This window comes from Pavona decussata, unplaced genomic scaffold (assembly GCF_977016875.1).
Source record: "Pavona decussata unplaced genomic scaffold, jaPavDecu1.1 SCAFFOLD_6, whole genome shotgun sequence".
In the NCBI taxonomy this organism is placed as follows: Eukaryota; Metazoa; Cnidaria; class Anthozoa; order Scleractinia; family Agariciidae; genus Pavona; species Pavona decussata.
The window spans coordinates 4,538,370-4,610,458 of NW_028145430.1; the positions used below are offsets into that span (position 1 = coordinate 4,538,370).

At 40.1% G+C, this 72,089-nt stretch overlaps 3 protein-coding genes and 4 pseudogenes across 3 annotated transcripts; 1 reads left to right on the forward strand and 6 right to left on the reverse strand.

Annotated features, from left to right (window-relative positions):
- Positions 1-15,730: 15,730 nt before the first annotated feature.
- LOC146489306 (uncharacterized) lies at positions 15,731-19,209 on the reverse strand (annotated as a pseudogene).
- Positions 19,210-25,975: 6,766 nt separating this feature from the next.
- Positions 25,976-26,880, reverse strand: LOC146489307 (uncharacterized; annotated as a pseudogene).
- A 544-nt stretch (positions 26,881-27,424) lies between these two features.
- On the reverse strand, positions 27,425-29,717 carry LOC146489308 (uncharacterized). The gene is made up of 3 exons (XM_085110509.1): positions 29,703-29,717; positions 28,958-29,091; positions 27,425-28,001 (listed from the first exon to the last, which is right to left on the reverse strand). The coding sequence occupies exons 1-3, from the start codon at positions 29,715-29,717 to the stop codon at positions 27,425-27,427; spliced, it is 726 nt and encodes a 241-aa protein (XP_084966635.1).
- Positions 29,718-33,658: 3,941 nt separating this feature from the next.
- On the reverse strand, positions 33,659-34,563 carry LOC146489309 (uncharacterized; annotated as a pseudogene).
- A 544-nt stretch (positions 34,564-35,107) lies between these two features.
- Positions 35,108-37,400, reverse strand: LOC146489310 (uncharacterized). The gene is made up of 3 exons (XM_085110525.1): positions 37,386-37,400; positions 36,641-36,774; positions 35,108-35,684 (listed from the first exon to the last, which is right to left on the reverse strand). The coding sequence occupies exons 1-3, from the start codon at positions 37,398-37,400 to the stop codon at positions 35,108-35,110; spliced, it is 726 nt and encodes a 241-aa protein (XP_084966651.1).
- Positions 37,401-53,466: 16,066 nt separating this feature from the next.
- Positions 53,467-54,412, forward strand: LOC146489311 (uncharacterized). Its single transcript, XM_085110536.1, has one exon. The coding sequence runs from the start codon at positions 53,630-53,632 to the stop codon at positions 54,410-54,412; it is 783 nt and encodes a 260-aa protein (XP_084966662.1). The 5' UTR covers positions 53,467-53,629.
- Positions 54,413-65,606: 11,194 nt separating this feature from the next.
- Positions 65,607-70,150, reverse strand: LOC146489312 (uncharacterized; annotated as a pseudogene).
- Positions 70,151-72,089: the final 1,939 nt, after the last annotated feature.

Genomic DNA, 72,089 nt, shown 5'->3' on the forward strand with positions numbered 1-72,089 from the left:
ATCGTTTGAAAAATGAATTCCCAGGGCATAGACAGAATCTTTGGGCCACTTAAAGCTGAAAGGTTTGTCACAGTGATCTTTCCACAAGCCTAACCATAATGCTTCCGATTTATGTGTATTGATTTCTAGACCGGAACAGTTTTTGAACTTATCCAGAAGGCGGAGCAATGCTTCGACAGAGGAGGTATTTCTAACGAAAACCGTCGTATCGTCAGCATACTGCAATAATTTTATTTCTTGTTCACCAACAGAAATACCCTGTATCAGCGGGTCGTTCTTTATTGCGAGTGCAAGCAGTTCTATAGCTAAGACAAAGAGCAGCCCAGACAGTGGACAGCCTTGTCTTACGCCACGTTTGAGCTTAAAGAAAGGTGACGCGAAACCATTGCTTATAACGCAGCTGGATTTATCAGTGTAAAGAACCTTTACCCAGCGTTTGAAATCATCCTTAAACTTGAACACATCAAGCACCTTGGCAATGTAGTCCCATTCGACGGAGTCAAACGCTTTACGAAAATCAAGAAAAATGGCGATGCCTGGAATATTTTTTCCCTTGGTATAGGCAATCAGATCGTTAATTAACCTGATATTTTTACCTATAAATCTCCCTTTAATGTATCCAGTTTGATTTGGATTGATAATGGAAGGAAGTACCTTCTCGAGTCTTTTGGCCAAGACTTTAGCAGCAATTTTGTAATCAGTGTTTAACAATGAGATTGGACATAGATTGTTTAAATTGTTTGTAGGTTTGTTCTTTTTTGGAAGGAGAGAAATTATTCCTCTTTTCTGACAAATTGAAAGTTCGCCTTTCTCAAAAGCACAGTTAAGACTGAGAATCAGGTTTTCACTAAGATTGTTCCAAAAGAATTTATAAAATTCAGCTGTGAAACCATCCGAGCCGGGAGATTTGCCATTTTTAAACTCGTTCAGAGCCACCAAGCATTCATTTTCGGTGATAACGCCTTCACAACTACTAGACATTTGCTCCGTCAGCGCAGTCAAGTCTACACTATTAAAGAAAATATCACAGTCTGAATTTTCTACGCAGGGGCTTTTTGATTTGTATAAATTTGAGAAAAACTCTTCTTGTTTTTTCCTCGCGAAGTGAGGTCGGACCGAGCCGGCCCGAGTGGAGCTAAGCCGCGCAAATTCGAGCGAAAAATATATTTATATATATGTATGTATGTTTGTATATATATTTAGTTGAAGGTGTCCGCAATCTTGCCTAGCAACGGTGAAAAACAAAGTATGAATGACGTCAGACTGTCTGGCGTCGTCTGAAAAAAATTTGCATACATCGGAAAAAATATGCGTGCATGATCAAATTTCAACTGCAATGTTCATCAATATTCACTGGATACAGAACTATCTCTCCAGAATCTTTTCCCTTTCTTTTAGAGATCTTTTTTTGTGAAAGATTGCATTGAAAAAATTACACGTTTTGTGGCCGCGGTAAAATAATTTTCCGTGGGAAATAAATTCATCGAACATGACAGCGCTGCATGCCCGTTGTACATTTCATCGCGTCAGAAATAGATTTTTAACCGCAAACTAGCCTGTGAAACTACGAAAAGACCATGCTCATCAAAATAGTTGCTATGTTCAGAAACCTTTTAATCTCCTCATTTGATTCTACAACACGAAAGAGGGCTTTCCACCCAGCCCCAGCTTCGCGAGGTTTTGCGAGTCACGTATTTCTAGTTAAGGATTAAATCTGGGTCATTTGTTTCGTTACCATCCTCTAGCAAGAGCTTGGTTACTTTTTTCTTGCAGGCAGCACGATTTTCTAGATTTAGAAAATATCTTGAGTTTTTTTTTCCCTTTTCATACCACCTAACTTTGCTTCTTAATAGCGTTCCTTTAATCTTATGCTCCATAGTCCTGTTCAATTCAGCTTTTAACTTATGCAACTCAAGTAAGAAACGAGGGTTGTTACGCAAATTTTGTGCATTCGGTTGCATTTCATTTATTTGTTTTTGCAGCTCCCTCTCGCGCGATCTTTCTTTTGAGGCTTTATTTTTTTGCGAAAGCGATAGCCTAGCCTCGTAATTCCATTTTGATCAGATCCCAGCTTAGCCGGTGGTCTTCAACGTTTTTGTATTTAACCTTTGCCAATTGAACACATTCGCAAATGCCATTCACATACTCATTGAACTTCCAGAACCCTGGTCCAGGTTTTCTAGAAAGTTCTTCTGATTTAATGTGTGTTACAACTGCCGAGTGATCGGTGTTAGGAGTGAACAATAACAAGCATCGTTTGGAAGTGTTCAATAACCTTTTTGATATCAAGAAGTAATCAAGACGACATTGCACCTTCATAGCTTTATCTCGCCACGAAAAACCTTGTTTGTCGCCGTTTTTTCACGCCACACGTTGCATAATGAGTACAACAAAGAGAGTTTTGCGATTTCGTTAATTACATTTTGTTTGAAGTGGACCGATCTACCACCCATTTTGTCTGCAGACGTCAACGGGCAGTTGAAATCTCCCCCAATAATAATATTCTCTCCAGAAAATGGGGCTAACAGACCCTGTAAATCTTTAAAGAATTTGACTTGTTGCGTGGAATCGTTTGGGGCCTAACTATTAACCAAAATAAAATGCGAGTTTTCGACTTTCAGATCTAAGATAATAAATCTTCCGTTTTTGTCTTTGATACACTTTTCCACTTGGTAATCAAACTTTGGATTAATTAAGAACAAGACTCCTTTGCTATGCTTGCTCCCGTGGGCGGCATAGACTGTCCCACCCCATTCAGATTCCAATGAGGTTATGCATTTCTCGTCGCTGTTAGTTTCTTGTAAAAAATAACAATCCGCACGTTGATGATGTAGCCACCTAAATAGTTTTCTTCACTTGGTAGATTGATTAGTTCCCGTGACGTTTAACGAGAGTGTTTTCAATTGAAATGGCTCAGGACTCAGTGCAACCATTTAACTAAAAATAATACAAAAGGTCGCTCTTAATTGCTGAAGTGACATGATTTGAAAACGCTCCGAGAACTCGCTGTTTAATTTACCCCAATTTTTTATTAGATGAATGTTTAGTTGAAATGAAATGTTTTCCCGGAGTGTAGTTTTGTGGGGCAAAGCGATGTACCAAAATGCTCTTTTTGTCCTTGAATTTAGCCAAAATTAGGTTGTTATAATCACCGGTAAAAAGGCGCAACTTAAAAAATTGTCAAAAATTCATGTTTAGGTTTTATTAAACTTTGACGCCGCTAGTCATCTAAGAAAATAAAATTGTTCCTTCTGTTGGGTTAATCTTTTCTAGAAAAGGCTCATTGTATAAAAGGGAGCTTCTACAAAAGTGCCTACTTCGGCGTGATTTTAGCTCCCCTCCATGGGTGAAATTTTAAAAAAATTCCCTCAAAATAAATAAAGCTCTAAACAAAACGAAACTTATATTTTTAAAAGTAGTTCACCAAGCCCTTTATCCTGGCAAAGTTTGGGAAATCGTTTTTTCTATTTTGTATACGCTTAGTCGGTCCTAATACAGCAAACGTAGTTAGTAAAACAAGGAATGACCTAAAATAATCTAAAATGACCTAAAATGATCTAAAATAAATCCAAAATATTCTAAAATGATCTAAATGAATGGAAACCAAGACAAAATTACAGAATTACAGAACTGAGTGCTTACCAAAAGGCTGATACAAGGAAGCTGCTGTGAACTGCCGGAAAGACCAAAGAAGGCCCTCAAAAAGTGCCGATGGTTGTACGTAAGCTGATTTGATAACAAAGTTGCGTAAACAAACCCCACTAGAGCAAATCTTTTTTTTTGGTCGGTCCGAAAGACCCAAAAATATCGACACTGACCAATTTTTTTGGGGTTCGTTTTCCGGTCGCACATTAAAAGCCACACGACGAGGCTAAATTCTTGTGTAAACACTGATAAAACGCTTCTGTAAACAATGTAATTAAAGGCATATAACACGCAGTTAACAGGTCAAGGGTAGGCATGAATAAAAGATAACTCTGTGTCAGTTTCATATAAAATAGCTGCATCAATCAAACCGCGTTGCTGGGCGAATCATAGAACTTCGCTTTGTACCAATCAAAACTGCGTTGCTGAGCGAAACTTGGAACTTCACACCAGTCAAAACCACGTTGCTGGGGAAAAACTAGACACTTTGCATCAATCAAAGCCGCGGTTGTGATACAGTAATTATCGGGAATTTCCCTTTAAGAAGTCTCCGATACAGACGAAACGCGTCGGAAATAAACAAAAAGTATACAACTACAAGAAGTCTTCAGCTGTGCAGCTCACTAGTCTTTGTTATAAAATTAAAAAAAATAAAATCATTTTAGATCATTTTAGGTCATTTTAGATTAATTTTAGATCATTTTAGGTCATTTTAGGTCATTTTAGATCATTTTAGGTCATTCCTTGTTTTAGTAACTACGATACAGCAAACCATTCTTAAGTACTTTTGATTAAACGCTCTGGTCCAACACCCATGTGACCTACATTACATTATACAATAATTCAATTGCCTACTAATTCAAAGAATGTATCTAGCCTGTGTCTCTACATATACATGTAAATCATCATCAATTTGATCAGGTTCACTTGATGTTCCATGTACTAGTTCTGCTGTTACAATGTCCTCAAAGTACTTGCCACAAATAGGACACTTTGTTGGACCATTATCAGTAGTCTGAGGATGATGGAAACAACAAATCGTAAGAAATGGGATCACAGTGCCTGACAAACCAAAAGTATAATTTATACTAAAAAAATAAAACATTTCTTAAAAAAAAAAAACAATAATTAACATCTTTGTACTGTGTGTCTCTTAAAAACAAAAGAGATGTTGGTCCCTGTTTAGCTTTAGTCATTATGGATACTATTCCAAAAAATACAACAAAAACTTTAGAGACAATATTTTTTTCAAGAGAAAAATACTAATCAGAGTTGTGAGGATCGATGTTCAATAAAGACAATCGCTAAGATTGTATTTGTCAATGTTAATACACTGTTTTTACACTGTAGACTTAATTAACATCGACCATTTATACGTGTCTCAGAGTCTTGACAATCTGTACGTTCACATGTAAGTGTTTTAGTTTGGGAGGGGAGAAGGACAAAATAATTTCACCAATCCATGAATGAATGTGGTTGACATCTTTTCCGCATTTAGTTGTTAATCACAAAACACTTTAAAAGGAAAAACGATCACAGAGACTGAAAAAGGTAAAACTACAACATACAAACAAATTAATTTTGGACTGCATGTTCTGTCAATAACCAGACATAGTCAAGTGCAGGTGTTTACTTCTGCCATCTACTTAAAATATATCTTCTAGTAACATTATCAGTTTCATTGAACTGTTATACACGTGTACTGTTCTGCCAAATAAACACTGTCAGTACCTTCTCCCATTCTCTCAAGCATTCCTCGTGAAACATATCCAAACACCCAACAGGGTGTGTAGCAACCACCTCTCATTACATTTAGGCAAATTCCACATTGGATCTGGGAAACATGAAAAATATGAACTATTACTGCGAAGTAGTTCCACAGTTCCAACCGTGCCTTTATTTTTTAAAGCCTTATCGAGCAGCTAAGTTGTAAACTCCCTCTGATAATCCTCTCATTCAACTTTCTAAATCAAGGGTTGGGAAAGCCAGTTAACATGCAATTGAGCAAAGTAATAACAGGCGGAACAATAAGTGTCCCTGTTTTGATCAAGGGCGCATTTGTTTTCTGTGGTATACTTTAAATTTGCATTGCCAGACGATATAACTATTCGAGCAGTAAACACTGCAAACACTGTAAGACAAAATCAATTGTTTTAGAATCGGTCATCAGCGAAGATTTTGAATTTCGCGGTCGGAAGTTGGCTACGAGTCGGTTCTTTCAGACCTTTGTTCTACAAACAAAAGACGCTCAAAGCTGCAAACAATTGAAATGCCTATAAAAGGAAAATGAGATCGTGCCATTGTCGACCAAAAATCAAACCCAAAGTTTGATATGAAAAAGCAAGATTTATATGATGTCACAAATTTCTACTCTGTTGCGGCCATGACGTCAGCACGTGTTCCACCCAGTCTTTTTACGATCCATGCAGAAACGTTTTTTATCCTCAAGCAACGTGTTAAGTTTATTTTCCACACTTTTTTTTGTCTGGACGAGATCTTGTCTTCATTAAAAAGATAGTTTTTTCAAAAGATCCATCGTGGAACAGAAGAAACACTTGCAAGAATGTGTCAACAGTTACAGAATGAGGTAATTTGGGCTGTGAACGGTGCAATGTGTGCTGCCATGCATCATCTTATGAAAATGACATCAAATGCCTCAGTCACAGATTCTGATGACATTTTGGTATTTTCCTCTTCACATGGAGGATGAGAAGGAAGAAGAGATACAGGCATATATCTGTATACCCAGTTTTACAGACGTGTCATATTTATGGCGAATACCACCACCTAGAAAAGGAACTTCATTTCTCCCAGACAAGTTTCATAGCTACTTCAGAATGACAGGGGCACAGTTCGTCTACGTGCTGATGATGATATTCTAAAGGAAGACACCAACTGGCGCAAGGCAATTACACCAAGAGAGCGACTTGCCATCTGTTTGAGGTGAGTTCCAGTCGGCGTAAAAAAACATTTAACGTATACTCAAATGTACTATTTCACTTTATTGAGATCAGAATATAATGAGGAAATGAAGTCATCATTGCAAATTAGTGTGTGTAAGAACAGATTCATAACCAGAAGGTAATGGCATATTGACATTAGTTGCATACGCAGAAGTCAAATTGGCAACAAGTTTCATATGAACTTCCTAAGGGAACACACAGGGCTTCTGATATGGGCCTGAATGTGCAGGGGCTTGCAGGGGGAACCCTCATAGGGCATGTCGACTGAGGTGTAGGTGTTGGATAAAGGGAGTCCATTTCAGCCTTGTGGACAATACTATGTGTATTGAGCTTCACTTCAGCCTTTTGATTGGCGGGCAACTTTCGCATTGTGCAGGCCATGGATTGTATGAAAAGATTCAAGTCATCTTGTCTCTCTTGGATTTTGACTGGAGTACTTGACTTCTTCAAGTACTCACAAAAGGTCCTTTCCACCTCAGCATGACAGCATTTTGCACCACCTTTTTTACCTTTGCCACCATTAAAATATAATACGCTTACAGAAGAGACAATCATTGTAGATCCTTCGCTCTTTGGTGATGGTGATTCTGTCTCCTCAACATCCTCGTCCCTTATTCCCTCAATTACACCCAACGCATCCTCTTTACTGGCTGCCATAGACTCTACACATTCGTCATTGGAGTTTTGCAAATTGGACATGGTGCTACTTTTTTCATATATTTCCCAGAACAGATCAAATATAAACCCTAACTAAGCATTGCAAAAGTACATTATACTCGCGGTCCTGAGGAAAGGGTATTAGGAAAGTCAGCATCTTAACATACTTGACCTTTCTGGCTCTGTCACCGCTTTTTGGGATAAGTTTCCAACAATATTTTCACAAACCATCCCGTACATTTCTCCAGTGACTACTGGAAAAAGAAAAATAAATAGATGCTTTCCTTTGCAGATTTCGACAGGTGATTAATGCAACACCATAGGCTTCAGATATCGTGTTGGGATAGCAGCAGCATCAACAATAGGCGTGAGGTCTACAACCAATTGACCTTCCAGCCCCATCACCTCAACAATGGATCCAAATAGCCAACGGATACAGTGAGTACTGGCACTTTCCTCATTGTATAATGGCCCTTGATGGAAAACGTTTACTAATCCATGCCCCTCCAAACTCTGGATCGAAATATTTAAATATTTCTATTTATTAATGACAGCCGAAGTGGCCTCTCTTATAAGCCTGGTGGTTTCTTGAGGTCCCTTTGCCATTATCTTAAATTCTATCATTTCTTCTTTTTTTATTAAGGCAAATAAATAAATGATGATGATAAATAAGAAAAATTCAAAATCATGCACATTGTTTCACTGTTGTTGACAATAGCTCGTATGGCTCGAATCGCGACGGCGGCATTTTTAGGTAGAGTGGACTGTGCAAAAAGCTGCAGCGTGGTTCACTTGGTCTTCCAGACGACTAACCACTTTCCGAACGCTGAGCACCTGGGGTATATTCCACATGTGATTTTTGCAGATGAGGCAGTCCCTTTTGTGCAAAATCTCATGCGTCCATTTCCTGGAAAACGTTTAGATAATGATAAATCCATTTTTAACTCCAGGTTGTCAAGAGCACGGAGTATATCGGAGAATGCCTTTGGAATACTGGCCAATCGATAGCGAATTTATCAACAGAAAATACCACAGTCACCTGAAAACGTTGAATCAGCTGTTGAAGCTGCCATTGTTCTACACAACATGCTACGAAGGCAAGATCACACGGGTGTTGGTGGTACCCAGGATGACTACCTAGAAGTACCAGATGAGGATATTTGTGATGGTATTTTGAGACTATTCAGCCGAGAAGGGCATTGCCCCCAAACGGAAGCCATGTATACCAGAGGAGCATTGAAAAATTACTTTGTGTCACCAGCAGGAGAGGTCACCTGTTAACAGATGCATGCTTTGGACAAGCAAATCAGATATAAAGTAATAATAACCAAAACATAGCAGATAGAACGTTCAAACAGGAAAGCTCAATATCGGTCACACCATCCAATGTCTATGTGATGCAAGCATTCGCGTACCAAATTTCTCAGTTCCAGTCATAATAAAATCACACGTAAACAATTATTTACTTACCTGTTGATCTTACACCATGTACAATACGTTTCCATGCATTTTTCCTTTTCTGTTTAAAATCTTGACGGCCTTTGTCGTATAAAATTGAGTATTTTTCAACTTCAACAATTGGAATTTCAGTTTTGTCTGACATGTTCACAACTGGTGGGCCAACAAAGCCAATTTTTACGCATATTGCGTGAAACCTGGGCCGAGTTACAGGAAAAAAAATTAATTGGTTAAAAATAAAATAGTTTGTGCGACCATCGCCTAAAACTTTGTTCCAGAGGCAATCATCCGAGTTTCTGGACAAATCAACTTCCAGCCTCGTTCGTGGTTGCCTTTGGTATAAACTGATTCATTCAAATTGCTTATAGGCAATGTAGTGCAAACACCGCGTTCATGTCAGTAGTCATGCTCTGTATTAACAATCCTTTACGTAGTCACCCATCCAGCTGTTCGCAACGTCATTTCTTAATGGTCATATTATGATAGCTTTAACAGAGCAGAAGAGACCCTTCCAGGAATGTGTTAACAGTTATCTTATTTGACTTTGAACGTACTGAAGGGTCATTTTACAGAGTACTAATTTTCTTCACAGGAAGCTTGTTAAAAATAAATGTCACAATTCTTTTGTTCGGTCGTTATATTCATATGTTTGGGCATCATTAATTAGGCAAAAATGTAAATCCGCTTGCTCCCAAAAAAATAGACCTTTACATCTGACTACCACCATGAAGTTAGGACGTACGGGGCTGGTACTGGACTATAGCTTGTAACCGTCGCATCACCGTCGAATGAAACTTTAGATTGTCAAATTCTTTTTAGAAAACAATTTTTATTTGTTGTACACAGGGCGGATACTCGTCAAATCTTCGTATCAGAATCACTCAACAAAAATTGACGTCACATCCACTTAAATTGGCGCCCAGCAGCCTGTCTCGGCGAAGTCAAATGATGGCGCCTGGGTCAGGCATGATTTCTTCGGATTTTTGAGCCATCAGTATCAGGAATTGTGAACTGTGGATATGAAAGATGTTGTAAAGATGTTGCTTCAACTTTTTGAGCAATGGTTTTCCAAAGAAGTAATTTTTTCTATTGCTTTGACGGAAAATGCAAGACAGCTAAGCATTGTGTCATGGGGAAAATTTCACACTCTTAAAACGAGTGGCGCTCAGACTTTTGGCTCTTGCGGCTTCTGATTGTTCAAAAGCTGAAATTATAAGAGCCTATCCTGTGTGCAACATAATAGAGGACATTGTCAGTCATAGTTTGCAGTGTTAACATTGGGAACCTAATGAACACTGGATGTGAAGTGTTGGAAGCCTGTATCATTGAAGCTGTTCCAATTGTCTTCGTTATAAGGGACTGGTAATCTTCAACGCGAGTAAATGTAGTTATCTTTATTTCTCCTTGCTCTGTCCATCATTTGATAGAATCTCAATCAAACTTCAACTTACAGTAAGTCTCGTTCAATCTTCCAATTCTATCACCTCACAGATAACTTGGTGTAGTAAATGTTTACATCTTACTATACACCTCCAGTTTCTTCATTTGCATGTGGCTGCTCGAAGGCTTTAAAATCTCATGGGATCTTCCACTCTGGTAGTCATGTGATAGAATTGGAGATCACATGCCCATGACAAACCCATCATGTCAAGTAATGACAGTATGGCATCTGCTATTTTGAGACATTAAACTTGCAAAGTCTCTTAGTATCCCATGCATCGATATTTGATATTCCAGGAATATGGACCGCAGAAACCCATATCTCCCGAGAAATATACCATCCCCACAGGTCGTTAGCTAGTTAGTCTAACTCAAGAGATTTAGAACCCCCCATGTTATTAACATAGGCAACTGCCGTTGTGTTGTCTAACTGCAGCTGAATATGTATTCCCCTAGTATGATCCTTTAAGGATTTAAGGCCAAAAAATGCTGCCTGCAGTTCTAACAGATTGATAAGCTTTAAAGCCTCCGATGGGGTCCACCTCCCCTCAATCTTTGTTTCATCAAATACTGCTCCCCATCCCTTTTTGGAAGCATCTGCCTGTATAATCATTGAGGGTGTAGGGTAGCAGATGTGCTTCTGGGCCCGTGGTGCCTATGTAATCCACCAAAGCAGTTCCTGAATTGATGCCTCAGACAATTCCATTGGCATATTGAAATCCCCTGCATTAGCTGCAAGTGCATTTGTTTTATCGTGTTCAAGTCCCCTGTAGTGGAGAGGTCCATACTCTGTCCCTGGGAACAAGGAGACGATGAGGCCGATTACCCTGGCTACGTCAAAAATTAGGGGTGTGGCCTTCTGTACCATCTTGCGGCAAGCTTTAACGATCTTATCTATCTTTTCTGGTGTTGGTGAGATTGTCATTTTTACTGAATCAAGAATAAAACCAAGGAATGTCAGTGTTTGAATAGGGAGAAATACTGATTTGTTGGGGTGAGTGTAAAAACCTAGTTTAGTGAACAGGTTCACAGTGCTAACAATGTTGAGCTTGCATTCATCCCTGGTGTCACCTTGGAAATAGGAGTCATCAATATAGCCCATGCTTATATGGCCCTGGTTGTGTAGTGTTGAATAAACTGGCTTAAGCATCTTTGTAAAAATGCGTGGAGTACTCGAGAGGCCATTAGGGAAGCAAGTATATTTATAAAGGCACCCTTAAATTCAAATTTCAAAAACTTTTGGTGGTCTTTCTGTATGGGCACGGTGTAATGGGCATCCTTTAGATCCACTGATGCCATATAACAACCTGGTTTAATCATTTTTGTAACTGTTTCAAGAGTGTCCTTTTTAAAATGATGGTGCTCCTCTGACTTATTAAGAGCGGCGGTCAGGAAAAATCGAGCAAAATCTGAATTTTCTGGCGAAACTTAGCAGAGTCGATTTCTTTCATCTTTTGTCCATAATAAGGTTTTACGAAAGTAAGAATCATGGTGTGGCTTAAATTGGCCAGAAACATTTGCGTTTTGAGAAAATCAGGAAAATCGATGGAAGCCTTGTGAACTGAAAAATGATTGAATTTAAAACCGGAAAATCGCCACTTTTCATTGTCTCCCCGTTTGTTTTAGAAGAAGCGTACGAAAATCGGGATTTCTTATATCGAAAGACAATCTCTTTCTGATACGATAACCGATGAATTTGTGTTTGTTATGATATCTGGCAAATTTAAACAATTTAAAACCAGCGGCATATTTTTACAGCTGGTTTACTCTGTAATGTAGTGTCAAAGGTCAAGCACACATTTCAGTATGTGGTATAACTCGAAATATTCTCACACTTTGGCTTTCAGTAACAATTGCCTTGATGTACTTCATACCTAAATATCAGGCTGGGTTCTCCATTGAGATTTTCACAAAAGATCATTAAAGTTGGCTAATTTCGACCACGACATCGTTTGGCGACCAAATGACTGCCAGTGAAAACAAACCGACGCAACGGGCAAACTGCTAATTACAGCTTCAGGGCCTTCAATAATGCTCCTATCTTGCTTTATCAGAAAGATTTCTGTTTTCCCCTCGCTTCCTTTTAACCATTATCGACGGGAAGAGAAGAAATCGAAAAGATTCAGACATGTCTAACAATGTTGCGTGACAGCAAATATGCAAATTAGTTAGATGGTCACTGAGATATGGCAGTAGGCAGTAGGGAAGGGGTGGGGGGCGGGAAGAATTGCTTTATCAGGCTAAAACAACTGGGATGGGAAAAGCAAATTGGAAACATCAAAAAAGGGGCAGATATAGTAAGCAAAACAATAACTTTGCACTTGCATCACACTTTTTGGTACATTAAACTTCTTTTCAACCCTTTGCCGTCACTGTACGGACTACCACGTGAAATTGCCAAACTTGTTCACGTTTAAAGAGTGACGTAAAAAGACGACGACAAATTTCCCTTTCTCTTTTTCCAGTGAACTTGGAATCAGGCAGTAAGAATATGTCCGCAGGAAGATTTGTCTAAAATTAAAAAAAAAAAGGTGGGAGCTGGAATTATCGCGATGAAGTTTAAAAGAACGCGAATTCTCTTTGTGTTTTCGAATTCGCTACCATCACCGTCAGGTTATCTTTAACTCCCTACTAAAAGACACAAATCGGTCATGAGGATTTTGGTTCTTATTTCCGATTCACAAGGAAGGACTGCCTTTGCTGCTGTTGTATAAAAGCCAAATGTTAGCGGAGGAAACTGTCAGGTAATAAACAATTTATTAAGGGTTGTGAAAAGGCACTTGCAGCGTCAGACACATTGTTTTTTACGCTTCTTAAAATTCTGGGGGGGGGGGGGGTCGGGGCTCGAGTCCCCCCCTGCCCCTCCCCTTGTTACGGACGCGTTTAACAGTATGGCTTTATATACCAGCTGCTTATCTGGAATAACGAACTCTTTGTGACAACTTTTGCGCAAATGACTAGTACCCGTAGTTCTTTATTGAATTTTCTTTTTCGTAGCGACCAGCAACAAAAACCGTCAATGCGAAAGATACACCGGAGGAACAGACTTAAAAAGATACACTCACTGATTTAAGTGTAGAGCGAAATTTTACATCTTCCTAAGATAGAGGGGAAAGGGGGGTGGGGGTGGCTTAATTAAATACATAACCTTATTTCTTTTTAATTTCAGCCTCTTCATTTCACTTAGACCGTCATAAGCTGCTTCCCTTGTTCTAAAGATTAAAGGAAGGTGCATGCAGACCTAAAACTCCTAGCATTAGGGCGTGGCGAAGACACAAACTTCACACTTTTAAGAGCTGGGACCAGGCTTCTTTTCCTTCAATTGAAAAGTTTTCAATACTTTCCTTTAATAGGGATAATAAGTCTTTAGCATGGGCGTTACACAAGCCTGAAAAGCTGTAACTATGATGTCTTACTTTCCTCAAGAGAAGGACCTTTTTACGAGGTAGTGAACAAAAAGTTGTCCACCACAGTCAGTAGCACTAGGACTAGGGTTCCAAGCACAGAAAATAAAAATAATAAATAAATAAATAAATAAATAACACTGAAAACTTCACGTTTAGTCTAATTAACGGCTTTCTCCGCATCTGATGAACTGAAAATACATCTGAATACTAATATTTTGTGCTGGAAAAGACTGAATGTGCAAAAAAGTAAAGTGTTACATCAGACGTTTTTACAGTTTATTATACATAAAAGGTAATGGAAATTATGTAAACGCATACCTGAACCAACTGGAATAAACAGTCCTAGTTTCTTCCATAGCAAATAACACGAATTTTTTTCAAGTCCTCGTTCTAGTTTTGCGGCTTTTTGCGCCTGGCTGTCATGGCTTGATACCGGCGGAGAAGTTTGACACTTATTTGAACTGACCTCGACGCCAGCCAATGCCCAGAGACGAACGGTGTCGAAGACAAATCGTCAATTCCGAAAGGTGAAGGAGATGAACATTCATGGTGAAGGAGATAAACATTCTTGTCAGAATAAGTTCAATTTCGGTTTCTACATCGGCTATTGACAAGGAAGCCTTGTGACCGGCGATGTTCCTTTTGCAGTAGTTTACTTTAGTTGATCTGCTCCTGTCTCTGGGGTCGTAAGAGCAAGGACCTCCGACCAAGGAGCTAAAAGACCACCTCCATGCTTCCATGACAGCACAAGAATATCAGACCAAATTTAAAGTGACATATTTTCCAGTTTCCTTAATTGAATTTATCTTACATTTACTTTACTAATTCAATTTACTTTGGTAAACACCAGTGCGTGATATTATTAATATTCACTGATTATTGGTGATTTCGGAATTTGTAAAACGCAACCCTAACTATTTAGCGAATTAAAAACAGAATAGGAAAGTTTGACCGGGCTCCAATTTTTATTTCAGCGAGCATTTTACCATAGTCATAGGGGAGAACTTCAACCCCACAGATTTCCCTTTGATGCGGTTTCATTGGCAATCTGACACCTGAGCGAACTCAAGAAATGGACATCGAGATGCTTACTGCTCCTTACTAGATATGGTTTTATAAGCAAAAATCTCACAACGCAAACGAGAAAAATCGGTTCCCAGACCGGACTTTACCTTATTGTAATTAAAGATTAAAAGAAATTTGTTTTCATTACGCTTTTTTGGTATATGTAAAATTAGTCTGTTTATTGTCACGGTAACGCAACAACGGTTGTTTATTTAGCCGTTGTCGGAATTTTAAACGAATTATGGTGACTTCAAAACGGTCGTGTAAAGTGCTTAATTCAAAACCCAGGCTGATTTTAATACATTATCAAGAACAACGTTACATTACTTAAAAGGCAAAGTTTAAGAAAAATCGGCGTTATACCACATAGCGAAAACTATCTTTAAAATTTATCCGTTTTTGCGGGATTTTTCCTGTTTAGAAAAGGGACATTTTCCTAAGCTCTGTTTGCTTTTATTAATAATGGTTAAGTCTAGTTCAAACTTTGCTATAAACGTGCGGTGCTTCCGCTGTCAATACCGAGTATAAAAATACCATGGATCTTCTTTCCTTCCGGATGAAGAGTCAGTTCAGAATATTAATTTCACACTGCCGTGCGGGTACTTTCGGGATCCTCGCGGGTCAAATTTGTTTATCTCAGTTTTCTAGAACGTTAAGCGCTCCTAGAGAAAACTGAAGGCGGCAAATTTGTTCTCTACTTAAAGGCTTTTTGTAGCCAGAAAATGAGCGAAATTGATTTCTCGAGTTCTGCCACCAAATGCTTGATATTTTCTGACCGCCGCTCTTAAACTCTTTAAGGTTGAGGATCATTCGAAAAGACCCATCAGATTTGGGTCTAAGAAAAATTGTAGATATGAATTCACCAGGTTCAATAATAATAATAATAATCAATATTTGTATGGCGCAAATTAGCATGTGTATATGATCAAATGCGCCTAACAAATTGTATATGTAAAAAATAAAAAATAATTAATTAAAAATTAAGGTTCATGATGCGAACGTTGAATTACTCCTTTTTCTAGAAGGGTTTTAATTTCCTGTTGAACTATAAGCTCTTCTTGAGCACTTAAGACACTCGGCCTGTAATGTGCTTGACAGGGCACAAGGCCTTCTCGAAAAGAAATTTTTACACCAGATACATAGTCTAATATGTTTATATCACTTGTAATTTTACACCAACTAGGCAAACACTCTCTCAGATTGCCTGCGTGAAAGGTCGTAAGGTCAGGTAAGACTGCAACGTTATCATGTGAGCTTACCCCAATGTTTATTGTTTGTTTGTGGTCCCCTCTTTTTTCCGGCCCCGAGGAGGTTGGCCTTTGGATAAAAAATTGTTTCTCCCCCGATACAGAGCATGGCGGTTGTTGCTGTGGTGTCCTTAGATTTTGCTACCATCAAGACAATTATTTCTATCACAGCTGTGACTAGCCTGTGGGGCTGAGGGACGCACTTTTTTAGTGAGTCGGTTGGCATCTGTGATATCTTTTGCCTACTTGGAGAGTCATGAACGTGACCAAATCCTTGTTGTCCTTCAATGCAGATTCAAGGACTAGGTCGTTGCTTTAATCATCAACTGCGCCCGCCACCAATGCATTCTGCAATTTTTGGGTTCTGGAATCTTTTGTCCTCGACGTAGCGGATATTTGGTTCCATATTAGGTGATTTACACGAGGCGTTCTGAGGCCTGTCACGTTTTGTTGTCGAGGGCAAATATCAATCTTCGATTGGATCTTCTTGTCCGGCAACTTCTCATTCAAAAGAGAGTTTACGATACCTGCCAGACCCTCGCTGGCAGCAGGGCCAGTTTTCTCACTGGCATCTAGATCGTGAGCGATATCAGCCAAAACATTTGGTTCTGATGACCTGCTAGCTGTTAGCTTGGCTACTCGTTGGTCGAGTGACTTCGTAACATTGTTTTCCCTCTCAGGGGAATCGTCGCTAAATTCAGCAGGCTCATCTCCTGGAGAACAGCGGCGAACATTGACCCTGTAGATGTAGGGCCCGGTGTGCTTTCGTCTCTCAAAAGTTCGTCTTCACTTGGGCCGTCCGCGTACGCCATGCTCAAGTTTGGGCGGGAAATCGTCCGACTTCAACTACGTTGAAGTGCGAGTAGTTACAACGTGTGAACAGTTAGATTAAGATGGGGTCAACTACGTTGACTCGCTGTATGCTTATGTGAGCCTTACTGCATAAGACTAAGCAGTATTTTCAAGTGTAATTCCAACGACAATCGTCCAGACGTGATCTTGCTGACGATGCAAGCTATACAATGATCTTGCGCATGCGCTGTGCTATCTCATGGGATCTCCCGCTCTGGTAGTCATGTGATAGAATTACTCAGATGATTATCAGAGAAAAACAATAAAACGACCGGAAAAATGTAAATTTTATTTGTTTGTTTCAATTTTCACGTGCCAATGAACACAGATGCGCAGTCTGGTGCAGGTCACATGGTTAGTCGATAAACTGGCATGCCAGAAAGAAATGAAAATGCTTTGTGCTCGTTCCCAATGCCATGTTCAGGGAAAAAAACAGGCTTTAAATGTTTAACAAGAAGCCAAATTGCGGCCAGTTCAACCAAAAAAGTTAAACAGCGTTGACATTGAAAGTAAAGGAGCAGTTCTTAAAATTTCCAGAAGGAAGAATCGCTCCAGGATTTAGACAATTGGAAAGGGGAAAGGTTTCCTCGTGTCTCCCCAACGGTAATCTTTGGTCGCCTGTTGGATACAGTACAGACGCTGTGGATGTTGTTCACAAGAAATTGAAGTTTCGGGAGTTTCTTCTCCGTTGATGGAGGAAGTGAGCGCTGTTGACATTTGCTTGAACTGATTGAGTGTCAGTCGCTTGCAGTAGCTTTCAATACTTGAATTGCTCTTGTGCCCCGTGATAGCCTTAATTTTACGAGTTTCAATGTTTTTTGCAGACAAAACAGTGACGGTGGTTGCTCTCAATGAATGGTTGGTCAGATAAGGCACGATTCTGGCTTTCTCCATCATCTTTCCTAGCAAATTCTCCAGTGTGATGTGGCAGAGTTTGCGATCTAATGTGAAGAGAGTGTTCAAAAGGTCACCTATTGTGTGTGTTGCCTGTATCTTACATGTATTTTCAAAGCAGTTGTCAGGTAGAAAACCACTGTCAACTTGTTTACCAAGTGCATATACTGAGAATGTAATTTGGTAGCTTACCCCAAACAGAAATGGACAAAAAATTGTTAATTTCTTGATATCCATAGTATCTGTAGTAAGGTAAAAATGAAACATTACACCAGATGTTTATTGTAGCCCTAGTATCTGTATCCCTTAAAATATGAAATATAAAAAAAAAGTGAAACATTACACCGGTTTTTCCATGCTGCAAATAAACATCCCAGGGAGAGAATTCTGTTCTAAATATCGAATAGAACATATCAGATATTGATTCGTAATTCAATAATTTTTTGCTGGCATCACTATTGCTGTAATCAGGGCCAGAAAATGCCTTAGAAAAAGGTGACAGCTGTTGTTTGAGTTGTATCTCTTGCAATAACTTTCTCTTCTAGTGACAACTTTAGAATAATGAACCTTCCTTGTTTGTCAGGAATGGCCTTTTCAACTTTGAAATTCACAGAGGGATTAATTAGTGTTATGACACCTTTACTGTGGTTTGTGCCGTGACTAAAGAAAGCCTTGCCACCCTGTTCGTTTTCCCAGATAGTTTCAAGCTCTTTGGAGCAGTATGATTCTTGCAAAAACATGACATGATGATTTTGTTTGTATAGCCAGCGAAACACAGTTCGGCATTTGATCGATTTATTAAGACCTCTGACATTTAACGACAGGCATTTTAGGTCGAAAGCATTGGCAGTATTGACAGTGTTCAGTTTGTTGGCGGATTAAAGGAACACAAGCCAGACGGAGTGATAAATAAACACAGGTTTCTACCCACGGAATTTTGTTAGCACATTTTAAATTGGGACGAAAAATAATTTAATGTTTTCGTTAAATGCATGCTGCAGGAATATGAAGGAACAAAAAAAGAAGAGGCATATTTCAAGCGAAGTGGGTTACTGTAACATATAAGGTAAACGAAGTATGGCAAAATAGACATACAGACCACAACTGCATAGCGCTTATATAAAAACATGAACAAAGCACTTAGCTTGATGAGATAGAGACATTTTCCCGGCTCGGTTTTGTCTTTGCTTAAATTTGTCGTCTTGAAATGCCGTAACTGAATCAGTATGTTAAGTAGAAGTTACTTGATACTCAAGTGGAATATTTGTTAAAAACGTTGTTATCAATAAAAAGAGATCTGTTTACTACCTTCGCGTCGTGACCAGCTTGTTTAGCAGCAAACATGGCATGTATTAGGGTTTTTCTTTCTTTCTGAATTTCCCGAGCAAAGTCTTGGGTGATAAAGGCATTACCGTATCTGGCTGAGGACTTGAGCCGGTTTTTTACATTGAATACAGCATCCCTGTCCTCTCTCACAACAAATCTTGCAATGATCGGGCGAGGGCAAGGAGGAGTACCGACATTGTTTGGTGGTTTGCCAACGCCGTAAACCGCATGGAAACGTATGCCGTCTATGTTCATTTTGAGATCATTTTCTAAAACATCATAAATGATATCCTGGCAGTTTTCGCCTCGACTTTCGAGAATATTCATGAAACGCAAGTTTTCTCGTCTTGTATAATTCTCAAGAGTGACGAGGTTCTCTTGGGCTTCTTCCAAAGCGGGTTTAAGCTTCTCGTTCTCGGCTTGGATCTTTATCAGAGCAGACTTTGGATTTCTGTAATTTGCTCGTCCATCATGTTTTGATGAGTGGTTTTGGAGTCTTTAAGGGCTTTAGACTCTTGCTGTAAGTCCTGGATGCTTGTCCACGAGGGATTTCTCGAGTGCATTCAGTGTTGATTTGACGCCAGCAATTTCAAGTTTAAATTCAGTAGAAAGTTCAGCTATCTGTGTGTGTGGATTGGAGAAGTTGTCTTCCATACGAGATTCTATGGCACTTAATTTATCGAGTTTGTCCCTTCCACGTCCGCGAAATTCGAAAGAATTTTCTAGTTCCAGCATTAAAGAAAGTCAAAGCGGTCCGGTGTCAAAGCATCCATTGTTGGTGACAAGCTCGTAGTAAGCGGCCGGAGTTACACCTTTAACAAAATCCCCGTGAAATGGAGAAACGATCAAGTCCAACAGCAGAGTGTTCTTGCTCAAGAAAGCCAAAGTCTTGACGATCCCACCTCGCTCGAAAGCGAACCATCCAAAGAAATGCCAGAAATCACCTACAAACATTTGTTTAAATCACAAGTCAGGTGGCATGAGCACGGGGAATGAAACATGAGATATTTCTATGGTTTCGAAAAACGAAACTATGAAAAAAAGACAACCACAAAATTGAAACTTTCAGATGGCAGTTGTACCAACGACCAATCCAAAATCCTACAGGAACAAATGCACTTTTATAAAACTCTCTACACTTCAACTAACTACAGACCTTCGACTTTAAACGATCCTCTCCGCAGTTTTACAGAAAGGATCATTCCGTTAGAAAATGACGATAGGTTATCGTGTGAGGGAAAAGTGACGCAAGGGGAATGTTTAAAAGCGTTAAACGAGTTCAAAAATGAAAAATCGCCAGGTACTGATGGGTTCCAAGCAGAATTCTATAGACACTTTTGGAAAGAACTGCACTCCAATATGTTACAATGTGTTGATTATGCCTATGGTAGCGGAAAATTATCGATCTCTCAAAGACGGGGAATTATAACACTCATCCCGAAACCGAGCAAAGATACCACTGTACTCGACAACCTCAGAACAATATCTCTTCTTAATACTTATTATAAAATTTTAACAAAAGTAATTGCTAAACGGCTAGAAAAAGTTCTTCCAAAAATAATTAACCCTGATCAGACCGGTTACATAAAAAACCGGTACATTGGTGAAAATGTTCGTTTAATTTCCGACATCATGAAGTACACAGAAGAAAACAACATTCCTGGAATCACTCTTTTTATAGACTTCAGGAAAGCCTTCGATACTATTGAATGGGATTTTATTAACAGCTGCGTTAAAAAATTGGGTCAACATTTTGTATAACAATGTTTCTAGCTGTGTTCTTAATAATGGATTTGCGTCAGAATTTTTTTCCGTAGAACAAGGTGTTAGACAAGGTTGTCCCTTGTCCGGACTATTGTTCATAATTGGCATAAAAATACTCGCGAGAGCAATTAAGAATGATACCGCCATTAAAGGCATTAATGTAGGTGAGAAAGAAATTAAAGTCTCTCTATATGCCGATGATACCACTGTTTTTGTTCGTGATCTTGATTCTGTTGATCACCTGCTAACTCTACTTGATAACTTCAAAAACCTCTCCGGCTTAGAAATTAACACTACGAAGTCTGAGGGAATGTGGCTTGGTCGATGGAAAAATAAAACCGAAACACCCTTCGGCTAATGTGGCTTGGTCGATGGAAAAATAAAACCGAAACACCCTTCGGCTTTCGCTAGCCGCGGGACCCAATAAAAGCTCTTGGTATTTTCTTCTCGTATGACAAATAAAACAAACGAGTTAAACTTTGCAGAAAAAATCCGAAACTTAGAAAAGACACTTAACAGTTGGAAGAGAAGAAATTTAACACTTTATGGGAAAATAAACATTGTTAAAACTTTCGGACTTTTTGTTAAGTATAATCCTTTTAATTGTTTTCTGGAGATTTTTGGTGGAACTAACAAGAAAGTGACATGAAAAAAAAAAAAAACAGTTTATATCAGTAACATGCACATCTCAGTAACATGCACTTAATTTTCCTATAAAAGTAAGAAGTATGCTGCCAGCAAATTTATTGTACTCCAATCATGGACAAAAAGCCTTGGAAAAAATTTGAATTCACGATGCATTCATACACATGCAACAGAACCATGGTAATTGAGAATGAAAATATCCAGTCACTAACCCCCACTCCCCTGCAATGTTGAGCCTGTGTAAGAAAAATGCCTCATGGGACTTCAACATCATATGGGGGGAGGGTGTGGGGGAGTAAAATGTGCTGTAGTTAGGTCACTGACTAAATCAGCAGTTAATAGTATAATTTGGAAGACTTGTCCCAAGACCTTTTGTCATTGATTGTAGAATGTTGGGTCAGTATTTAGCTCTTATTAACCGAGCGAGAGGTCTGTATGGGAGAATCTTGACCGAGGTCGCCAGTACAGACCGAACGCAGTGAGGTCTGTACCAGCGACCGAGGTCAAGATTCTCCCATACAGACCGACCTAGCTCGGTTAATAAGATGTTTATTATATGGCCAAACAGGAAAGCAAAAGGTAAAAAGTGTATTGTTCCCCTGCGCGGGCTCAAGCATTTAGCTGGCTTACTTCTGTCACTAGTCTCCAGTCCAAACGGGACAAAAACAACTGTTCAAAGTACAGCTTTGTACAAACTTCGTCAATGAATGAAGACAAAATAACCGTTGTTTTCCTACAGGCTTAACGAAAATTTTCTAAAATGCGACCAAAAGTGCAACAAATTTTAATGCCTGTCTGTGCCGCGATCGCTCAGCGATAAGTTCTCATTCAGCCTTGCGATCTTTGACTGATCACCACAGAAAACGTTAATGTTAAATGTGCAGCCTTCAAAAATTGCTTGAGGTTGGATTTGTTGGACTGTGAAGACATTTTGCTGAGTTGTAGTGGAGGCACTGACTTGGTTTTCTTCGAACTGAGCGGATGTATCTGGTCCACGATTCAGGACAGTAGACATTTCTCGCTGTCGCTTGAGAGATGCTGAATGCTAGCTGTCGAGGCTTTTCAAATTTTTATGACCGCTTAGCTGTGCAACGAAATTTGTCTGAACGTCTGCTTCGAGGAGTCGTACAACACTGGTCTTCCTAACGGAGTGATTAGAAACCTTCTTGTTTGTTTCATCGAGTTTGGCTGGAGCAAAGCGTTTTTGAGGAACTTGCCAATTTCATTCTTTCCGAGGGGCCTGTCCAGATACCCTACTTCGTCACTTGGTTTTCGTCGGTGATTTACGGCGAGATAAAAAGGAGCATCTGGATCTAACATGGCTTCGGAACGATGGCTTCGAAACACTTTGTAAAATTCAACTGGGCATCTTCATTTGTTTTTGTTTTTGTTGATCAGACTTCCTTTTTCACGCAAGTGGCGTTGAAAACTTCGCTGGAAGCCGCTTGATGTACACAGTTCGTACTCGGTCCCATCTTGTTTACGAGCGGAGATAAAAAATTCAGACAAAGGAAGGTCGAGCTCGTTGGCAGGTATGTTTTCAATTGCTCTAGACTCTTTCGTTGACTCACAAAATTCCTTTCTTGCGTTTAAGTCGCCCTTAGTCTTGTATTGAGAGTTTTTGGATTTTTGCACTTGCAAAAACTTCTCAATTTTGACTTCATCTTTGCTCGTAGCTTTCTCGGCTGGACTCAAATTTGCAACGTTTGCTCATTGTCTTTACCTGCTTCCAAGTTCAGGGCTACTGTTTCTTCCATTTAGTACTGTATTAACAGGAACAAGCCAATTTTTTCTTCTTCTTTTGTTTGTAACTTTTTGAGGACAAATGTTACATTAAATCAGTCTAGATGCCGGTCTAGATGGGAAAATCTAGACCGCCGTCAATATCAATTTTAGCCACTCAGGTTCTTGAATTTGATCGTTTCCAGTCCTTTTGAGACACGGCCATATAATAATAGGAAAATATTGGTTGAGTTCTTTTTGGGATTAAATATTGATGGACTTCGCACTAATTAAAAAAACAGAACACACATGGGAATCAGATGCAAAACACCATATTTCTACAAAGAAGCACCCATACTCTGCAAAAAGCAGCCACCAGCCTCTCTCCCCTCCCCTTCACTTAATTCCGGTCCAGTCAACCACAAAACTGATAAACATTTCAAATAGTAGAGATATCAAAAGGCTGTTAAATCCTGTCCAGGTCCAGTCTTACGAGAAATTTACAATATTTTGAAATACAAGAGAAGGTTCTTTTCCTTTAGTCAGATTCAATCACGTTAATCAAGTTTATGTATGTGACTAAGTGTCTGTTCTAACAGTTTTTGTCCCATTGTAATAAGTGCTCCCCGCCTCCTCCCTTCAATAAAGCCACCCTGTTCTGGTGCTTTTTTAAAGGAATATAGTGACATAATATATTGTTTAAATTTCCTTACAATACTTTAGTGCAAGGAATTTGAATGAAGTGTGAATCGTAATATTTTATGACCAAACCCAACAACCTGCTGCTTAGGTGTGTGACTGTGTCCCTCAAATTTGGTGTTAAAACTCTTATTATTGATGTCTTCAGTTATGATGATGCATGAAAAATTAAAAATCATGTTTATAAAAGCAACTTGTATGGTAATTATTTCACATCAGATTCCCTGATTAACACTACACAGTGTGCCTACTTTGCTCATCATATTAAAAATCAGAGTTACCAGAAGTATTCCTGCAAAGAAGGTGGTTGAATGCCAAACTTATCTGAAACAATATTGCCATAAAGACAGGTGTGTGCATTTTCCAGGAGAGCACAAACAATATAAAATTTTCCCACTGCACTCACATTCACTTTCAACTGGCTTTTAAAATCAATAAATTTAAAATAATTGGTGATATTACCAAACAACAACTCCACTGACACCCGAACTTCACTCATTGCCTGATTATATGAACTCATTTGTGGGGTCAAGTTCATGTTCCTAAATGGGGCCTGAAGGTGTACTCCCAAAGGATGTGCAGGATCCCCATATAGACAAAGTGGATCTCCATTGTAAAAGGCTACCCTACGCAAGTCGTTAACAACACCAGTTTCCTGTGGCATGGTGCTGTCATGGCGCTTCCCCTTAAATGGACCATGTAGATTTGCAATTAATCCATTTGGTATTACAATACTTTGAAATTTGATGCAATGCTTCTGCTTGTCCCCATTGTACATCACCCTTTGGTTTTGCTTTGGTCTCCCATACCACGCACAGTACCATCAATAAAGCCAAAACAATTGTTTAGTGGGGCACCTTGCTGATGCACAGCTTCAGCATACATGTGTAGCTGGTCTGGTTGTAAGAAGAACTGGTCCCAGCTATGTAGACGATAGTGATGATGTTCATAGATAAAATCTACAATGGTGTTGAAAATCAGGCAGAGCTCGGCTGGATTGCGTCCAAACCGAGGTACCATGTCCGTATAACGGTAAGGGCAAGCCAATCTCTTTAACAAGATACAAAGTCCCTCCATCCCACCACAAACTGTTCTCTGCTCACAAACAACTTTATCTGGTATCTCAAAACATTCTAGCAAAGCACCAAGGCCACCTTTTGCAAATCTTAACTCGGCTTGGCACTCAACAGTGCTCCACTCATCTTCGTCAAATTTTGAGAATTTCCAATACGGGAAGACAGGTCTTGAGGAATAAGCGAGTAGAAGTTCATCATCGTCAATCAAATCATAAGCATTAGCTGTTACCAAAGCATCATGGACAGCACTTAAGCCAGCCATAGTTCAGTAGAAACTTATCATTGTCATGGCCACCTCGTGACAGTAAACACGAAATAACTCAACATGAAAGCATGACGCAAGCGACACAAATTCTCACGAAATCTTATTTAATGGTCACTCGAAAAGGAAGATACCGACGTAAACTAAAGTGAAATATAATAAAGACACGTAGTGGGACATAAAAAACATTTCATTTCAGGTAAAACATCATTCGTACGTAAGTCTTACTTGTCAAATCCATCAGAATCCACCATCAGCATGTATTCAATTCTTCACACTTGCCCTCATGCAGGCAAATTAAGAAGCTAACTGCTTCGTGGTTGTTAAATTAATCCACCTTACCATGCTTACAATTTGTTCATTAAATTATTTCAGGCTGTTCGAGAATGAAAATGAAACGTCTCATTGCTACTGCTAAATCAGTTCAAAAAGACAACGCGACGGCGTCCTCGACCCAGTTTCTTGCGGAATCTACTTGCTGCGCGTGCCGTCCTGAAGAAGTCCCCGTCGTCATTGCTAAATCAACCTAATTTGCAACTGGCGAGATCAATTTGCAACTGTCACGAACAAACTGTAATTTTCAGTTCCGGTTCACTGTTGGACTATCTCTGAAGCATTTCAACTGCCGCTAAAAAAAATATGGTGAAGATTGGCTTATATCAATTGTAGAAAAACGACCTCGGTTCAAAAAGGGAGGAAATTTTGCCCTTGGGATAGTCTGCTGGAAGAAATTTGCAACTGGCGCAATCAATTTGCAACCGGCGTAAACAAATTCCAATTTTCAGTTCCGGTTCATTGTTGGACTGTCTAGCGGATGATCTGTGAAACATTTCAACGGGCGCTAAAAAATGGCTTATATTAATTGCAGTCGCAACGTTGCTATATCTTTTTGTAACTCTAGGATTCCCTTCGCCGTTTTCAGGAAATATTTTAATGAAAATGCGGAGATAGACTTAGACTGGAAAGATTCAAAGTTTTTCTTTTCCACCCCAACGCTGTCAATTTCTTTATCAGTCTTTGAGCTGCTTTTTCATTTTTTGCAATTCTTCGAAATGTTCTAGATGTTTCTTTTTTTGACCACAACTGTAGAATGAAGTACACGCTGGCGCTTTACACTAATCATTTCCTTGGTTGCCCTCCGCTCTACGTCCGCGTTGGTGACAATTGCCACAGATAGTGTTGTAAGAGCCGACTCGTTGTGGCTCTACCACTTCCAACTCAAGTTCCCAAATATTCATTTCGATAGCTAGCTTACTGTCACTGAGACATTGCAGTTTGTGGGTTAATTGATCTTGTTTTGAGGTCTTCCAGTTGCTTATTTTGCCAAATTCTGAACCACTACTCGAGGGAAAAGCAAGAGTCTTTGGCTCCAAAGTTGAGCACATGCTTTTTCCACCAGGACGTAAATATATTTCGCGTTCGTTTCTGTCACCCTCTGCATGTTGCGATCCTAAACCTCCTTTTGCAACAGAAATAGCAAATCAGTTTCTCTCACTTTTAGTTCCACACTTCTGTACAGATCAGAACCACAGCTAACCGCATTTCTGCCATGTGTAAACATTCGGCGGGATCAATATTTATGTAACTTCTAAGTTGCAGATCTTTGTACGCGAGTCTCACTTGTTCAGCTTGAAGTTGTTTTAAATACAGAATCATTGTGGTGACCCTCTTGAGTAGCTCGTGATAATCATTGATTGCTTTATAATCATAAAAGCTCGCATATCTGTCGCCAAGGTATTGAACAAGAACCTGAAACATCTTTGTCGATGAATTGGTGCGGCGACTTTGACCAGCTCGGTTGCAATTTGCTCGGAGCAAACTGCCAATCAAATTACCAATGTCGCGACAGAAGTCTGCAAAGTTGTGCAGAAAAGAACATCCGGTTTGACTGTAGGCCCGTGAAGGTTTTCTTACGGTAAACACTAGTGACAGGAAAATGAGTATCATTGTTGATCAAGACATCTAAGAAAGGTATCCTGTGATCTATTTTCTTTTTCCATAGTGAAACTGATGTTGGGGTGCCTAGAGTTAATATAGTTGAGAAATAGTAATGCTTGATTCTCGGTATGAAATAAGCAAAAGGTATCATCAACATAACGTCTGTAAAACAATATCTCGGAGTCCTGGAAATTTTCCAGGATTTTCATGATGACCCATAAATAAATTAGATAGAACAGGGGCGAGTGGGGAGCCCATAGCTACACCATATATCTGGTCATAAAAAGAACCCTCATATAAAAATTGGGTCTGAGCGGTGGCTACGGAAAAAAGGTTCTTAAGTTCAGTGTTGCTTAACTTAAGATCAGGATTGCCGTCCAAATTCTTCAAGAGGTATGTTGGTAAGAAGACTCTCAACGTCAAAATAAACCATTAATTTACCATGCATAGTTAAACCTTGAATATCCTGGACAAAGGTAAAAGCGTCAGAGGTGCAATGTTCAATTGGAAGGTGCGGTGTTAGCAATTTGCACATATATTTGGCCAGGTTGTAGCTGTATGTTCCTATGGATGACACAATGGGGCGGATTGGCGGGATGGAGTTGTGTTCACACTCCTTGTGCATCTTTGGTAAGCCATAAATTTTTGCTGGTTGTGAACCTTTGCGATAAATGCTGTTGTTGACATCACTGTCAAAGTGACCACTTTTCTTTAATTTACGAAGAAGTCGTTGTAACTTGCCTTCTCTCAGGAGGGTGGGATCTTCCTTGATGGGTCGAAATTTGGACGTGTCACCAATGATTTTCAGGATGCCTTGGTCATAATCAGCACGATCTAAACCAAAAACCCCATTCCCTTTATCCGGCTTTAAGATGAAAATCTTATTGTTATTCCTCAGTTCCTTCAAAACTTGGTGCTTCTTGAGATCAGCGGTAGTTGGTCTGTATGAGGAAACTTAAGAATGTGCCAAATGAGGAAGGTCTGAGATAAGTTTTCCCGCTTGTGTGGTGTCCTTTAGATTATTGGCCATAGTGTGATTGATGAGTTCAAAGCAGGTAAAGACATCGGACGCGTTTATTCTTGGTGGACGGATGGAGTGCGTTAGACCAAATTTGAGAATGTCCAGTTGTTCCAACGTAAGGTTGTGATATAGTTAATTAGCATTTTGGTTTACACTATATATTCAACTCTGTGCTTTGTAATTTAAACTAAAGATGACAGAAGTTTCTGTCAAAACATGTTTTCAAATTTAAAAAGTGTTGTGTGGTTTCTTAGAATGTTGTAAAAATACCTAATAGAGTACTACCTGAAGTTACAAGCTGTTAGAGATTCACCCGAAAACTGAACGAATTAAAACCCCATGATTGCTGCTGATATTAATATTGTATAATGCCTTACATAGAGTAATATTAAATAAAAACACAAGAAACTTGAGAAGCTACAGAACTCCAACACATTCTGTAATATGGGACTTACTGAAACTAAGTAATAACCAGTTGAAGTGGGAAAGTTTTCTAAGAAAAGTGCAGTGAAAAAACTGCTCACCGCCATATTCCCAAAACAGGCACAAGATATGTACTAGTATTTAAGTTTGAAAATAGATATGGATAAGACATAGTCATTTTTTCTGACCAATCACTTGGATGGTTGTACAAGAATTTAGAGAATGCCTGCACTTTTGGAATAACTGGGAATAACATAATTAAGCCAGGTAAAGATAAAACAGAAATCCCAAAAACAAGGTACTGTATTAAAATTAATTTTTGGCTGTCAGAGATGTGCAACTTGTGCACAGTTTCATTGGCCTGCTGTTCTTCTGTCTGCATGTTCTTGTCACTGGTTAGACTCTTTGTAAATTTTTTTTTTTAAATTAGCCGCCAAGTCAGAAATAAAAAACGGTTCCGCTTGAGTGGGTGTGGTCCTAGCCAGAAGCTGTTCTTCCTTCAACACCGACAAATAAGTCTTAACCTTCAAAGAAGCCGCAGGATTTCCATAACCTGGTAACACAGAGTCCACCAGAGTCCGACCTGCCTGCAAGAAGATGGATCGCAACAAAGCCAAACGTTTAGGACACCAACAAGAGGTCTCTCTCTTCTGACCAAAGAAAGGACATAAATCCAAGAGGACAACGGCTTTCCCAAATTGATCTCTCCAGCTCAAAAAATTCACAACATCATCCGGTTCTGCTGTAGTAATATCCCTGCTCACAGCACCATTCGCCAAAAAAGCCGAGAATTCAAGTTCCATAAAGACTTTTGTTTGGCATAAGGTGTAGACTGCTTATGCCTGAAAAGGTCTAACTTCTGGGACTCGATCAGATGCAAATTCACTGGGGCCTTAAGGACCCCTGGAGTGTTCTCCAAAGCATGCCGACGCTGATACCCACAACGTTGACAAAAACGAAAGTTACGGTCATTGGGATACGCACAATGCGGACAGGCGACTAAAGCAACAAACAGTCTTGGGACCAAAGGTAAAGGCTGAAACAAGAAGGAAACAAAAGGGGAAAAGTCACTAAGGGCGGTTTAATATGTCCCACCAAGACAAAAAGTCCACAAATCCCAAGGCAGAGACACCGGCGTAAAACCTCGCTTGGTAGGGGATAAAAGCGCATGCCACAACCCGCGTTTGGCCATCAATACCTTTCGCGCCGCCATAACATTTAGTATTGGCCATTAAGTGTGGGGGAGAGCCAAGATGGACGGCAGCGTTTTTGAGTAGTCCGTCCCGTGTAGCTCTCCGCTTCGTAATAAATGGCTGAAAAGGTAAGCGAATGCGACGAAAGTCCGCCCATCACTGGAGGGAAGAGAGTTGAAAGACCTAGTAGCAGCAGCTCGCCCGAAATTCCTCCAAATAAGACTGCAAAGACTACAGAGCACATGGTCGAGCATGCCGATCTGTTGAGTATCTGGATCGCACTGAACAACATACAACGGAACACTGACGAGCTTCTTAAAGAGAACAGAGCTTTGTGCAAGCAACACGAAGAACTGCAGAAGTCGCTAGAGTTCCACATCGATAAACTGGAAAAATTAGAGGCGGAGAATAACAAGCTGAAACAAGATGTGAGCTCGCTCAAGAAAGAAGTTCGCAAAGCAGAAGATGAAGTTGCCGACTTAAACGACGATCTAGATGGTCTTAAAAGCGATCTGGACACCGCTATATGCCAAATAGACGATTTAGAACAATACACTAGACAACATAATCTCGAAATTCACGGCATTCCTGAGTCTTCAGAAGAAAATCTGTCTGACAAGATCATCAAGCTTGGAAAGGTTCTCAATGTACATATTGTCAACAATGACATCGACATCTGTCATAGAATGGCTACGAGAAGATCTAACGGTGGTCCAAGACCAATCATTGTACAATTCAGACCATACAGAGCCAAGAATGAACTCTATAAATCCAAAAAGCACCTGAAGGCGTTGAAAACTTCGCTGGAAGCCGCTTGATGTACACAGTTCGTACTCGGTCCCATCTTGTTTACGAGCGGAGATAAAAAATTCAGACAAAGGAAGGTCGAGCTCGTTGGCAGGTATGTTTTCAATTGCTCTAGACTCTTTCGTTGACTCACAAAATTCCTTTCTTGCGTTTAAGTCGCCCTTAGTCTTGTATTGAGAGTTTTTGGATTTTTGCACTTGCAAAAACTTCTCAATTTTGACTTCATCTTTGCTCGTAGCTTTCTCGGCTGGACTCAAATTTGCAACGTTTGCTCATTGTCTTTACCTGCTTCCAAGTTCAGGGCTACTGTTTCTTCCATTTAGTACTGTATTAACAGGAACAAGCCAATTTTTTCTTCTTCTTTTGTTTGTAACTTTTTGAGGACAAATGTTACATTAAATCAGTCTAGATGCCGGTCTAGATGGGAAAATCTAGACCGCCGTCAATATCAATTTTAGCCACTCAGGTTCTTGAATTTGATCGTTTCCAGTCCTTTTGAGACACGGCCATATAATAATAGGAAAATATTGGTTGAGTTCTTTTTGGGATTAAATATTGATGGACTTCGCACTAATTAAAAAAACAGAACACACATGGGAATCAGATGCAAAACACCATATTTCTACAAAGAAGCACCCATACTCTGCAAAAAGCAGCCACCAGCCTCTCTCCCCTCCCCTTCACTTAATTCCGGTCCAGTCAACCACAAAACTGATAAACATTTCAAATAGTAGAGATATCAAAAGGCTGTTAAATCCTGTCCAGGTCCAGTCTTACGAGAAATTTACAATATTTTGAAATACAAGAGAAGGTTCTTTTCCTTTAGTCAGATTCAATCACGTTAATCAAGTTTATGTATGTGACTAAGTGTCTGTTCTAACAGTTTTTGTCCCATTGTAATAAGTGCTCCCCGCCTCCTCCCTTCAATAAAGCCACCCTGTTCTGGTGCTTTTTTAAAGGAATATAGTGACATAATATATTGTTTAAATTTCCTTACAATACTTTAGTGCAAGGAATTTGAATGAAGTGTGAATCGTAATATTTTATGACCAAACCCAACAACCTGCTGCTTAGGTGTGTGACTGTGTCCCTCAAATTTGGTGTTAAAACTCTTATTATTGATGTCTTCAGTTATGATGATGCATGAAAAATTAAAAATCATGTTTATAAAAGCAACTTGTATGGTAATTATTTCACATCAGATTCCCTGATTAACACTACACAGTGTGCCTACTTTGCTCATCATATTAAAAATCAGAGTTACCAGAAGTATTCCTGCAAAGAAGGTGGTTGAATGCCAAACTTATCTGAAACAATATTGCCATAAAGACAGGTGTGTGCATTTTCCAGGAGAGCACAAACAATATAAAATTTTCCCACTGCACTCACATTCACTTTCAACTGGCTTTTAAAATCAATAAATTTAAAATAATTGGTGATATTACCAAACAACAACTCCACTGACACCCGAACTTCACTCATTGCCTGATTATATGAACTCATTTGTGGGGTCAAGTTCATGTTCCTAAATGGGGCCTGAAGGTGTACTCCCAAAGGATGTGCAGGATCCCCATATAGACAAAGTGGATCTCCATTGTAAAAGGCTACCCTACGCAAGTCGTTAACAACACCAGTTTCCTGTGGCATGGTGCTGTCATGGCGCTTCCCCTTAAATGGACCATGTAGATTTGCAATTAATCCATTTGGTATTACAATACTTTGAAATTTGATGCAATGCTTCTGCTTGTCCCCATTGTACATCACCCTTTGGTTTTGCTTTGGTCTCCCATACCACGCACAGTACCATCAATAAAGCCAAAACAATTGTTTAGTGGGGCACCTTGCTGATGCACAGCTTCAGCATACATGTGTAGCTGGTCTGGTTGTAAGAAGAACTGGTCCCAGCTATGTAGACGATAGTGATGATGTTCATAGATAAAATCTACAATGGTGTTGAAAATCAGGCAGAGCTCGGCTGGATTGCGTCCAAACCGAGGTACCATGTCCGTATAACGGTAAGGGCAAGCCAATCTCTTTAACAAGATACAAAGTCCCTCCATCCCACCACAAACTGTTCTCTGCTCACAAACAACTTTATCTGGTATCTCAAAACATTCTAGCAAAGCACCAAGGCCACCTTTTGCAAATCTTAACTCGGCTTGGCACTCAACAGTGCTCCACTCATCTTCGTCAAATTTTGAGAATTTCCAATACGGGAAGACAGGTCTTGAGGAATAAGCGAGTAGAAGTTCATCATCGTCAATCAAATCATAAGCATTAGCTGTTACCAAAGCATCATGGACAGCACTTAAGCCAGCCATAGTTCAGTAGAAACTTATCATTGTCATGGCCACCTCGCGACAGTAAACACGAAATAACTCAACATGAAAGCATGACGCAAGCGACACAAATTCTCACGAAATCTTATTTAATGGTCACTCGAAAAGGAAGATACCGACGTAAACTAAAGTGAAATATAATAAAGACACGTAGTGGGACATAAAAAACATTTCATTTCAGGTAAAACATCATTCGTACGTAAGTCTTACTTGTCAAATCCATCAGAATCCACCATCAGCATGTATTCAATTCTTCACACTTGCCCTCATGCAGGCAAATTAAGAAGCTAACTGCTTCGTGGTTGTTAAATTAATCCACCTTACCATGCTTACAATTTGTTCATTAAATTATTTCAGGCTGTTCGAGAATGAAAATGAAACGTCTCATTGCTACTGCTAAATCAGTTCAAAAAGACAACGCGACGGCGTCCTCGACCCAGTTTCTTGCGGAATCTACTTGCTGCGCGTGCCGTCCTGAAGAAGTCCCCGTCGTCATTGCTAAATCAACCTAATTTGCAACTGGCGAGATCAATTTGCAACTGTCACGAACAAACTGTAATTTTCAGTTCCGGTTCACTGTTGGACTATCTCTGAAGCATTTCAACTGCCGCTAAAAAAAATATGGTGAAGATTGGCTTATATCAATTGTAGAAAAACGACCTCGGTTCAAAAAGGGAGGAAATTTTGCCCTTGGGATAGTCTGCTGGAAGAAATTTGCAACCGGCGTAAACAAATTCCAATTTTCAGTTCCGGTTCATTGTTGGACTGTCTAGCGGATGATCTGTGAAACATTTCAACGGGCGCTAAAAAATGGCTTATATTAATTGCAGTCGCAACGTTGCTATATCTTTTTGTAACTCTAGGATTCCCTTCGCCGTTTTCAGGAAATATTTTAATGAAAATGCGGAGATAGACTTAGACTGGAAAGATTCAAAGTTTTTCTTTTCCACCCCAACGCTGTCAATTTCTTTATCAGTCTTTGAGCTGCTTTTTCATTTTTTGCAATTCTTCGAAATGTTCTAGATGTTTCTTTTTTTGACCACAACTGTAGAATGAAGTACACGCTGGCGCTTTACACTAATCATTTCCTTGGTTGCCCTCCGCTCTACGTCCGCGTTGGTGACAATTGCCACAGATAGTGTTGTAAGAGCCGACTCGTTGTGGCTCTACCACTTCCAACTCAAGTTCCCAAATATTCATTTCGATAGCTAGCTTACTGTCACTGAGACATTGCAGTTTGTGGGTTAATTGATCTTGTTTTGAGGTCTTCCAGTTGCTTATTTTGCCAAATTCTGAACCACTACTCGAGGGAAAAGCAAGAGTCTTTGGCTCCAAAGTTGAGCACATGCTTTTTCCACCAGGACGTAAATATATTTCGCGTTCGTTTCTGTCACCCTCTGCATGTTGCGATCCTAAACCTCCTTTTGCAACAGAAATAGCAAATCAGTTTCTCTCACTTTTAGTTCCACACTTCTGTACAGATCAGAACCACAGCTAACCGCATTTCTGCCATGTGTAAACATTCGGCGGGATCAATATTTATGTAACTTCTAAGTTGCAGATCTTTGTACGCGAGTCTCACTTGTTCAGCTTGAAGTTGTTTTAAATACAGAATCATTGTGGTGACCCTCTTGAGTAGCTCGTGATAATCATTGATTGCTTTATAATCATAAAAGCTCGCATATCTGTCGCCAAGGTATTGAACAAGAACCTGAAACATCTTTGTCGATGAATTGGTGCGGCGACTTTGACCAGCTCGGTTGCAATTTGCTCGGAGCAAACTGCCAATCAAATTACCAATGTCGCGACAGAAGTCTGCAAAGTTGTGCAGAAAAGAACATCCGGTTTGACTGTAGGCCCGTGAAGGTTTTCTTACGGTAAACACTAGTGACAGGAAAATGAGTATCATTGTTGATCAAGACATCTAAGAAAGGTATCCTGTGATCTATTTTCTTTTTCCATAGTGAAACTGATGTTGGGGTGCCTAGAGTTAATATAGTTGAGAAATAGTAATGCTTGATTCTCGGTATGAAATAAGCAAAAGGTATCATCAACATAACGTCTGTAAAACAATATCTCGGAGTCCTGGAAATTTTCCAGGATTTTCATGATGACCCATAAATAAATTAGATAGAACAGGGGCGAGTGGGGAGCCCATAGCTACACCATATATCTGGTCATAAAAAGAACCCTCATATAAAAATTGGGTCTGAGCGGTGGCTACGGAAAAAAGGTTCTTAAGTTCAGTGTTGCTTAACTTAAGATCAGGATTGCCGTCCAAATTCTTCAAGAGGTATGTTGGTAAGAAGACTCTCAACGTCAAAATAAACCATTAATTTACCATGCATAGTTAAACCTTGAATATCCTGGACAAAGGTAAAAGCGTCAGAGGTGCAATGTTCAATTGGAAGGTGCGGTGTTAGCAATTTGCACATATATTTGGCCAGGTTGTAGCTGTATGTTCCTATGGATGACACAATGGGGCGGATTGGCGGGATGGAGTTGTGTTCACACTCCTTGTGCATCTTTGGTAAGCCATAAATTTTTGCTGGTTGTGAACCTTTGCGATAAATGCTGTTGTTGACATCACTGTCAAAGTGACCACTTTTCTTTAATTTACGAAGAAGTCGTTGTAACTTGCCTTCTCTCAGGAGGGTGGGATCTTCCTTGATGGGTCGAAATTTGGACGTGTCACCAATGATTTTCAGGATGCCTTGGTCATAATCAGCACGATCTAAACCAAAAACCCCATTCCCTTTATCCGGCTTTAAGATGAAAATCTTATTGTTATTCCTCAGTTCCTTCAAAACTTGGTGCTTCTTGAGATCAGCGGTAGTTGGTCTGTATGAGGAAACTTAAGAATGTGCCAAATGAGGAAGGTCTGAGATAAGTTTTCCCGCTTGTGTGGTGTCCTTTAGATTATTGGCCATAGTGTGATTGATGAGTTCAAAGCAGGTAAAGACATCGGACGCGTTTATTCTTGGTGGACGGATGGAGTGCGTTAGACCAAATTTGAGAATGTCCAGTTGTTCCAACGTAAGGTTGTGATATAGTTAATTAGCATTTTGGTTTACACTATATATTCAACTCTGTGCTTTGTAATTTAAACTAAAGATGACAGAAGTTTCTGTCAAAACATGTTTTCAAATTTAAAAAGTGTTGTGTGGTTTCTTAGAATGTTGTAAAAATACCTAATAGAGTACTACCTGAAGTTACAAGCTGTTAGAGATTCACCCGAAAACTGAACGAATTAAAACCCCATGATTGCTGCTGATATTAATATTGTATAATGCCTTACATAGAGTAATATTAAATAAAAACACAAGAAACTTGAGAAGCTACAGAACTCCAACACATTCTGTAATATGGGACTTACTGAAACTAAGTAATAACCAGTTGAAGTGGGAAAGTTTTCTAAGAAAAGTGCAGTGAAAAAACTGCTCACCGCCATATTCCCAAAACAGGCACAAGATATGTACTAGTATTTAAGTTTGAAAATAGATATGGATAAGACATAGTCATTTTTTCTGACCAATCACTTGGATGGTTGTACAAGAATTTAGAGAATGCCTGCACTTTTGGAATAACTGGGAATAACATAATTAAGCCAGGTAAAGATAAAACAGAAATCCCAAAAACAAGGTACTGTATTAAAATTAATTTTTGGCTGTCAGAGATGTGCAACTTGTGCACAGTTTCATTGGCCTGCTGTTCTTCTGTCTGCATGTTCTTGTCACTGGTTAGACTCTTTGTAAATTTTTTTTTTTAAATTAGCCGCCAAGTCAGAAATAAAAAACGGTTCCGCTTGAGTGGGTGTGGTCCTAGCCAGAAGCTGTTCTTCCTTCAACACCGACAAATAAGTCTTAACCTTCAAAGAAGCCGCAGGATTTCCATAACCTGGTAACACAGAGTCCACCAGAGTCCGACCTGCCTGCAAGAAGATGGATCGCAACAAAGCCAAACGTTTAGGACACCAACAAGAGGTCTCTCTCTTCTGACCAAAGAAAGGACATAAATCCAAGAGGACAACGGCTTTCCCAAATTGATCTCTCCAGCTCAAAAAATTCACAACATCATCCGGTTCTGCTGTAGTAATATCCCTGCTCACAGCACCATTCGCCAAAAAAGCCGAGAATTCAAGTTCCATAAAGACTTTTGTTTGGCATAAGGTGTAGACTGCTTATGCCTGAAAAGGTCTAACTTCTGGGACTCGATCAGATGCAAATTCACTGGGGCCTTAAGGACCCCTGGAGTGTTCTCCAAAGCATGCCGACGCTGATACCCACAACGTTGACAAAAACGAAAGTTACAGTCATTGGGATACGCACAATGCGGACAGGCGACTAAAGCAACAAACAGTCTTGGGACCAAAGGTAAAGGCTGAAACAAGAAGAAAACAAAAGGGGAAAAGTCACTAAGGGCGGTTTAATATGTCCCACCAAGACAAAAAGTCCACAAATCCCAAGGCAGAGACACCGGCGTAAAACCTCGCTTGATAGGGGATAAAAGCGCATGCCACAACCCGCGTTTGGCCATCAATACCTTTCGCGCCGCCATAACATTTAGTATTGGCCATTAAGTGTGGGGGAGAGCCAAGATGGACGGCAGCGTTTTTGAGTAGTCCGTCCCGTGTAGCTCTCCGCTTCGTAATAAATGGCTGAAAAGGTAAGCGAATGCGACGAAAGTCCGCCCATCACTGGAGGGAAGAGAGTTGAAAGACCTAGTAGCAGCAGCTCGCCCGAAATTCCTCCAAATAAGACTGCAAAGACTACAGAGCACATGGTCGAGCATGCCGATCTGTTGAGTATCTGGATCGCACTGAACAACATACAACGGAACACTGACGAGCTTCTTAAAGAGAACAGAGCTTTGTGCAAGCAACACGAAGAACTGCAGAAGTCGCTAGAGTTCCACATCGATAAACTGGAAAAATTAGAGGCGGAGAATAACAAGCTGAAACAAGATGTGAGCTCGCTCAAGAAAGAAGTTCGCAAAGCAGAAGATGAAGTTGCCGACTTAAACGACGATCTAGATGGTCTTAAAAGCGATCTGGACACCGCTATATGCCAAATAGACGATTTAGAACAATACACTAGACAACATAATCTCGAAATTCACGGCATTCCTGAGTCTTCAGAAGAAAATCTGTCTGACAAGATCATCAAGCTTGGAAAGGTTCTCAATGTACATATTGTCAACAATGACATCGACATCTGTCATAGAATGGCTACGAGAAGATCTAACGGTGGTCCAAGACCAATCATTGTACAATTCAGACCATACAGAGCCAAGAATGAACTCTATAAATCCAAAAAGCACCTGAAGTCAGTAAGTCTAAACAACTATTTTCATAACGCAGGAGCTGTTTATATTAATGAGAACTTAACTAACTATAGGCGTGAACTGTTCGCTAAAGTAAGAAAAGTTAAAAAGATCAACAACTGGCATAGCGCCTGGACCACTGACGGCAAAATTTTCGTCAGGAAGTCCCAAAGCGATCAAGTACATAGAGTATATGAAGTCGAAGATTTGGACAATATTCGTTAGGTTATAATCAAATATTTTTCTTTCCCACCCTCTCCCACATGTAACATAACATTATTCAAACGTTCCCTTTCAAAACGCTCGCTTCCCTTTCGCTTCATCAATTAATTATTTAAATTTTGGCGGAGAGTTTTGTAGGAGGGTTTTGTCTCTTTTCAACATGCCTTTAAAAAATGGCACTTATTCCCTTCTATACAATAAGCTGCTTCGCAGTTTAATTAGTGTTTCTATTATGTTAAGTGTTAGTTGCCATAGTACACTTGTTGTACTCATCGTTATTTGTACCCGCCTTACTCAACGTATTGTAAATTGTTGTCAGCGCACCATCTGCACAAAACATTTCCATCGCAAGGCTAAACGCTATCGAACATTGCAAGCTGTGGTTCATGAATTACCTTAGAACGAAATTCATAAATCTAGTGTGTATATGACCTTAAATGCTGTTTCTCTTAATGCAAGAAGCCTCAACAAATTTATCAAAAGAAGAAAACTTTTCCGGTGGCTTCATATTAGAAAATTTGATGTAATTTTTCTGCAAGAGACGTACAGCGATGCTAGCTTGGAAAATTTTTGGCGAGCAGAATGGGGAGGCGACATTTTCTTTGCGCACGGCTCAAAACACAGTAGAGGTGTTATGATTCTTTTCAGTCCCTCGCTCAGTAAAGAGGTGGCGAATGTTACTGCGGATAAAAACGGCAGATTTATTATTTTAAACACCACCGTCAACGAAGACGAATTGTGCCTCGTTAATATTTATGCCCCAAACGACCAAAACCAGCAAATTTCATTTTTTCAGAAGATAACCGATTCTATTCGTGGCCAGCAAACTGACAAAATTCTTATTGGTGGAGATTTTAACTGCCCACTGTCCACTTCCAATAAATTTGGAGGTAAAGACATTCAATTCAAAAAGAGTGTAATACATTCGATCGACGAACTCCGTTGCAACTATGGCCTAGTCGATCCCTGGCGAGAACAACATCCACATGATACACACTTTACGTGGAGAAATAGCTCCGGGAAAATCAAATGTAGACTGGATTTCTGGCTCATCTCGAAGCATTTATTATGCCGCGTTTCGAAAACCGACATTTCCGCCTATCATGATTCAGATCACTCCCCTGTCACCATCTCAATCAAGCCTGAAGACAAACAAGAAGAAAGAGGCCCAGGCTACTGGAAATTTAATAATTCACTCTTAGAAAATGAAGATTTCGTCACAAAAATGAGCTTCATCATCAAACACGCCGCCCAAAAACACAAGGATGTTGCTGATAAAAGGTTATTTTGGGAAATGTTGAAAATGGAGATCCGGATATTTGCAATTCGTTTTGCGAAAAAGAAAGCCAACGTTGAAAGAAGTACGGAATTGAACCTCCTCCAAAAGCTAGAGAAAATCAACTCACGTATCGACGAAAACCCAGAAAATAGCTCCCTTGTAAACAAGGCTAGAAAACTCAAGATCGAATTAGATGAAATTGCCGTGCAAAAAACTAAAGGGTCTATTATCCGGAGTAGGGCTAGATGGTATGAATTAGGAGAAAAATGCAACAAATACTTTTTTAACTTAGAAAAAAGAAGTTATGTAAAGAAACATATAACAAAGCTGAAGACACCTGACGGTAGCACTGTAGAGGATCCAAAAACTATATTAACCGCCATGAAAAATTTTTACAATCAGCTTTACACCTCTCAAAACCAGCTTTCAGCTGAACGCTTTTCTACCTTTTTCGATTGTGCATCCTTACCAAAACTCGACAGCACAAAGCAAGACCTTTGCGAAGGTCTGATAACCGCAGAGGAATGCCTTGCCGCGTTGAAAACGTTTCAACCTAACAAGACTCCTGGCACAGATGGGTTAACAGCAGAATTTTACCTTCGTTTCTGGCCCGATGTTTCTGGTCCTTTGATAGACTGCTTCAATCACAGTGCCTCACTAGGAGAACTTTCTATCTCTCAGAGTCAAGGAATCATCTCCCTGATCCCAAAAAAAAATAAAGATCCTCTTCTGTTAAAAAATTGGCGCCCTATTTCTCTTCTAAACACAGACTACAAATTAGCAACCAAATGTATTGCGAAACGTTTAGAGAAAGTACTTCCGTACTTGATAAACGGTGATCAAACTGGGTACATCAAAGGTAGATTTATTGGTGAAAATATTCGCTTAATTTCGGATATAAGTGAACAATATGAAAACAAGGACGGAATGATACTTTTCCTTGACTTTGAAAAGGCCTTTGATTCTTTAGAATGGGACTTTCTCTTTAAAGTGCTTAACACTATGAATTTCGGTCCAAGTTTCCTCAACTGGATCAAAACGTTTTACACCAACATTTCTAGCTGTGTTGTAAATAATGGCTACTCGTCGGAATTTTTTTCTCTCCAAAGGGGTGTTAGACAGGGTTGTCCTCTTTCAGGCTTACTCTTTGTTCTAGCTGTGGAGCCACTCGCCCACCAAATAAGAATCGATGAATCAATCAAAGGACTTGAAAACGGAAATAAGATCACTAAACTCAGTATGTACGCTGACGACACCACCGCTTTCATTCGCGACGATTCATCCGCGGTGTCCCTACTAACTCTTCTCGATCAGTTCGGTGACCTTTCCGGCTTGAAAATCAATAAGTCTAAAACCGAGGGTCTTTGGCTTGGTCCTTTGAAAAGCCGATTAGGCAAAGAAGAACCTTTTGGCATTTCTTGGCCGAAGCAATACGTCATTGCACTTGGAATCGCTTTTCCTTATCATGTTCAGGTTGGGAATAAAATCAATTTCGACGAGAGGCTTGCCAAACTCAAAAAAGTTCTAATTACTTGGTCAAGTAGACATTTAACGATCTTAGGCAGAATTGCCATCGTCAAAAACTTAGCTCTCGCCAAACTTGTTTATAGTTGTTCCGTATTAAATGTTCCCAAAGAATTTGTAAAAGAAGTCAACAGCAATATCTTCTCTTTTATTTGGAAATTTAAGCCAGAAAAAGTCAAAAGAAAAACTCTGACCGGCCCAATAAGCCACGGCGGTCTTAATATGGTCAATTTTGCTGACGTTGTTAAATCGCTCAAGACTTTGTGGGTTAATCGTTACTGTCTAGCAAATGACCGCCATTGGTGTGCCCTCCTTGATTTGCTTTTAGGTAAGGTCGGTGGAACTCTCTTATTTCAATGTAACTACGATCTTAAATTACTCGACCTCAAAAATCTCTTTGTTTTTTATAAAGACGTTTTAGCTGTATGGCAAGAGCTCAATTCCAAAGACCCACGTAACGCAAATGAATACAAACAAGAAATCATTTGGAGCAATCGGTTTATAAAGATAAACGGAAAATCGTTTTATTATAGATAGACTCCAAATTTAAAGGTCTTTCTTGCCTTACTAGACAGCAAGATCAAATGTGAAAGACAAATAGCCATTAGAAATTCTAATTACGAAAAATATAGAGCTAAGTGGACCACTCTCAGCAACTACGATGCGTGAAGCACTTTAAGTATGAAAGTTGAGTAAGGGGAATCTTTTATTATCTCTTGTATGTGTGGGTGGGGTGCATGTGTGTGTATGTGTGTGTGTTGTGTTAGCATCGTATGCAGGATGACGTAGCACGTTTATTTATTTCGTAATTAGTTAAAAAGAATACAAGCAATGCAAGTACAATTTCTGTAAGTAGGTCAAGCAATGTAATGTAATGTAGTAATAGTAGTGTAACTCAAATAGTCATGTAACGTAGTATTGTTTGTATGTGTCGTTGCTATGAATTAAAAAAAAAAATTTAGTATTGGCCACCAAATTGGTAACAGAGAAAGCGGGGGAACCACTAATGTGACAACAGCCTTTTCCGATTGAAGGAAACGCAGCAAAGGAAAAATAGGAGAAATTGGTGGGAAAACATATGCGTTCACCACAATGCCATCACAGATCGAAAGATCTTGATTGAAAACATTCACACCTGAAGAGTGTTGTGAAGGATAGGGAGTAAAATGATGTTAAAGAGATCCTGACTTATTGCGATGGGTGTTAGAGTCTAACAACATTAAATCCAAATTATGGCCCCCAACCCCATTAAACTCCGATTGCACCATATCCCAACACAAAGGAGAAAGCATGGAGTCCGATCGCGAGAGTTTTCGAGAAAACCAGTCCACTGGATTGGACTCGGAAGGGACAAAAAACATAGCCAAAGAAATATTCACTTGTGTGACCAAATCGGAGATATGTTTTGCCACCTGAGTTAACTCATGCTAACACAGACCACACCCAGACCATGCCTCGAGAGCAACCTTGCTTTCAACCTGAACGTCAACTCTGAACGTCGTGTAGGAGAGATTTCAGAGCCCTAGAAACTGCAAACATTTTCTTGACATTGATATGTTTATCCTTTAGATCCTCATCCCAATAGACAACAATGGTGAACTCCGAGGAATTGAGGTGGAAAACCGCTTCCCAGCGAAAGAGAGAGGCGTTGCAGGAAACGGAAATTGCAACATGTCTCTCCTGTCTCCAAGGTATACACTTGTCCCAATTATCCAAAAACCTCCAAAACCGGATTTCCTTGCGTAACAGTGGAGAAGATTGCACCTCGCGCCCTCCAGCAGCTTTACCAATTGCGGCAGCCATCTCACTGATGTAAAACTTGGAAAGGAAAAGCGAAAAGCCCGAAAAGGCGAGGAAAAACGAGCTACATTTCCCCATAAAGCTTTAAATTGATTTCAAAAGCATGGAAGATTGATACCCAAGAATACTTTCTCTAAAGTGAGCAATTTTCACTCTTTTATCTTCTGGAACTACAAACGCCTGCTGCGAGGAATCCACAATCCTCATAACAAGCGTCAAAACACATTTCTTGATCCCAAGAAAATAACCAAAATGAACAAGAACCTTAGAAACAATAAATAATGCAGCCTCAGCAGAGTGGAAACTAAAATCTCTATCCTGCTGACTAATAAAGCGAGACCAGAACCCCACAGGGGTAAACAGTTCACCATTAAGGCAATCATCAATATACAACGAGCACGCCACCCCTAAATTTCTGAAGAAAACTGTTGGAGTAAGACCCACAGTCTGATAGACATAGGGGGAGTTCTTCCAACCAAAAGGAAGAGTAAAACAAACCAACCACCAACCTTGCCATTCAATTCCAAAATACTGCTGGGAATCTTCAGAAAGTAAAATATAATCATACCCCGATTTGGTATATACCACGCAAGCGAATAGTTCTTTTTGCGCGCGCTGATTGGCTAGCTCAGAGGTGATTAGCTACGTACTATTCACCTCCAAGCAGCCGAAGAGAAACAAGATGGCTTCCCGTTTTGCCACGGCTACTAAACAGAAAATTATTTCGATAAACGAGGCGGCTGTTAAAAAAAAAACACAAAAATGGCAACAAATTTTTGTATGACGGCATTAAATAGTAAGTTACTTAATCTTTTCAACCTCATATTCTAAGGCAAAAAATGAAAATACAATCCCTTGTTTACGAAAACTGCCGAGCACTAAAATTACAATGAAAACAATGAAACATCTGATATTTTTCAGCCTGCTTTCAATAACAAGACGAATTTCACAGAAAAATTGAAGAAATGACGCTGTAGGAACTAAACAAGTGGCTCCAAAAGTTTTATTTGCCTGGAAGAAAGTGAGATGGAACTTTCTACAATAAGAAACCGCTTAACGCGTGGCACACAAGATTTGAAAATTTCATACCATTTGTCGGTATATTGCGAGAAATAAAATACTTTTTTGGTCCGCTAGTTATTCAGCTTGTTTGGTATATACTAAAACAATTATTCACCTCAGTGTCGGTGAAAGTGATGGATATTTACTGAGCTGCAAATATCCATCACTATTCACTTTTACTTCAATTTTTGACATAAAAGAATTTCGATAAATTGGGCACAGCAGCACGGCAGCCAAAGAATCCAGAGAAAATGGGGTATCCACCATCTAGAGATGTAGAAACCTGGCGTCAATGCACAACCTGGGTTTTTGAGGCTCCACTAAAATGGGTAGAACTTTCCGAGGAGGCGAAACCTCGCCAACCCTTCCCCAAACACAAATGGCCCCAAATTCAATGCTCTGCAAAAGTGACTCAAATAAAACCCAAAAACGCCGAACAAGAATGGTGATTCTTGAATATTGTTGGAGGCGGGGAAGTGGTATCATAAGCTGTGCCCTTAAAAACCCCTCTGAATGGCTTGAGAAACGCTTAAATATTTATGCCTGAAGACACCCAATCCAGGACCTTCTTATCTTGATGGTAGCCCTCCAAAATTCTTTCCCATAAAGCCACGTGATGGCGTTACTTGCTGGCTCTAAAAGTTTCAGGATCCTGCAAAGGTAATGATTGGATATTGTGCTTATCACCAGAAAAAACTTGATCAACCTCTCTCAGGACTGTAGCAGTATCAGCCACTTGCTCTGAGCTCAGGGATCCATTCGAGAGCACCCATTGAATCCCCCTTGCGAAGCCCCGCTCCTCCACTTCTAAAGGCATGAAAACCCCAGCCTTTTCTGGAACTGACTTGAAATGCTTTTCCGGGGGCTACGAAAAACAAAAAAGGGGAGCGAAATAACTAAAGAGGGCCTAGTAAAATTTAACCCGAGCTCAGAGAAAGTGACTACTACTGCAACGCTCATTGAAGCAACAAGGCCATGTCCTGTGAGACAAAGCACTTGCGGGGTCACCTCACCACCTCCGTGTATGAAAATAAATAGATATATACCCAAGCAGAGAAGAAAACGCAAATATAGGTCAACCCAAAAAACACCTTTATTCGCCAAATCATTGACGTTTAGAATGACATGAACGTGCATAATGACCCGGCCGACCACAGAGCCAACATTTAATCGGCTGTAGACGTGGCTTTCCCTGATGGCGATAAGGAACCCAGTGCGGGCGGCCCATCAAACCTACAGGTCTGGCAGAGGGCTGATTTTTCAAAGCTTTCCCCGTCACCTTTGCGACCTTAGCCTCCTCCTTAGATGCCACCAATTTAATTAGGGTTGGTTGAAGAGATGGACTGCTAATCAAAGGACGACATTGTTGCAAGATCACAGAATAGCGGGTTGAACGCTCGTCACCCTTGCTTCTTGCCACATCCACCACCTCCTCAAGCGCTGCAATGGCCACGTAGGGATCAAAGACTCCGGATGGGCGGGCAATAACCAGTTGTAGAGTTGAAATCACTGAGTCTACCAAAGAAGTGTCTGCTTTGGGTTTTCAATCCTCCAGCTCCTTTTGAATTTTTTCCACTGATTTCCGAATCTGTGCAAACGAGAGCACAAAACAAAACGGGTAAGAAAATACACTCAGTCACAGTTCAGAGCCCAAGCCACTCTGGCAAAACACAAGTAAAAAATTCATCAATTTTGTAACAAATGTTCTATGCTGAATTTACATAGCGCTATCAGTCATAACAAATATATTAATAACATTTTATTTTGTCATGTAAACACTGGCAAGAGTCGCGTGAATAATTTGCAACCACTGTGCAGGCTCGTACAATATTGTGTTCCCTTTCCACATACCACCACGCCAGCATGTCACAATAGAATTCACAAACTACTGCACTGGTTTGTCACAGTTTGTTCACTTTTCACACACCACTACGCTGGCATGTCCCAATAAAATTCACAAACCACTGCACTGGTTCGTCACAAAGTTTGTTCACTTTTCACACACCACTGCAGAGGTATGTCACAATGATATTCACAAACCAACACGCTGGTTTGTTACAAACGCTTCGCACACTTTCTCACACCACTACGCTGGCATGTCGACATAATTCACAAAGTATAAAAAGCATGTTTGTCATAGAAGCAAAAATTGTCCACATACACACATGCCTTCACTGACACACATGCCTTCACTGGCATGTCACAATAATTCAAGCCCAGCCTGGCTCGGCACAATGTTTTTCTCGGATTTACACGGATTCCGAAGACATGACTAATTCTCGAGAGGGAAAAAACATGCAAAATAGAAAATAACCAGACCCAACTTGTTAACTCTCCCGCAGGCGCGTCCCAATGAAAACAAAAAAAAAACATACCCCAGGGACCGTCACGAATGAGTAACTAAACCAAACGCGTGGGACCAAACCTAAACCAAAAAACACCCACTCGCAAAAAAACGAAAACTCCACCCAGAAGAAAGAAACTGCCAAAATAAATACCTCTAGTTTGTCTCTACCAGTTTCCGTTTTCACCTTGTTGTTGAGGAGTGCTCCCCGTTGAGGTACATGTGTCGCAGCGCTCACCTCTCCCGAAGCCGGCGTCGACGCAGAATGTTCAGCATTCGGCTCTTCTGGAAAGGCCGCAGGAACGGCTACTGGAAGAGCTACTGGAATGGCTTGTGGTTGAACTTGTGGTTGAATCGCCTGCACAACGGTATTCACTTCTTCTGGAGAAGCTTGGGCCGGACACGCTGAAGCAGATGTGGTCATCTTATGCACCTTCTCGTTGAGGACTTGGCGAAAATGATACCTATGCATAATGGATAGGGTCTTATATAATGCTAATGACGTCACCAGGAGGGCTATGAATATTCAAGGGTTTGAATAACTTGAAATGATTAATGAAAATTGTACTCTAAGAATAGTCACTAGGATTATCCTCAATAAGAAACTTTCGATTGGTAAATGGTATACAAAATCACAGTAGCATTCATACAGGAAAAAGCTAGAAATATTTTCATGTGGGAAATACATGTTTTTGTTGACAGCTCACCCATGTGTCCTTGCTCGTTTGAATGATCCTGTGATAACCTGTTCTTATTTTTTTCATCATTGTTTTATTTCAGATAGCAATTTTGTCCTTTTTTCACTGAATCTGAACTGTCAGTGAGGCAAATGAAAATTGAGGTAATAATAATGATGATGGGAAGTGACAAATTCATTGCAAGAAATGTAGTTTGAGATTCTGCTAAAACAATCAGAACATAAAAAGGAAAGCATATTTGCAAATATATGCAAAACATTTTTGACATGGATAAGTGTAACCGAGAAGGACCGGCTAGACTGGCTTCAGATTGGGAAGAGCTTGGCTTTGCACTCGGATTTGTGGGCCCAGGTTCTGTACTAGGTTGGATTCCATCAGGAATTGCACTAGGTTCAATAGGGCTGTCTTTTGATATGGTTTTTGTTTGGTGTCTGTTTGAGTGATGTTTTGATCTAGGTCAAGTGGGGGTTGGGTTTCGGACTGGATTTAGTTAAGCAGGGTTTGGGCATTGCATCAGTCAGGCTTGGTTTTGGACTGTGTTGAGTAGGGGCAGATTTTGGACAAGGTGAGGCGTGGCTTGGTTTTGGACTAGTTGAAGGTGCATAGGGGTTTGGACTTGGGTGTTGATGGCTAGGCCTTGGAAATGATTTATTGTGGTGAGGTTTTGGACTAAGTAGAGTAGTGCTAGGGTTTGGACTGGGCCGCAGGATAGGGCTAGGTTTGGAGCTGGGATGGATGCGGTTAGCTTTTGAACTGGAATGGATGGGGTTGGAATTGGGATAGATAGGGCCAACTTTTGAAGTGGAAGGGGTGGGGTTAAGTTTTGAACTGGAATGGGTGGGAAGAAATTTTGAAGTGGAAGGGGTGGGGTTAGAATTGGGATGAGTAGGGTTAAGTTTTGAACTGGAATGGGTGGGGCTAACTTTTGAAGTGGAAGGGGTGGGGTTAGAATTGGGACGAGTGGGGTAAGTTTTGAACTGGAATGGGTGGGGCTAACTTTTGAAGTGGAAGGGGTGGAGTTAGCATTGGGACGGGTGGGGTTACGTTTTGAACTGGAATGGGTGGGGAAGACTTTTGAAGTGGATGGGGTGGGTTAGAACGTTTTTTAGAAGGTTGGAAGGGGTTTGTTTTTGTTTTTCAGTTGGGTTGGAAGGGTATTTTGACTGGATCTTGTAGGGCTAAGTTTTGCAGACTTGTTTAGTGGAATTGGAAGAGACAGACTCGGATTTATGGTGGGTGAAGGTAAGGGAGGCCAATCAGCATCAGCACTTGAAACATCGGCGGCAGCTGGGGGTAGGTCAGGCTTAGGTTGAGGAAAAGGTGAAGTGTTCATACAGAAGAGGATCCATCTGACAGGAATATCATTGTCCTTGTTAGTTAGGTGTATATTGTCATCCCTGTACACATTCCTGTTGTACAGGGATGACGGCAAATCATGGGTTAAACACTACCTGAAAAGGCTTCTTTGACCTGAAAATAAGTGAGTGAGTTAGTAACACATACTTGAGTCTGAAAATCATCGGATTAAGGTGAATAGTAGCAATTGGGCACTTCTAGTGTAGAATAAGTAAAATTTCCATGGTAGTTGCGGAAATGGTAGCTGCTGCTCTTGAAGAGAAGTATTTAGTTCAACAGAGAAGGGAGATATCAGTTACAGTTGAAGGGAAAGGCATATGGAGGACTCTATAAAGAATTGCTTCCGCAGTGTCACCGGGAATACCGGCATTTACCACCGTAGAACTGGGAAAGTAACTGGAAGCATACCTTTCCAAATTTTTCGTGATTGAACGGCCAAAAAGGATCACTATCTTGCCTTCTGTTTAGAAAAGGTAAAATGTATATTGGGCAGTAGCAATGAGCGAGGAAATATTATAACTACTAGTATCTGCATCTCAATCCCTGTCCACACTAATGCGTTTTCGAAAACCTCCGTTTTCTGTTTCTTGAAAACGGATAAAACGTTTTTCGTCCACACTAGCGTTTTTGCAGCGTTTTTGACCGTCCACACCACAGCCTCTGCTCGACCTTACTCTCTCCATACTGCGCATGCTTGAACTGAGTCCACGATGCTTTTAGTTGCAAATTATGGCTAAAACTACCAAGAAAAAGCCACTGGGAAAGAATCCGAACACTTTACTTTACATCCGAAAATTCTCTCGCCATTCTTCAGGGATGAAGATTCCACTGACGAAATTGTCCCAACAAGCGCTTGTTCTTCCTGGTCTAGTCCAAAATCGTCGTAGAGTGTACGGCTTTGGACGTGATCTTTGCCCAGTTTGCAAAGGTCCATCAACAAATGTTCACAGGAGATTCTGCCGTTTTCGCAAAATTAATGTATATAAATTAATAAGGGCAGCATTTAGCTCCAAGCAAGCAATCAAGGTTGAAATCAGGGCAAACAACATCAATGCCAGATATCCCGCCATGTTAGATTGATTGTTTATGCTTTTTACACTCAAGTGAAACTGGGACATGCCGATGCCAATACCTCCGTTTTCAAAAACCTCCACTCTAGAGAGCGTTTTCGAAAACCTCCGTTTTCACAGACATACTCCTCTGTTTTCAATCGTAATAGTGTGGACGGAAGGCGAAAATGGATAAAAAAGAATGCGTTTTCAAATGAAAACGCATTAGTGTGGACGGGGCCTCAGTTGCAAGCTATTAAAGTCATGCATAATTCAAAGGTATACTGAATGAACTCAATTCCTTGAACAGTTGGCGACAAAAACGTCGAGTGTTAATTGGGTACTCCCACATCTCGAACATACTTTTTGTGATTTTCTTGTAGTAGAATGCTTACTTTTCAGGATAGGCTATTTTAATAACAGGAAACACACCTTGAACTCATTCTTTTAACTTATTTGGGTAACCCTGTGCAATTCAGGGGAGAGAAACGCAGACATTTTTCAGAGAGAACACGCCTCCAAAACAACTAATTTTTGAATACTTACTTAGCATATTCACTTAACTAACGAAATGTGGGAACAGAAAACATATTTGTCTTCAGCATGACCAAAACAAAGGAAAAAATTGAAGCCAATTAAAAACGCTGCCATTTTACCTACTGAGCGAACGAAATTGTTGCTGTGAATCTTGATTTTCCCGCCAAGCTCATTTTCGGACCGGATGTGACGTCAATTTTTGTAGGGTGATTCAGATACAAAAAAGGTGCCAGGCGCTACAGTGTTCTCCCCCGCCCCTGGTCTTGCATAACTCAGTTTTACAGTATTGAATGCTACTTACACTACTTGCAGTAATTACGATACTTACATTGTTGACGATACTTATTAACTATACATAAAATATCTACTTGACTTACTTGACTTAGAAATCGATTTCTCAACTCTAGCTGAAACTGTTGTCTAATCGCAGGCTCTCTCAACTTGCTCTCCTCAAACCTGATGGTCCCCTCTTGCTTCTTGCCAGTGCTGTTCAATTTGAGTTTAGCTTTAGTTATTAAAAGATTGTGGTCGCTTCCCACATCAGCCCCCCTATGCGCTCTTGTATCTTGCACTGACCTCTTGAATTGAGACCTGACTGCCACATGATCAATCTGGTTCCGGTGCTGACCGTCTGGGGAGGTCCACGTGTACTTATGCACATCCTTATGACGGAACATGGTTGATGTTATAGCAAAGTTGTTATACGCACAAAAGGACACAAAGCGGTCGCCATTGTCATTCCTCTGGCATATTAGATGCTTCCCAACAATGCCACTCTCGCCCTCCTGTCTTTCTCCCACTTTAGCATTCCAGTCCCCCATCACCAAGAGCATGTCGTGCCTGGGAACTGTATCCAATACCTTCTGTAGTTGATCGTAGAAGGTCTCTTTTGCCTCGTCTTCTGCTTCATTGGTTGGGGCGTACACTTGAACAATCGTAGTCTTTATGAATTCAGAGTGAAATCTGGCTGTTATAATCCAGTCACTGACTGGTGCCCAGCTCTCCAGACACCCACTGGTGTAGATAAAATATCTACACTACATGCAAAAATAACGCTATGACTGGGTATGAATAATCACTAGTTACATCCAACAATACTTACAACACTATGCTAAGACAACTAACAATACTTTTTGATTACAAAAGAGCTACATTCTAAAACATTTTTTTCAACCATCAAAGTGTGCATAATTAAACGAGAAAAGCCCATTTGCAATAGTAACTAGACAGAGAATTTTTTTCAGTCGTGCTGTCTTTAAGAATTTTAAGTTTTTCTTGAATAAGCAGGAGAAAGTTCTGAAACTTTCATTCATCTCCACCTAGGCTTGTGCAGAAAATGCTATATTTTGTGATTAGTAAGCAATAGCTTAGTAGCTGCCAATGTTTTTTCCCGTCAAACCAGCTGTAAAGTATGTGGCTTGCAGATAATTTTATGATTTCGCTTGTTTTTTCGCACCAACAGTTTTTGGAACGGGGTCCAAAACTCGACTATGGTAACACAATTTATCAGTAAGTGGGTTAAAGTTTGCTCCGTGGCATTACACAAGGTACAAGTAACATCTTCTATTAAGGCATCACGATAAAGTTTGGTACGGGTTTAAAAACATTATGAATCACTTTGTATTGAAACACTATTATTTTCACCTCCTTGGTGACTGTAAATGGCATCAGATAGACCTTTTGGATAGTACTTTCTGTAAATTCGTGGCAAAGGATCTTGCTTTCAGCAGTAGGAGGATTGAAAACTCCTTTTATTTGTCAGTACTAGACCAACCTACCACAGAAAGACTGATTCACGTCTTTGTGTCGTCTAAACTGGACTACTGTAACAGTCTCTTGCATGGTCTCCTGGATAAAAAAATCTTGAAACTCCAACGTGTTCAGAACGCGGCTGCTCGACTGGTTACAAAAACAAGGAGAGTGGATCACATCACACAAATTCTCCGTAGGCTTCACTGGCTGCCGCTGCGCAAGCGTTCTATTTTAAAGATTTTACTCATTACCTATAAAGTTTTAAATGAACTTATTAATCTTCACCAACCATCAAGGCATCTTCGTTCTAACGCTAATGACCACTTGCGACTGCTCAAACCAATGTTCAGGACTAAGAATTATGGGGTCGCGCTTTTTTCCCTGGCCGAATAAAGTTAAAATTAGTTTATTTATCTCTTGGGTGTAGTGGACCGGGACAGTTAACACAGAAGCTGAGTAAACCAGTTTAGATAATCCGAGTGTTTTAACTATCTTGATCTTTCCGTAAAGCATTAGATTTCTTCTTTGCCAGGGGTTTAGCTTTTTTTCCAAGTTTTGTATTTTTTACCCGAAATTCAGACTATCAGCGGTTGCTTGGTTGTGAGAAAAGCATACGTCGAGGGCATTGATATATTCTGTTGGCCATTTGAATCTAAAAAGAGTGTCCTTTCTCTTTTTTCATTTGCCTAACCACATGGCCTCGGTTTTATTGGCGTTGGTTTCAAGACTGGAACATGAGTGGAATTCGTTTAACCATTCACAGAGTCAAGATCACGAATAAACACAGTCGTGTCGTCGGCTTATTGAGTTACTTTTATTTCACGCTTGTCGACCTTGATACCCTCTCATGGTGGAATCTTTTTTCAAAGTTCTGGGAAAGAGTTCTATACCAAGAACAAAAAGCGCGCCTGATAACGGGCAACCCTGTCTGACTCCCCGATGTAGGTTGAAAAAGACAGACGAGTGGCCGTTATTCAACGCACAGCTTGATACATTGTAGAAGATTTTCAACCAGTTTTAAATATCAGGGCAAAAGTTGAAAAGTCGAAGCGTTTCTAAGAGGTACTTCCACTCGATGGAGTCAAACGCTTTTTTAAAGTCCAAGAAGGTTGCAATACCGTTTTAATCGAGCTTGTCTGTATAATAGATTAAGTCATTGACAAGCCTTACGTTTTTGCCAATGTAACGACCTTTAACATAACCAGTTTGGTCGGGATTTATTAAAACTGGTAGAACTTTCTCTATTCTTTTAGGCCTGGTTTATACGTAATATTTTATAGCACCGAATCTAATTCTTATTTAAGTCGGCTTGACTCAAGAAAGTTCAGCATTTGATTTAAACGTCGCATTTAAAAGGGTCCCAAAGGGGGGTCCCTGGAGCCCTTGGGCCCTGAAATTTCTGCTGTGGAGTCCAGAGCCCTGATCCTTTATTGGCTGTGGAGCCCGGAGCCCAAAGACATTTTGCGCAGAGCCTGGAGCCCAGCATTTTCAAGTTTGATCATTCGAGTTCCCAGATTGCATTGAATTTTGATTACTGCCTTTTTGTGTTTGTTTGTGCGTGTTAACAGGCATAAAAAAACACAATCTGAAGAGAGGACAGTACATAATACAAGTATACGTGGTTATCTCAGTTTACAATGACATGCAACAACTTTATTTAGAGATTTAATGATAGCCTGTGTACAGCCGCCCCCTCCCCTCAGAAAAAATCGGGGAGAGAGACGTCTGTGTTTTACCGTTGATAATCGTGTCCAGGAATAATTTTGCATCAATTAAAATGCCGTCACTTCAACGGTTTCCGCTGGCCAAAAATCCTGTGGTTCACATATCCGATTTTCAAAATGGCGGTCAACGTGACGAGTTTTCGATGTACAATTGAGCGTGTTTGTGATGTTTTTAAAATTCCTTCGTTATTCCCAGAGCAAGAAAAATGTTTAGAAGCACTTTTTGAAGGTAAAGACGTGTATGCAAGTCTTCCAACTGGGTACGGAAAATCGTTTATCTTCTACGCAGCTCCAATCGTCGCCGATGAATTATTCTCGCGTCTGCGTGGAAGCAGTAAAATCATTGTCATTTCACCGCTCCAAACGCTGATGGAAGACCAGGTGGCATTCCTGCGATCACTGGGATTATCGGCAATTGCACTCCATGATGAGCACTCAGAGGAACGGCTTAAAGAAGTGGAAAAGGGCGCCTTTACTTACTTGTTTGCATCGCCTGAGAAAATGTTGAGTGTAGAAGGATGGCGAAGGCTACTTGCAAGGGATCATTATCGCAAGTTTCTGGTCGCGGTAACTATCGACGAGGCGCATTGCATTAGCCAGTGGGGCCCTCCTGGATTGAACACAAAGATAAAAGCTGTTCCTTTCAGAATCTGGTACGCAAACTTGGGGGAACTCAAGTCATTGACAAGTTACGTTCCTTCCATCATTCTCACGGCTACTGCTTCAGTGTCAACTAAAAGAGACATCTTTCAAACATTAAACCTGAAGCCGTCGTCGTGCTTAATTTTGAAACATAGTCCAGAAAGGCCAAATGTGCAATTTGGTGTTCAGTACTTGGACAAAAACATGCCTGTTTCTTCCAGCTGCCAAGCAAGAAACCTAACTGTCAAAGAACAATGATTTTCTGCCAGACCCGTAAGCAGTGTGCATTAGTATATTCAGCATTTCGGGAATGTCTTGGAAATGATTTTTTTGTTCAGAAGACACCTGACAACAAAAAGAGAATGATGGAAATGTTCCACGCAGTAACTCCTGAGTCTGTGAAAAAGCACATCCTTGACAGCATTACACAAGCCAATGGTCATATAAGGATCCTAGCCTGCACAGTTGCATTTGGCATGGGAGTCAACTGCAAAGGGGTGGATCGTATAATCCATTTTGGTCCTTCCAAAAACCTCGAATCTTATGTTCAGGAATGTGGCAGGGCTGGAAGGGATGGGGAACAAAGTTCATGTCTTCTGTTGCACAATGGGCTGTTAGGAGCACATTGCATGAATGATATGAAGGATTTTGTTTCCAACAGTAAAGACTGCAGGTGAACATATATTTATAGTCATTTCCCAGGGAAACCCACCTTCACAGTATCCGGTCACCAGTGCTGCGACATTAACCTGTGGATGTGACCAAGAAACCTGTAGCACACCTGCTATTTTGCCCTTAGATGCAAGTTCAAGTCCTGATGATGCTCTTCCGACAGAAAGTGTACGATCAGTTGAAGAGAAAGACAAACATGACCTTCAGAGCGAACTTTTCAAATATATGAAAACCTTGCTACTTCACAATGTGACCGGTGCTGTAGCTTCACTCAACATCATGCATGAATTCACACCGTTTCACATACAACAGGTGCTCAACAATTGTGACAAGATAAAAACCCTGAGAAACGTTGAACAATTCGTGGAAGTATGGAGAAAGGAACATAGCAGAGCCATTTTCAGTGCGATTCAAGTGGTCTTTGGTGATGTGGATGCAAATGAATTGAAAGAACCAGAACATGAAGATGAGATGGATGAATTCGCCCAGGAATGGGTAGATATCAGAGACGATTCTGAATTGTGTCAAATGTTAAGTGAAAGCGACTTGACTAATTTAGATGTAGACATGGAGGAGATTGATCAGTCAGGTAACGAACAAAGAAATATGAGTAGTATCAATATGTTAAACTTATAATTAAATAACACAATTCCTGAACAAGTGCCACCAACAAGACCTGACATGTTCAATCGATATCTTAAAACCGTTCGATGAATAATTATTGATAAAAATTAATAATTATTTTTATCATAGAAATGGGAAAAATGCGAAGCCAATAAAATTGTTAAATTCAATACAGTTGACTGAAAAATCAATAATTATCGATTACTCAAAGTGTTTGCTCATCGATTACTTTCGATTCCTCAATACAATCAGTCAATGTTTATTGATTTTATCAAATATCATCGATTATCTATTTTATTGATAGAACACATCAAGAATAAGAATAATTATTAATAAGAGTAATTATTGCTGGCCCTGAGTAATAATAATAATAATAATAATAATAATAATAATAATAATAATAATAATAATAACAATCTTTATACAGGGAGCCCACATCACGAAAGTGATATTCAGTGGGGCCCTGTAGATTGAGAAATGATTTAAAACTTACAATTATTTTAAAAATGACAATTATTTAAAAGTAGAAAATACAAAGTCGGCGGTAAGAAATAAAAATAAGAAATAAGAATTAAAAACTAGCTAAAAACGCGCTCTTTGATACGTTGCTTAAAAATTAAAAACGATTTTATGTCTTTGAAAGACTTCTAAAAGGTTCCATTCCTTAATACCCTGGTAAAGGAGTGTCTTCTTTCCGTAGTTAGTTCGTACTCGTGGAAGACGGAAATCATTCTTTCTCCGGGTATTATAGGAATGGATGTCGCTGTTCTTAAGAATATTAAAATTATAATCTACAAGTCCATTAATATACTCAAAAGTGATCATGTATCTATGTACAAGGCGACGTTGGGACAAGGCTGGCCAGCCAAGTGACTTGAGTGCATCGGTGGATGAGGCATAGCCAGGTAAATCAAGGATAACTTTTGCTGCCTTATTTTGCAGAATCTGCAAATCGCCCATAAGTGTAGTGTTATCCTTGTCACCCCAGATAACATCAGCATAGTCGAAAAGGGGACTAATCAAAGTGTTATACAGTGTAATCCGCGCATCTACTGGTAACAGAGGCTTGACACGTCTCAATAGGCCAATCCTTTGATTCACTTTGGTAATTAATGAATCGATTTGCTCATTCCAAGTCATGTTCTTGTGAATTTTCACGCCAAGGTACTTGATTGAATCTGAATTCTCGAGGCAAACATTATGCATAACAAGCTTGACATCATGGCAACTTTGCAATTTACGATTGCTGCCAAACAGTACGAACTTAGATTTAGACGTGTTTAAAGTTAGGTAATTGTTATCAAACCAATGGGCTAACTTGCCAAGGTCGGCATTTAGATGCGATTCAATTTCGTGGCAGCTCTTCCCACTATAGTATAACACAGTGTCGTCTGCATACATGACAACTTTGCAGTACTCCAAGCAGTGTGGGAGGTCGTTTACGTAGATAAGAAATAGAAGTGGACCAAGGATGCTCCCTTGCGGTACGCCAACGCGAACTTCGTGAGAAGGGGACAGACAGTTTTCAATTGATGTTACTTGATGTCGGTTATTCAGGTAAGACACAAACCATTTTTCGACTTGGGTAGAGACACCAATAGACTTGAGTTTTCTTACAAGAATCTCATGATCCACTGTATCGAATGCTTTCGAAAGATCTATAAAAACTGCACCGGTCATACAGCCGCTGTCTAAGCTCTGAAGAGTGTTGTCGGTAAAATGGGCGAGAGCAGTTACAGTAGACAGTTTAGGGCGAAAACCGAATTGACTTTGGGTGAGCAGTTTGGACTCAGACAAGTAACCATACAGCTGAATGTGCACAGCCCGTTCAAGAATCTTGCTAATGGTTGGGAGAACAGTAATGGGCCTATAGTTATTACAGTCAGTGCGATCTCCTGCTTTAAACAGAGCGGTTACTTTACCCTCCTTCCAGATTGCTGGGAAGGCGCTTGTCTGAAGAGACCGGTTGAATAGTCTGGTCAGAACAGGTGCTATACAATCAGCAGAGTCTCTCAACAATCTACCACTGATGCGGTCTAATCCTATGGCTTTGTTAGTTTTTAAACCCTTCAACTGCTTGAAAACGAACGATTCAGTGATATATGAAAAGGAAAACGAATTTTCTTCGGCGGTACTTCCAGCAGGCAAGAAACGCATAGTAGTTTCACTGACCACAGATTGAACCTTTTCTTTGATTTTGGTTGCCAGTTTAAGACCGATCAGGGAGAAATGCGTATTCAAAAGGTTGGCTTTAGATTCATTATCAGTGTACAAGACGCCGTCTGACTCAATGGAGGTGACTTGTGGACTGGACTTTCTTGAGGTGATTTCGTTAAGCGTCTTCCAAAGTACACTAGGACTACCTTTGTTCTGTTCAATTTGGTCTGAATAATAGTCGGCTTTACATTTTTTCACCTGCTTGTTGACGAAGTTTTTGATTCTCTTAAACATCTCCCAGTGGTATTTTGAGTTTGTCTTTATTGCCTTCTTGTGGTGATAATCCCGGTCACGCATGGCATTCTTTAAGTTTGATGTCATCCAAGGTGTTTTTATACCTTTAATACGTGTCTTCTTGATGGGGGCGTGTCTGTCCGCAATGTCAGTATAAAGGGTGTTAAACATGTCCACGGCAGAATCCACATCACCTTTGGCATCGACGATACCCCAATCAGTTTCTTTCAATTCTCTAATGAAGGATTCTTTATCGTAGTTGCGATAAGAACGGTATTCGATTGTCCTAGGTGGGGCCTTAGGGACGCCTGATTTCATAGTGCAGAACACAACAGAGTGATCGCTTATTGTAGAATGGATTACCCCGCTCTCGACAATACGGTGACTGTTGTTAACAAAGACAAGGTCGATGGCTGTTCTTGTTTGTTCACAAATCCTGGTTGGGGTGTTAATTAACTGCTCCAGATCATTATTTAATGCAAATTGCTGAAGTTGCCGTTTTAATTTACATGCAGGATCACTTTTTCTGGCCAAAAAGTCCACATTAAAGTCACCCAAAACAATGATTTCAGAGTCCGCTGGTAATTCTGTGAGCAAATTATTCAGCTGATCAATAAACGAATCGAAACAAACGTTTGGTGGTCTGTATACACACCCAACAAACAACCTCTTGCATTTTTGACGATTAACTTCAACCCAGCATGTTTCAATGTTTTCAGCAGTCAAATCCATTCGATGCTTGTAGGGGATACCATCACGCACATACATTGCTGTTCCACCGCCCCGTTTCCCGGTTCGGTCATGTCTAACCAACGTGTATCCAGGAATGCTTACTTCAGAATCCTTTATGGAGGAATTAAGCCATGTCTCGGAAACGGTGAAAATATCAAAATGTTTGTTACGGAGTAGAAGGCGAACGTCATCCATCTTGTTGAGAATGCTCCGCACATTTGAATGGGCTGTTTTAAAACCACGTACTTTCGGAAGATCGTCAAGCCTGTAGTGGTTTCCACTAGGTCCAGGATTCAAACTCACATCACCAGCTAGTACAACTAGAGACGAAGCGATTAAGGTAGCATTAAGAAGATGCAAGCCGGCCATTAACTTGTAAGATGAAGGTAGTTTTGTTTGACTAGTGTATCGAGTGGTACGGAATGGATTTCTGCGGCCAGGATAGTGCCTCGCATCCAGTTTTAAATTAACCGTTAACGAAGTGGCATTAGAAACCCTTGGAAACGACTTGAAAGCCTCGAGGAGCAGAAATAACGATAAAAGGAGGATCAAGAAAGCGGAGATGCAAAGTTGCGTCCTCATGCTCGCGCGTCAACGTCACGTCCCGAGCGTCAGTGAGTAAGTTTGAGTTATAGTTTCCAGCTACATAGACCAGCACACATTCAGGAAAGAGACATATTAAACTATCAACAACAATAATTTATTTATTTAGTTGTTACTCAAGAGGTTTCAATAAGAACTTTCACAGAAGTGTAAATTATTACGCTAAAACAAGAAATATTGCAACTTGTACGTATACTATTATGTTAACTCTAGCCTGTGTACAGCTGCCCCCTGAGGGGAGGGGGCGGCTGTACACAGGCTATGTTAACTCTTAAGTATAGTCTTTCATGTAAATATTTACAGAAGGCTGAGATAACTAGAAAAAATAGATTATGATACATATCTCTGATATGTCTTTACTTTGAGCATCAAGTTCAAAATTTATAATAGGCTCATTTTGAAATGTTAAAATTGAGCTTGATATTAAAGACCAGAGGACGCAAACAGCATAAATGACTCAGGGAACTGGTCATAATAAGTTTGTTTGAAGAGGACCCACCTTCTCTGGGATAGGGGGGTTATCATAGACACCACCTATTGATGAACATTGTGGATAAAATTTGAGTTGACACAGGAATATTAAGCGAGCAATAATCAGCATTGCAAGATAAACAAGAAAAGTGAGTTTGAATCTCACTGTTATTTTTTTGCTGCTGGATCTACTTTTGGGTTTGGTGGGTCCTGTTCAACATAGTAAACTATCCAAATTGCCCTTTGTTCCACGGAACGCTGATTAAGAACGCGAAATAATTGAACATTATTGTTCCAGTCACTTAGAACAATTATGAAAAAAGGGTCCATAGAACAAAAGACGGTAAGGATGGTACTGGGTGGGATGGGGTGGGTAAAGAGAAAAAAGGAAACATCACGGAACCATTCCACCCCGACCCCCCACCCCCTTCTATCCAAGATGATTGTACAGCCGATGGAAGTTCAGCAAAACTCACGATCAGAAGTTTTAAGCGTTGAAAACACGACAAACAACATGGTTTGTTCTTTTTTATACCTTTGCATACTAATTTTAGGGTGTGAAATCCGTGCTTATAGCGCTTTCTCGTTGATAATCAGCTCCCGTGGTGTTTTTGGGCAATTTGAATAGTAAACTATCCAAATTGCCCTTTGTTCCACGGAACGCTGATTAAGAACGGGAAATAATTGAAGATTATTGTTCCAGTCACTTACAACAATTATGAAAAAAGGGACCAGACACACATACCGGCAATCACTCCCTTTATTAGCTCCATATAGCCAACATACAGTAAAACCTCAACTCCCCTAGCACCCACACCCAACACTTACATCCAAAAATCACATCCAAAACTCACACCCAATACTCACACCCAATACTCACACCCAATACTCACTCCCAAAACTTACACCCAGAGTTTTACACCTACAATCAGGAGTGGATTACTAATACACACTTTGAAGCTCTCACGAGATCTAAAACTCAACTTTCAAAAAACTCTTATCTTTATGCATAAATGAAAGAAAAACAGTGTGCTAGTCGAGCGTTGGGCAAGATTAAGGCGAGTCCTCATTTTTGCGTTTTAAAGACTCCACGGGAGGGAAGGCTGTAGCAAAGTCCTTCAGGCAATTTAAATCCTGGTATAAACCAGTCAATTCGGCGTTTGTTTGGTGACTATCAACAGCATCGGCTAAACGAGAACTTACACTGTCAAACTGAAGGACTTTTGCCAACTGCATATAGTAACGAGCAGTGTGTTCCCTCCCCCAGCCAAAGTGGCTCATGATATCGGCCAAACTTGCACCCGTCAGTGCTAAGGTAATGGCAGAGCCAGACCTAAAACTATGGGCAGTTTCCCCTTCATGGATGCCCAATTCTTTTAAGTATGTGTTGAGGCGATTTCCCATTGCCTCTGAGGAAATAGGAGTATTAATTATTCCACCTGATTTAGATGTAGGCCGAAAAAGAAAACCTTGTGAAAGGTCAATGCGTAAACCTCTAGAAATCGAAATATAGCGTTCTATCGCGGCTACAGCGCAAATTTTGGTATTTTGACATCGTTTAATACCAAACAAGTTAGAACTTCCCCCACGTAAGGTTTTACCCCATGTATGATTAAATAACAATCCGTCATCGTTCGGAAATCGAAGAATTTCCTGCGTTTTAACCTGAGACAAGTCACCGGGTCTATCACCCAAAAAAAGAAGAGCCTTGAAGAAGGCCTGATCTCTAGCTAGGATATAGATGGTAGTAGCATCATTACTTGTGTCCCGCAATTTTGAGTCAATATGGTCAGCTAGTCTGACAAGTTTGTCGGTGAACATTGGAACAGCCTGTTTTGGGGACACGCCTGCCATTGCCTGCTCTTCCTTAACCAATTTCAAGTAGCGTTTCACTAGCAAAGACGCAGCTGGATTTCCTAGGCACAAATTCTCCTCCCAATCTTGCGTGCAGCTGGCTTCTTTAAAGATCGCTCTCAATTTTCCGATCAGGGAGTCGACTGTTCCTGCGGCTAAGCGGACAGGGCAGACGCATGGCGGGTGTCCTCTGAGACCGACATTTGGGCAGTTAGAGTTGTGAATTTGTGTTTTCCCTTTAGAGTCCTTCCAAATAAGAAAGGAAACAACATCACTCGGTGTAGCCGAATACAAATCCTTTGAGGCGGGAAGCAAAGCCAAGAATTGAATGAGGAGTTTCTCCAGCTGACTCTTTTGCTTGTCATATTTCGATTCCGAGGCAAATAAGGAGACAAAACGGGCATTAATAGCGTCCAAGTCGATATCAAGAACGTCTTCAGGCGCCCACGGAAGAAGGACTTTCCTGGGATAACCACACAGCTGACAGAAACGGAAAGACGCATCATTCACATACAAACATTTCGGGCAGGCCACCGTGGGGCACCAAACTTTAAGAGCAGATGGTAGAGGCTAAAAGAAAAGGAAGCGTAAGCCCCTTGTAACAAGAATTAACTATCATAATGGAGTTGAAAAGCATTTCTTTGATCTCAATAGATTTCGAAAGCATAACAGGCTCCCAGAAATCACCAACCTCGATAGGTGCAAGTGTTCGATCGTGAAGAAGAACGTCACCCCAACGGAAACCAGATGAATCTGACGCGACGTGAATGGTATAATGTCGTTCATCAAACCATTTCATGTGCCCCTGCTAGGAGTCCAAGAAACGCCAGTACATAATTTCTTCCCGTAGAGGAGCACTTATTCTGATTGGCCTTTTGTTCTTGGAAGCTTTCGAGATCGCAATCGACATTTCTCCCGTAAACAACTTCGCTGCCGGGACTACAAGCATGAATGAGATACACTTGCCCATCAATCTTTGCAAGGTAACAAGGGGAATTTCTCGCCGTTGAAGAATCGTATCTCTCAGCGCCGCAAACTTCTGCAACTTGGGGGGCGGGAGAGAGAATGCTCTCAACTGGGAATCGCACTGAAGGCCAAGGAATATCAGCGACTGCGTTGGAACAAGGACTGACTTGGAGAGGTTTAAAAAGTAACCCAATGAGGTCAAAATTCGAATAGCCATGTAGCAGGCATTCAAAGCTAACTGGACACGATCGTCTTGAACAGAACATAAGGTTGTTGGGCATAGTTCGACATCACGAGATGAAATGGCTCGCCTGAGTTGGCCTAAGTGCCGGTCATCGATGTATTGTGAACATGGAACTCCGGAGGACCGAAGAGTTTGTGTTGCAACCAATCCAAGAGACTGATAAATATATGGCGATGTTTTCCAGCCAAACGGTAGAACGTTTTTTACGAACCACCAGCCCGCCCATTGAAAACCTACTAGTTGACGACTGGGAAGATCCAAGAATACATGATCATAACCAGACTTATCATCAAGTTTTGTTTGAAAATGACCCTCCTCAACATAACGCGTGAGATCCAGCAAGGAATGCAGGGGAAACGGCATATCCTTAATCCAACAGTTTAAATATCTCTCGTCATGACACAGCCGAGGCTTGTTTGGTTCTACAGTGAGGGGCATAACCAAAAATGGGGGAGCAGAGTCAGAGACTTTCCCAATGACTCCAACAGCGCCAGTTACGATACGATCCACGATGGACCGATTTACAAACTCTGTAAATTTTTTACACGATTCATGATTACGGAATATTCTGGGAACCGGATATTCCGAGTCATAAGGTTGCCCAGCGAAGCGACCTTTGAAATGGGTAATGTACTTGTCAATCGAAACCCCAGAACGAACCCAGGACATAATTTCCTCAGAATTAGCTTGATTGGCGGTGAGTTTTTCCCAGGTGTCAATGTGGTGATGAATTTCACCCGCAACAAAGGAGTCTGGATCATGAACTTTCAAGAGAGAAGGAGATGCATTCTTCGTCCCCTCAGAGATCTCATTAACTGTTGGCAATTGATCATTTGGGATGTGCCCACCATCAGCGATCCCGTTTATAGAAATCCATTTAACAGAGCGAATTCTAAAACGCTCTAACGCCGCTATAGGATCAAAGTGTCCTTGTAGTTCCCATTCCGGGACATCATAAGGCACAGTTTTCCTCAATCGTTTGGTAGGGGGCTAAAAGAAACAAAGGAATGAACGGATATTAAAGGACCTTGTTGAAACTGAAAAGAAAAACGGGATCGGTGATGGCGAACAATCTCGGCGCAACTGCTGGAGTCGGGCACAAAGGGTATAAGATTACCCTGGGATGTTGCCATCACTTCCCCACCCCACCCCACCAAGAGAACCCAAGACCCAAAGAATGCAGGGGTGCGAGGGAAGTAAATTATGTAACAAGGGAAAGAAAAGAAAATATATATAAGGAGTGATAATGTCTCAAACTTTGATAAGAAAAACACATTACACAGGAAGGCTAAAAGACCTGCTTTCCTCTCAAGAGATCTATTTTGATTGAGGGCATCTGCGAGCAAAATGACCTGGCTGTTGGCACCTGAAGCATCGGACTTCCTTGGACTGGAAGCCCCTATATGCACGTTGTGGAGAAAACCCACGTTGATTAGACGTTCCCGCAGAGAAAGCCCGATCCTGACGAGGGCCATACCAGGGTCTGGCTTTAAGCATCTTAGACACAACGTTGGCGACCTCCTTCTCCACCTCATCGCCCAGCAAGCTTGTCACAACTTCACCCATGACGGGTCAGTTCGGGAGCCTCTTGCATTGGGATAGAACAGCTGCAAATTTTTTAACCTCTGGGTGGCCAGGGAACCGGTAACACAGGGTGTTGTTCAGCCATCACGGAACTTCAGCAAAACTCACGATCAGAAGTTTTAAGCGATGAAAACATGACAAACAACATGGTTTGTCCTTTTTATACCTTTGCATACTAATTTTAGGGTGTGAAATCCGTGCTTATAGCGCTTTCTCATTGATAATCAGCTCCCGTGGGTGTCACAAAATTCATATTATTCATGTTTTTGTTGTTTTCATTTCATGTTTGCATTTTCATGTTTCGTGTTTGCATTGAGAAATTTAGTCGTTTCTTTTTCATTATCTAAATTCGTTAGGTATATATATTGTTAATTATTTGTAGTCTTAATTCGTCGTATTTTTATCAGTCAAAAAATGTCACTAGTATATTAGTAGTTATTGTCTTAGAAAATGGTGTGAAGTATTGTAAATTTCAATGTAATCTAACTAACTATTATTATTCCCGTTACCGTGTATTTTGTATCTTATTGTGTAATCAGCATTTATTGTACATCTTGTAGTTAGCGTTTTCTGGAATCTTCTTTGTAATGTCGTAATTGTGTACAGTATTTAAATAGAGGTCAAGGTTGTTGTGTAGTTGGTTGTTATTCTTGGAAGGAGAAAAAGGACAGAGAAGTAAGAAGAAGCAAAAAAGTTTGCATTGCAAGGTCGAAGGCGAAATTGTTCAAGTCACTGTCAAGAGCCATTGGCAGGAGCCGGCTGTGTTTTCCCTGACATAAACCCTTTTGTCGGCGGCGGCGAGTGAACAAGATTTCAAGGCGTGTGCATAGAAATTAAAACTGAGTGCGGAGGAGTCAAACAAGATGGGAACAAAGAAGAGAAAAGGCGCCAGAAGAGAAGAAGGTGAGGTTTGTGTGAACGGTTGTTGGTGCGGTTTGTTTATGCGAGTGGTTGAAGTAGCAGTTTGTTTGTGCCTGGAGAAGACTTCAAGGACTAGGAAGGACTGAACTGAACTGAAATAAGTAATTTAGTTTGAGATAATTAATTAGGTTAAGAAAGTTTTTTTTACGTTACCCTTTATTGTGTTTACTGAGCGTTTATGTATACTAAATTTATTAAATTTGTTGTATTACTTAGTCTTATATTACTTAGTGGGTTTGCGGGAAGGGTTTTGTACAGTCCCCTTTTAAATCGTGCCTTAAAAGGGAGAGATCCACGTCACAGTGGGGTTTTTGGGCAATTTGAATAGTAGTTTTGACCACTCCCCTAAACATGAAAATTGAGTTCCCTTTGTTTGTTTTTTCTCCTTGACCTCATTGTCAAGCTAAACTTTTAATATATCATTAACCTGTATAAACACTGTATCCCAGGCCATGACCCTTTTACTAAGTGCATGTATGTCCACATTATTCATGAAAATATTAACTAACAGGAGAGACCCATTCTCAGAAACTTGGTTACAAACTTTGACTGACTGAGAGGGACTCTCATCCAAGTGAATGTTCAATGTCTTTTTCCAAAAAATATCCATACTCCCCTCCCAAGAAAGTTATTGGTTTGAGTCTCCCCACCAATCTGGAAAATCTCTTTTAGCTTCATACTCTCCTTTTGAAATGCTTTCTACCCTCTAAATTCATGACCTTTCTTTGGGTGGGAAAAAGACCATGCATATTTTCTGAAACCTCAAAAAAATGAAAATTATTGTCTATTTGTTGTTTCAAAATAGAACTTATTCTCTGTACATTGAATAACGGTTCTTCTGATGCGCCGATTAAAAGATTTTCATGTGTTAATTTATTCAAAATTCATCCAAACAACTAACTTATTGAATTAAAGACACCACACTTGAAAATTAAACTTTTTTTCGCTTTGAAACCTTTTTCGAAGCTGACAATTCAAAAGATGTTCATTTCACCATAAATTTGCATAGGTTTGTTTACGAAGTCACTGATGCGTGACATGGCACTTTTTCGCTTTCTAATTTTTTTTGCAAACTAATCTACTTGATGTAATACTTCTGTACGAGAAGCAAAAATATGATGAAAGATTTCAAGTTTTCATGTAATTTTCAAACGTTTTTTTTTTTAAATTCAAAAATCATGCCCACACTAACTGGATTTAAGACACCGCACTTTGTGGAAAAATGAAGAAACATATAAGTTTACTCAGATTTAACGAAAAATCTCCATTCTTGCACTTAACTGTTTTTTATGATACACTTCATAATGATCTTATGATGGTAACAAATTTTCTTCCTGGGTACTATTTTTTTGTCCCTGTACTCAGTCAATGTTCTCTCCTTTTTCTTGGCATTGTACTGAGAAATAACATTTTGAACTGTTGTAAATAAAAGGCTTGTGTTCTGCTTTCAACTTCTTTCTTTTATCGTGCACTTCTTTGTCTAACAATGTTTCTCTTGTGTTTAGCTATCCACCTAAACATGTCTTGAAGATCAAAGTCTTCCAAGAGTGTTGAGTCAATGTCTTTGAACTGTTCATAAGAACGCCCTGGGATCCAACGGAAAGCTTTCTGGGATATTAACTCGGTGATAACCTTGTGCAAATCAGATGCCACAGAAATCTCATAGTGTTGTCCAGAACGGCGAATCACACAACACTCCTGATCAAAGTTGTCAAGCATTGCTTTGGTTATATCAATCGCATGACAGTAGCGATCAATAGCCTTGTGATTTTTTGCATTAGGACCCAATTTGCGTCAAACTTCTTTCAGTAGCCGATTGAAAAACTCCAGTAGTAAATCTAGGGGAATATTGTGCCCAGATCCTTTCAAAAGGGCAGTTCTGTTCCAAATAAGTTCATGTAAATGCCTTGGAGAAAGCACTGCATATACTTGGAACATCAACCCCAGGGCTTCTAGGACATATTTGGTGCTTCCAGTGTCTTTTCTGAGGTAAGGAAGTTGGAACTTCCAGCACCTGAAGACACGTTTCCCATCACCCTCTTTGATAGCATCCCAAAAATTTAAAATCAACATTCCATACTCCAGAAGGGAACACTGATAATGGAACATGTCATCCCTCCCAGAAACTGCTCTTGTGGAAATGTCACTGGAAAAAAGTAACCCTTGTGAATCAGAGTGTGTAATTGGTATGCTATGGGTGGATTCGTGATCTTTCATTCGCTTTCCATTGACAGCGAAAGTCTTTCCACAACCTGGAAAGAAACATATAAACCTGCCATCATCTGCCTGGTCCCTCTGGTTGCTGGCCTCTTCTTCCTCAGCAGCCAAGAGGTTGTTGGAAATGGCCTCAACATTTTCCCTTCGAATGCCATAGCTGTCAACAACACGTGAGGCTAGTTTACGCACATATTCTTTCTTCTCCATGTTGCTAGCTTCAGGGAGGTTTGGATTACAAAATTCACCCTTTGGACTGTCACACATGTCAGCCATCCCAAGTTCATGAACTGCTGCTGCCATTAGCCGTGCTTTTACTTCCAGTTCAAAGAACTTTCTACATGGGTTCACAGCAGCATCCACATCAGCCTTCACATTCCGTCGGTTAATTAAATTTCTGTCGCTAAAGAGTGTACATTTATCTGCAGCTGACTTGGTATTGTAGAAATTCTTGAAAGCAACCTATAAAAAAACAATACAAAGTTACTATGCATTTTTTTTACACTTAATGTTGATGACCCCATCTGATATTGAAAAAGCAATCAGGCTGTTTGAACTCAGGCAAACAAAAAAAATAAATAAACAGGCATAGTGCATGCTTATCAGTACTGTATGCATAAAAAATGAAAGGTAATAAACCCTTTAAGCACATTGCCATGACAACACTGTACAGCACACTCCGAAGGCGTCTTTTTTTCTCGATGAAGTACATGTACCATATGTCACGCATGGACGACACATGCAGGCTCCAAATTTCAAAATGGACCATATATCTGGGATAAATGTTGTCTTAGTATTGAGTTTGGGGTTCAAAGTGAATTGTTCAGTTATCAGAAAAACAAGAAATAACACAAGAACCATGTATTCCTATTGCAGAAGTTTATTGAATTATTTAAACCTTGAACCAGTCCCATTCTTGCATTTCCTCAGACTTACTTAAGTTATTTGTTTTAGGAAAGATACTACAGACTAGGTTTGGAAATAATTTTCATACCTTTAGAAACTTAGTTCTAGCATGCCGATCGGCAATTTCTAGGTGTAGTCCTTCCAGGCATTTTTCAGGAGTAAACCCATAAGAAAGTTGAAAGAGGGCATTTACACCACGTTCCACTGACAGCTGATCAGCAACTAAGCCTTGTGATAAATAGACCCTGTCCACATCTTCACCATAGTATGGGACATATTGATGCAGAGCAGTGAGGACTTCTTGAATGCCATCTGCATCATTTTCATTGTGATATAACATCCCAAGGAAAGACTGAAAAATCAACATTAAAACAAAACATAATTGGCACATATGCTCAAATCAAAGTTTTAGAGGGATATAAGACACCCAGGGGGAATGCTGTGGTATTGCTAGATCATAGGGTGCATATATTTTTATTATATATTTTATATATATGTATTATCTATTTTTTTAATTTATCTTTATATTCCAAAGGGCGAATTCTGTAACCAACATTTTCCCTCCCTAAACTACAACCAGGCAAATTTATGATGGGAGCTATTAATAAAGATTGCTAGTATTTTTGTATAGTACAAATAATATGTTATAATCTGCACTATCCCCTCAACAGCCTAAGGCTTATTGGAACTCTATTTTTATGTCCAATCTACCAGACAACTAAGGTTGTGAAATTTTGAAATTAGTTTATACCAATGAATATTGTAATAGATGCGAAATTATAAAGCATATTTCTGAAACTCCTTTTTCAGCTGAAGTATACAATATGATATCATAACATCTCAGCCTTTTCTCCCATCTCCTTTCTGTATTGGTGAGGTATGTGTTTGCACACCACTGGCTTGAGAAATGCTAGGCAAGGTATTTCAACAACAGCCCTTTCAGTCAGGGTTATGTAATTCTCCCTTTGTAGCTGATGCTCATTCCGATTTGGTAGGCACAAACCATTCTCCATCTGCACTAGGGTATCTATTGGAGGCTTCTCACTGGGCAAGTACTTACCTGAAACTCGATTCTCAATGGACAAAAGTGAACCCAGTGGACATCTACATTTTGGTGCTCTTCAGTCATGCTATGCACATGTTGTTTAAAGTCAAAATTGTCAAATACCAACTTTCTTCCTTTGTCAGCAGACAAGATGACAGCTTGCTCAGATTGGACGGGTGGATGGTTGTCACTCACAGCAATATGTGGAGCAGCAGCTGATGGCTGTCCAACAGAAGCTTTGTGCTTCTTCTTCAGCCGTTGCGTCTCATTCTCGACTTTCTTTTGTACAGAAGCAGCAAAATCTTGGCCAAACTCATCCAGTTTCTTATAATAATAAGTATGCCCTGTGGTAACTCTTAGGGAACCAAGACAGCAAAGAGAGCCCTAGAGAAAAAATTTAAGGCATTCTTAATAAAGTAGAAAGTTGCTTTGTATCTGTGTTATCAGATTATCTTTATCATCTTCATCATTATCATCAGCATCACCATTATTGTACTTGTGTCAATAACAAAATGCTTGATGTAACTCCAAAACTGTCCGATTTGACCTGTCCGATTACTAGAAGCTTGTAATCAGAAAGGTCAAATCGGACAGTTAAAGAACCAATGAAAATCAATAAGCAAATGCCACTAGCTAAAGAAATTTCACTACATGGCACATGATAACCAATCAAAATCAATGAAAAAATTGCGACCAGGTAAGCTGTCCAGCTTCAACTGGAAAAGAAAAATGGAGGAAAATAACTGGGCCAGTGACTTATTACTAAATATCCCAAGACTGAGATTCTTGCATTTTGTTATTGGCACAATTAATTGGTAATAGGACTTTAAGTGTCGTACAATTCAGGGGTAATCAGGCTCGTAATTTGAAATTACTCGCCCAATTACTCCCTGAATTGTACCCCACTCAGTCCTATTACCATTACTTATTATTGAGGGCAATATCATCATTCATACTAGCTACACTCAAATACGAAAGCCGAAGAGGGACTTCCGACTTCCGACTTCCGACTTCCGACTTCCGACTTTTAATTAATTGGGTGATGACTAGTGTAACAAGCCGCTTTTCCAATACTTATCCTGGGATCTTCATCATGATACGGTAAGTAAATATTTTCCTTATGTTACTAGCTGACCTTGTCCCTATTTCAGTTCGGTGGGAGTGTTCAATAACAAGTTTTGCCTTGTCTACACAGGTTGCTACATCTACACATATTTTTTAGTACCATATGTCTCTGTACCTGTGTTTTGCCTGCTTACATGCTGGCATTAAACAAGCAAGGGGATTTTGATAGAGAGAATTTAATCAGAAGTTATTTCTCACAAGGCTACACAAACTCTGAGATAGTTGGGTTTCTGGCTTTGCAGCATGGCGTTATCGTCTCTGTGCGAACAGTTAAGCGAATTCTTCAGCGTATGGGACTTAAAAGAGCAAGTGTTAACAACGAGTCACCCATTGAGCTATTAGTCAATGCCATTGTGGAAGAATTAGAAAACTCCTGTGGATCGTTTATGGGCTATCGCAATTTAGAAGGTGCTTGAGGAAAAAGTACCATTTGACGGTGAGAAGAGACACGATAATGCAGTGTCTTCGTGTCATTGATCCTGAAGGAGTGGACCGTCGTAAAAGGCGTAGACTTAAAAGGCGAAGATATGCCACTCCGGGTCCCAACTTTTTATGGCACGTTGATGGCTGGGATAAACTTGCTCCGTTTGGTATTTTTATCCATGGAGCAGTGGACGGCTTTTCTAGGCGTATTTTCTGGCTGGAAGTCAACTCAACTAACAAGAACCCGAGAGTCATTGCTTCGCACTACCTCAATACTGTCGAACAACTTGGACGTGTACCAAGAAGATTACGTAGTGATAAAGGCACAGAGAATGTAGTCATTGGCACCCTTCAACAGTTCTTTCGATGGAATAACGATGATGACTTCGCTGGAAGTAAAAGCTTTGTTGAGGGCGAAAGTAGTGGAAATCAACGAATAGAAGCTTGGTGGTCTAAGTTTCGAGAGGGAGGAGGGGGATGGTGGGTAAATCTCTTCAAGGCTCTTTGTGACGCTGGGCTTTACACGGCCAACCACCTGAATAAGGAGTGCTTAAAATTTTGCTTCTTTCCTATTTTACGCAAAGAATTGTATCTCGCAACAGAACTGTGGAACTCTCATAACATTCAGAAACAAAAGCGATGCGAAGTAGAGGGAGGCAAACCCGACATTATGTTTTTCACACCAGAGATATACGGATCACACAACTATATGATAGATGTCAACATTGACGATGTCAACACATGTAGAGAAATGTATGCTGAAAATTGTCAAGATTATAGTGAAGATTTGGAGGAGTTAGTGCGATTAATCAAACCAAATTATGTGCCTCCTTCAGATGAGAGAGAAGCTCTTGCATTATACTGCGAGATAACAAACATTTTGAAAAACTGCTAGAGGCTGACAAAAAAAGATTACAGCGTTTAAAATTAATGTTTATTTAGTATCAAAGCCAAGGTTCAGTTGACGTTAAAGATTGTCACTAGTTATTGTTCATATTAATTTTGCAATCATGCTTGGAGCAGGCAGCAACGATGCCATTGTATATGTAACATAAAACGCCTGCTTTTTTGAGAGAAATCCATTTCACATTAATATAATA

Bases quoted from the DNA above. Each gene is read 5' to 3' on its own strand.
- LOC146489311 (XM_085110536.1), top strand. From the start codon at position 53,630: ATGGCGGTCAACGTGACGAGTTTTCGATGTACAATTGAGCGTGTTTGT.
- LOC146489308 (XM_085110509.1), bottom strand. The intron at 28,002-28,957 runs GTTTTTTATTTC...TTCCTCATACAG, and splicing joins ACACCCACTCAAGCGGAACC to ACCAACTACCGCTGATCTCA.
- LOC146489310 (XM_085110525.1), bottom strand. The intron at 35,685-36,640 runs GTTTTTTATTTC...TTCCTCATACAG, and splicing joins ACACCCACTCAAGCGGAACC to ACCAACTACCGCTGATCTCA.